Source organism: Polistes canadensis, unplaced genomic scaffold (assembly GCF_001313835.1).
Source record: "Polistes canadensis isolate GaletaPanama2010 unplaced genomic scaffold, ASM131383v1 scaffold_25, whole genome shotgun sequence".
Lineage (NCBI taxonomy): Eukaryota > Metazoa > Arthropoda > Insecta > Hymenoptera > Vespidae > Polistes > Polistes canadensis.
Genome location: NW_014569572.1, coordinates 220155 through 292243, shown reverse-complemented (window position 1 = coordinate 292243; position 72089 = coordinate 220155). Strand labels below are relative to the sequence as shown.

At 31.1% G+C, this 72089-nt stretch overlaps 7 protein-coding genes and 1 long non-coding RNA gene across 24 annotated transcripts in view; 5 read left to right on the top strand and 3 right to left on the bottom strand.

The window, feature by feature from the left end:
• LOC106783760 (whirlin) overlaps positions 1-1563 on the top strand; it is a 74033-nt gene extending 72470 nt beyond the window's left edge. For all 10 annotated transcript variants that reach the window (XM_014742574.1, XM_014742572.1, XM_014742573.1 and 7 more), the window contains 3 exons: positions 26-334; positions 589-667; positions 784-1563. In XM_014742574.1, coding sequence (XP_014598060.1) covers positions 26-334; positions 589-667; positions 784-926 — 531 coding nt within the window. In that variant the 3' untranslated portion in view covers positions 927-1563. The remainder of the gene's footprint in view (positions 1-25; positions 335-588; positions 668-783) is intronic.
• A 10881-nt stretch (positions 1564-12444) lies between these two features.
• Positions 12445-36234, top strand: LOC106783788. Its single transcript, XM_014742640.1, has 8 exons — positions 12445-13760; positions 15821-15924; positions 18175-18354; positions 18638-18820; positions 19441-19623; positions 34148-34330; positions 35155-35239; positions 35359-36234. The coding sequence occupies exons 1-8, from the start codon at positions 13303-13305 to the stop codon at positions 35426-35428; spliced, it is 1446 nt and encodes a 481-aa protein (XP_014598126.1). The 5' UTR covers positions 12445-13302; the 3' UTR covers positions 35429-36234.
• On the bottom strand, positions 36016-37037 carry LOC106783789. The gene is made up of 2 exons (XR_001381350.1): positions 36954-37037; positions 36016-36831 (listed from the first exon to the last, which is right to left on the bottom strand). It is a non-coding gene; the product is annotated as an uncharacterized LOC106783789 (long non-coding RNA).
• Positions 37038-37191: 154 nt separating this feature from the next.
• Positions 37192-40282, top strand: LOC106783787 (engulfment and cell motility protein 1). Its single transcript, XM_014742639.1, has 7 exons — positions 37192-37512; positions 37604-37897; positions 37990-38418; positions 38495-38911; positions 39024-39461; positions 39546-39852; positions 39939-40282. The coding sequence occupies exons 1-7, from the start codon at positions 37402-37404 to the stop codon at positions 40100-40102; spliced, it is 2160 nt and encodes a 719-aa protein (XP_014598125.1). The 5' UTR covers positions 37192-37401; the 3' UTR covers positions 40103-40282.
• A 483-nt stretch (positions 40283-40765) lies between these two features.
• Positions 40766-43816, bottom strand: LOC106783804 (probable protein S-acyltransferase 23). Its single transcript, XM_014742695.1, has 9 exons — positions 43466-43816; positions 43095-43345; positions 42829-42943; positions 42622-42747; positions 42116-42561; positions 41773-42022; positions 41496-41668; positions 41260-41425; positions 40766-41170 (listed from the first exon to the last, which is right to left on the bottom strand). Exons 2-9 carry the CDS (start codon positions 43271-43273, stop codon positions 40967-40969), a joined length of 1659 nt encoding a protein of 552 aa, XP_014598181.1. The 5' UTR covers positions 43274-43345; positions 43466-43816; the 3' UTR covers positions 40766-40966.
• A 1520-nt stretch (positions 43817-45336) lies between these two features.
• Positions 45337-48323, top strand: LOC106783727 (23 kDa integral membrane protein-like). The gene is made up of 5 exons (XM_014742518.1): positions 45337-45512; positions 46425-46613; positions 46708-46866; positions 47388-47603; positions 47714-48323. The coding sequence occupies exons 1-5, from the start codon at positions 45453-45455 to the stop codon at positions 47876-47878; spliced, it is 789 nt and encodes a 262-aa protein (XP_014598004.1). The 5' UTR covers positions 45337-45452; the 3' UTR covers positions 47879-48323.
• An 836-nt stretch (positions 48324-49159) lies between these two features.
• LOC106783762 (CD63 antigen-like) lies at positions 49160-54535 on the top strand. 2 transcript variants are annotated; one of them, XM_014742588.1, is made up of 6 exons: positions 49160-49257; positions 49362-49442; positions 52694-52882; positions 53238-53408; positions 53809-54021; positions 54181-54535. In XM_014742588.1, the coding sequence occupies exons 2-6, from the start codon at positions 49383-49385 to the stop codon at positions 54253-54255; spliced, it is 708 nt and encodes a 235-aa protein (XP_014598074.1). In that variant the 5' UTR covers positions 49160-49257; positions 49362-49382; the 3' UTR covers positions 54256-54535. The 2 variants fall into 2 exon arrangements, with proteins under 2 accessions (XP_014598074.1, XP_014598073.1); XM_014742587.1 differs by having other exon boundaries at positions 49183-49442.
• A 4332-nt stretch (positions 54536-58867) lies between these two features.
• The window catches only part of LOC106783761, a 130020-nt gene continuing 116798 nt past the window's right edge, over positions 58868-72089 (bottom strand). For 5 of the 7 annotated variants that reach the window (XM_014742580.1, XM_014742579.1, XM_014742581.1 and 2 more), the window contains 11 exons: positions 71502-71635; positions 69567-69657; positions 67986-68234; positions 67458-67728; positions 66883-67381; positions 66129-66396; positions 65349-65733; positions 64624-64925; positions 64279-64512; positions 63845-63995; positions 58868-60206 (listed from right to left, as the gene is read on the bottom strand). In XM_014742580.1, coding sequence (XP_014598066.1) covers positions 59809-60206; positions 63845-63995; positions 64279-64512; positions 64624-64925; positions 65349-65733; positions 66129-66396; positions 66883-67381; positions 67458-67728; positions 67986-68234; positions 69567-69657; positions 71502-71635 — 2982 coding nt within the window. In that variant the 3' untranslated portion in view covers positions 58868-59808. Of the gene's footprint in view, positions 60207-60696; positions 61593-63844; positions 63996-64278; positions 64513-64623; positions 64926-65348; positions 65734-66128; positions 66397-66882; positions 67382-67457; positions 67729-67985; positions 68235-69566; positions 69658-71501; positions 71636-72089 lie in introns of those variants that run through there. The other 2 variants (XM_014742583.1, XM_014742584.1) reach the window with 2 other exon arrangements.

The window sequence follows — 72089 nt, the reverse complement described above, 5'->3', positions numbered from 1 at the left end:
GCGATCCGAGTTCTGAACGTTTCAGGAACTCGCGCACAAACTCTCGCGAAGCTTCGATATGCAAGATGGACAATTACTCGAGGAGGGTGGTTCCGGTGGAGGTTCAATTACCGGAAGTGGAGGACCAGGTGGACCACCTAGAAGACATCACAGTGCTCAAAGATTAACTAGAAGCGAGATGTCCGATAGAAGAGACGAAGATGGTGCTTTAGTTGTACCGGATCATCAAGGAAATCTTAGGATCACTGTAAAAAAAACTAAATCGATTTTGGGTATTGCAATTGAGGGTGGTGCTAACACTAAACATCCTTTGCCGAGGATCATAAATATTCACGTTAGTATTTATCGTTTAATTGTTGTATTCGTATACACATTGATTTGTTAATTATTTCTTTTATGGGGAGGGGTGGATGAATTTGATTATTATAATCAAATAAATATCAGTTTCGTTTTGGATATTATTATTTTATATAGAAGATAGAAATAATAATTATTTTCTATTTTATAATTTCTAATTAATTGATAGATATACAATATTATTTATAAATAATAAATGATATTAATGTGACTTTTGTAACAAAACCGTAGGATAACGGAGCTGCTTACGAAGCTGGTGGTCTGGAAGTCGGTCAGCTTATTCTCGAGGTTGATGGTCACAAAGTAGAAGGTAAAAGCTAACTACTATTTATTTATTTCTAACCTATAATGCATAACAAAAGAAAAAGAAAAAAAATTAATAATAAAATTTATTAACAAAAGTAAATTTTCTTTATGATCGAACAGGACTACATCATCAAGAAGTAGCCAGATTGATAGCAGAATCATTCGCACGACGTGATAGAAACGAAATCGAATTTTTGGTAGTAGAAGCAAAGAAGAGTAACCTCGAACCAAAACCAACGGCATTAATTTTCCTGGAGGCGTAGCAGGAGTCCCCCACCTCCGAGCCGGAACCGCCGTAGTAAGAGGTTATTACTCGACGATATCGAAAATCGGCCGGAAAGAGAATCGAATTTTAACGAAGATCAACAAACAATTAAATATATATATACATATATGAACAAGAACACCGATTTATTCTCAATTCGTGACCGAGTTTTCGATCGGTCGTTCCTCAACCTGGCCCTGGTGGTGGGACCTTTTAATTGAAGACAACAAATCAAAGATAACAAAATATAAGAAATTAATAAATGGAAGAAAAGAAAGAAGATAACGAAGAAAATATGAATAATCTGTGATCGGGGCAATGTTTTCATAATTTTCAACTAATAGGAGCCAGTTTGTAAAACAGAAGCATTTATTTGCTATAGTTGTTTGTAAAGAAGAAAGAAAAAAAGAACGAATCGAGGTTACTAAGTACCGGTTACACTGTTGTATTAAGTTAAATTGAGGCTTCTTGACCTGATAATAGAAACTAGTAAACTTACAAATCCGGGTTTTAAATAAATCTTACAATTAGGTATTGGTTTCTGATCAATTCTATCCTACTGTATGTATTCTAATGACTAATGAAATAATACTTGGATGAACAATTGATTAAAGACAGCAAAATTATTTGACAGAGAAAGAAAGAGGGAGAGACTCGTGAACTGTGCCAAAACTATTTAGAAGAAGTCTCTTTCCTGTTATAGACATACAATATATATATATATATTATACTTACTTACGCGTCATAACTGATGATAAATTGTTAATCGTCGCGAGGTAGATCATTTTGATCGTTGTATCGAGTATGAGATTTTAATTGGAAATGTTTCATTTTAATCAGATTTATCCGAAATATCGATGTAGCGAAGGACACAAAGGAGGTCTCTCATTAAAATCTTATTGATTTTATTTATCTTTCGTTATTGTGTGTGTGAAATATCCTAAATGATAAATAAAATATGTATATATATCATTGATTTCTTTTTTTTTTATGAAAATTTAAATAACCATTAAAAAAGAAAAGTGCATTTCCTTTCTTTTAGTGTATAAAATATTATATCCTAAATAAAAATATATATGTAATATAATATTGATGAAAGATGAAAAATATAATATTATAATACGAATTAAGTTTGGTGTCAGAAAAGTGAGTTTCCTTGGAAACATAATGTGGAATGTGTTTGAACGTTTTATGTAATAAGATGAGCTTACATTAGATAGCGGTAAACGAGTCGTTGGTGAAACATGTCGTAGACGTTAAAGACGTAGTAGTATAAAGCGACTCTACGTCATTGGTAAAGCGGATATTAATATTAGAAAGTCGATAACGGGGCGAATGGCCGACTAGACTAAAGAGAAAAAAATGAAAATAAAAAGAAAGAAAAAAAGAAAGAAAGAGAGAAGGTGTGTGTGTGTGTGTGTATGCGCGAATACATATGTGTATGTTTATTATGTATGTATAAAATAGAGACCCTCCGTGTCGTCCTTCGAAACATTGATATGAGATTACGCATCGATCTAACAAATAAGAGAAAAGAAATAAAAGACAAATTTCACATTGACACGATTTATTCGTATAAAATAAGTATGATAAAGTATTACCAACGAACTACTAATTTAAATTACGAATAAACGAAAACGTACAAAGAAAAGGATGATCTATCGCGCTTTCTTTCAAAGCTTCGATATTCACTTTATTATTTTAATTAATTATTATAATATATAACGAATTGAAAAAAGAATTAACCCGACGTTAAGATAATTATTTAAGATTGCCAACAAGGTGTGTTATCAATGCGTTAAACGATGTTCGAGGAATCGAGGACTGGCTAAATGATACTAATCGATGAGATAATGCGATCATAAAAAGAACAGCAAAAATAAAACATCAACTACGACAGCAACAACAACCAACATCAACAAGAATAACGAATACAGACTTATTATATGGGAATTGTTGAGAATTAACACAAAATATGCATATATATATATATACTAAAATAAAAATAAATATACATATATATATATATATGTATATTATATGATTATTATTATTGTAGTGGAATTGCAAACTGTACCTATCAATGCGTTCGCGCTCGCTATGTGTTTATGCGCGTGTACTGTGACGGCCGAAAGAATATTATAATAATAATAATATTAATAATATATTAATAGGAATAATAATAAACAAAAAAAATAAAAAAACGAAAAAAAGAGAAATTATATATGTGTATACATATACACATATGATAAAAACAAAAGCAAAAGGGTATTTTCAAAAGCTGTTATTTAGAAGCGTATATTACACTTATGTATTTAGCTGAGAAAAGTCTGTGTGATCTTCAATGCAAAAGAAATTGCTAACGATTGTCAGGATAATTTGTTTTTTTTCTATTATAAATTTTCTTTTCCCACTTTTTCATTCAAATAAATAGAAGAAATAGGAATAGTTAATTTGAACTGCACAGTATTAAATCGATCAATCAAAAAAACAACTATTCAATCGTTGGTAATTTCTTCCATGATTGTATGTATCATGCTTGTGTATGCGCATCGCGATTGCGAGAACAACAACAACAACAACAAAAAAGTAATTATTACAGTGAATACAAAAAGAAAAGAAATGTTACATAAAAATAACAAAATAAAAAACAACAAGGAAACAAAAATATTCATATATGTATAAAATAAAACGCGTAAAAAAGAAAAAAAAGAAAAAAAATTATAAAAAAAAAGAAGAAGAAGAAGAAAGAGTATTTAGGCAACGTATAATATTTAGCAATTACGTTTATTAGACAAATGCAAGATGAGGGAGTAACAAAGGACAAATCTGCTAAATGTGCCAAATTGATAAAGAAGAAAAAATAAGATTTTAAAAGAAATACAAAAAAAGGAAAAAAAATAAATAAATAAAGTAGCTTGCAATTTGTCGCGGAATGGTCAATGTGTGTGTATGTACAAGTTTAATTACAATTAAATTAAAACGAACGAAGAATTGCGAAAGATATGAAAGAAAAAAGAAACAGAGAAAAAAACACGAAGATATTATGAAGAAAAAAAAAGATAAACATTTCGTTTCTGATGTATAATCAAATAATTACGTACTATATTTTATGGTCTTATCAAAGACACGAAGAGATTATTGATTAAAGAAGAAGATATAAAAAAGAAGAAGAAGAAGAAAAATAAGAAAACAGCGACAAAAAATAAGGAAAGAAAATTAAAGAAAGATAGAAAATGAAATAAACATGGAAGGGGTAACGGGAGAAAAGTAAAAGAAATTAATTAGAAGGACAAAAAAATAAATGGAAGAGAAGCATATAACATGACGAACACATACATACGCACCGCACGCACGCATGCACTTACGCACTAATTAGTCTAAACGAATTTTTCCTTCATGTTGACGTATATTTTATTTTATTTTATTTTATTTTATTTTTTGTTCGTTTGTTCGTTTCCCTTTTTCTTATATATTTTTTTTTAATAAGAATATTATGCACCGATACTTAACTACAGCGACGTGAGATGATTAATCGCCGTTATGATTGTTTCGAGTGTATCGTCGTAAAGAAAAATGATTAAAAAATTATTCGACGAAGTAAGAAGAAAGACATTTTTGTTCTTCTCGGCGCGTTGGTACTTTGACGTTTAGCTAAAACCGATGATATATTTTTCTAAAGCTGCCTACGAAATATGTCTACGCATAATTCAAGAAAATAATGACGACAAACAAAATAAAGAAAAGGAATTAAAGAAAGAAAGAAAGAAAGAAAGAAATAAAAAAAGAAAGAAAGAGGTACGTTTCGTAAAACTATAAAAAAATCGTCTCTTTCTCAGGCCCTAATAATAATAATAATAATAATAATAATAATAATAATAATAATAATAATAATAATAATAATAATAGTAATTATAATAATGATAATGATAATTATAAATACTAATAATAATATTAATAATAGTAATAATAATACTGATGAAAAAATAATGAAGAAAATAAACTCAGCCGACATATCCGACAATGCCTTACAGCTTTTCCGTAACTAACAAACAAATAAACAACAAACAAATGAATAAATGAACGAACAAACGAACGAGAGATATAAACGATAAAATAATGTGTTGGAGAGATTGAGCATGAAAAAGAAAGGGAAAAAAAAGAAAAAAGAAAAGAAAAAATAAAGATAAGAGAAGTGTAACACTAATAATCTCTCTCGATATTAATTCGTTCATTTTCCGTGTCTTTTGAAAAAAAAAAAATATGCTTCCGTTATCCACTCTCGGGTTAGCTTGATTTAAAACAAGAAAATAAAAATGAATCCATCGTGTTCCAATCTCGGAATAATAAACGCGAAGAAATAGCTTCGTTTACCTTCCTGCCTTCTCTCTACGTTCCCCTTTCATAATATCGTTTCCACGTGATTCCTAAAAAGAAGAAAAAGAAGAATAAGAAGAATAAGAAGAATAAGAAGAATAACGAAACGGAATTTACTGCAAAAATTGCGAACCTATTATGGAAAATAAAAACAGACAAAGAAGACAATTATCAACGATTTCAAATAACAAAAACTAATAAAAAAAAAAAAAATAAAAAAAAAGAAAAGAAAAGAAATTCATCGAGAAAAAGAAAAGATATAACCTGATCGATATAGATAGAGATTATTCTAATTATTATTGTTATCATGATAATTGTAATTAATCGTAAAGTTAACATGTTGTACATACACTAAAAAGATAAGCTCCTTCATATATATATATATATATATTATCTCCCCGTTCATATATGCATTTCATAAGCCATCCCTTTTTTGCAGCAGAATCCAAAAGTAATGAAAGAATACTTATTAATGAAAATAAAATTTAAAAAAAAAGTAAAAATAAAAATGTGAAAAGAGAAAAAAAAATGAAAAAGAAAAGAAAAGAAAAGTAAAAGTAGAAGATGAAGAAGAAAGAAGACAAAAAATTGAAATATAAAAGAAATGCATAAGAAAAGAGTACACGCATCGTGCTAAATATTCAAAGTGCCGAGAGAATGCGTATATATGTATATACGTATATTTAATTAAGGATTCGCCAATACTAATACGCTGTGAAATATATACTTATGTGAAAAAAAAACACAAAAACATACAAATACACGTACGCATACACACGCGCGCTCTCATATTAACACATAATCGCTAATAAAAAGAGAAAGAGAAATAAATTCTTCATTAATATACGAATACATACATACGCACGTGCATAGGAAATATACATATATACATATATTTATATATGTATGCATAATGTATATAGTACGTATACACATGTGCTAGAGTATGTGACATTTTTTTTTCGTTAAAAACATAATACTCGATTGTGTGTTTAAAAACAATTTTATTCTATTGTTATTTCCCTCATCGTTATCATCCTACAAGTTATTTTTATTCATTTTCTTGTTATCATCGTCATCTATATTACTATTATAATAATAATAAATATTATTATTACTAGTATTAATATTATTATTATTGTTATTATTAACGTCACATGATGAAAATCATCATCATTATTATTCACTGTTAATATCGTTGTTATTATTATTATTATTCATTCTTATTACGATTATCGTATCGATAACAAATATTATTGTAATTGAATAAAACATCGATAAAGAACAAAAAAAGAAAAAAAAAGATATAGCAAATATAATAAATGTTTATTTAACAAGAAAAAATAAAAGGTAACGTCGTTAACTGCAATACACATAAACGATAAACTAGAACTCATCCATTGGGCTAAAGCATCAACACCGTAGAAACGCTGGCAAGGAACCTTAATACGTTGAGCGCCACGCGTTTTTCTAAAGCAATCCCGTTCAGGCCACGCGCGCCGCTTTTACGCGCTGGTATTGTTACACGCTGTCAGCCACCGATGGCTGACGCGGCCTGAACGGAAAGTCCAGTGTCAGCCACCGATGGCTGACGTGGCGCTCAACGTGTTAACTAACAGCCGAAAAAATAAATAAGTGCTTTCAATTGCACACTATTTGCTCAATCAAAATCCAATCCCCCATGTATCTACCCAGCATTATTTTTGTTACCACTTTAAATTTAATTTCATTACAACGGTAAATAGAGATTTGAAAAATTCAGTTGAAAAGTGCATCTCTGCGAACTGGACGATTTGTATGTTAGGCTATTGTGTCACTTGATTGTATGATTAATATAGTTTTCTTTTTGTTACAGGTGATCGTCGTTGGATTTATCATCTGCTTGTTTTGATTTTCTTCTACTTTTTTAAATATATATGTATAAAAAACGCATTTCTGAAGGCACACACGTATTTAGACATTAAAAATTAAATATAATTATTTTAAATTTTCCTACAATATAACTTTACCATATATACTATCAAAGAATATTGTATTGGTGGTCCCAGTGGTAACAAAAATGATGCTGGGTAGATAAATGGGGGGTTGGATTTTGATTGAGCAAATAGTGTGCAATTGAAAGCACTTATTCATTTTTTCGGCTGTTAGTTAAGGTTCCTTGCCAGCGTTCCTACGGTCGTATCAACACTTTCTAAACATCTTGTTGATAGTCTAGGAATCTACTATACTTCTAATTATACACGTAAGTAATATTTATCGGATTATTTGTTTTAGAAATCATTTCCATGCTTTCCACATAAAAAGAAATAACGAAAATGTTAAGTTAAACGTAAACGTTTATTCGCGAATTATGTGTTTTTCGTTGGTTGTTAATATGTTTAATAGAGAAAAGAAATATTGGTGCAAAATAATAATGGTGGTGCAATTCATTGAATTTTTTAATGGCAAAACTGGAAATAGTGGAATGGAAGGGTGGAGGGGATGCAATGAAAATAGTTTTAATTATTTTATGGTATGGGGAAAACTGCGGAGTATTTGTATTCGTGGGATAAACATAGTCGAGAATACATCAAAACAGTTTTAAACCCTCTCTATCTCTCTCTTTCTATTTCTTTTTTCTTCTCTTTCTTTTTCTTTTTTTTCACTCATTCTCTAACTTAAACTAATACATAGGGATAAAAGGAAACACAGCTTTGCCAGACGGTAACCGGTGAAGGAGGGTGGATTATGCAAGAACAACCTATGCCACGTACTTTCGAGCTTCGCGTAATACGTAATCCTATTAAGAGTGACGAGGTTTTTTCGAGCCGATGGAACCTACGAAATAATTTACAAGCCTACCAGAAACAAACTTTAATATTCACGTCATATGTTGAAGTTAAATAACGCACGAATAAATAATAATAATAATAATAATAATAATCATAGTAGAGAAAGATTTTCATAGGAAATATTCCATATTTTCGAGTTGTTCGCAAAGCTTACAAAATGAATCTTCTTGCGAAAATAATGCATTTTCTTTTTATTTTAAACGTTTAATCATACAAATTATACCGTAAAAGTATATTCGTTCATGATCGATAAGAAGAAAAAATTTATGAAAACCATCAACGTGAAGGATACAAACGCGTTGTTTCGAGGATACAGTTTCTAGGATAATGGATTAGGATTAATGAATACAATTTAAAAACGAATTTACTAAATCAACGAGCCGTAACCGATAGCACATGTCGTTTTAATTCTAAATAAGTCATTTATTTCCACGTCTTCTCGACATAATCGGGGTGAGAAATGTTGGCGGGTTGTTGGCACCAGACCTCTACCTACCTACCGGATACGATTCTTTTTCATTTAACTTTGAAATTGTCTATCGATCCACGCCAAATCGTATGTCGTTGTCTAATGACTATGCAAAGTGGGTTAAAACCCGACCCAACTCTAAATTGTCTATTAGTCATTTACCGTATGCACTTTATCGACCATTCGACAATAATTCGATCACATATTTTCTAATTTATGTTTGCACAGTAGTCTAATAGAAAATTATTTTATTCAAATATCATCTATTCGCACATATACATTTACTAACGATTAAAATTATTTCACCGTCTTTCTATAAAAAGAAAAAATCAATTATTTGTTCAACGAAATAAATAATTATTATTTCCACAAGATTGTGCCAAAGTTGTTAGGATTCCAAAAATAGTACGCAGATAATACATTATTAAAAGTAATCTAATTTTTGTTATAAAAATGAATGACCTCTAATTAATTTCCTTAATATATTTTTTTACTCGATAAAATAATTTTGACCAATAGTGTATCTCATCGAGTATATTTTTTATGTATATCGATCTAAATATCATATATAAGTGCAGAAAACTATGAAAGGTCACTAGAAATAGGAAAGAAACCTTAACACTTTAATACCATTCTTTACATCTACGTATACATATATATATACATTAACACGTACTTGACAATGTTATTTTCTAAAGTTATAAAAATGAAAAAAAAAGTAGGAAAAAAAGAATAATTATCTATGCATATATTAAAATCGAGACGCCGAACAAAATGTAATATGTAACTTCAGTAGTCCGAAGATAACTTTCTCTGGTATCGATTACGAATATCGATCAAGGACCTAAAGTATGAAAGATGATACTCGTAACGAATAAAAATGTCTTGTTAGCTTTTTTTAAATTACAAATTCGCATACGCATGTAGCATATACAAATACACATGGATAATGATGTATACATGGATACAATGATATAAAATATTATGAAATATTCGTGAGATAGGATGGATCGTGATCGTGATCGAGATCTAGAAATTAGATGAATAATAATACTAGTATCGAATCTCACAATATTATAACAGATGCAATTTCAATGCGTTTCTCATTTAACAAGTATATATGCACGTAGCACTTACTTTCGTGCAGATGTTATCGTCTAAAATCTTTAGAAATAGAGTCTCCTTATTCGAAGGACAATGGATAGGGTGGTGGTTTGATGACAGGAACAAGAAATATGGGTACTTCCTGCCAAACGATCGACGCAGATGCATTGCCAATACTCTGGTTACCATTACCCACGTGCCAATGACAATAGCGATTGCAGGACCTCAACTTTTCTCTCTCTCTCTTTCTCTCTGCTTCTATCTTTCGTAACTACGGAAGAGTACTCTTGTTAAGGACAATGGCTAGAACGGAAGATATCTCGGTAACAATGCCTAACCACTTTTGGAACATCTCCAGCATTCATTCAGCCAATTGGAAACTTGAGATTTTTCATAGCCTAACTAATTGTTTTCTTCAAATCGTCCAAACCACGTATAGAATTATTAACATATAAAAAGAAAAAATAGGAATATCTTGTTTTTCATCTATTCCAATTTCGGTTAACAATAAGTATATATATATATATTGGTAACGTAGAAGAGGATAACCAGAAGGAACATGAAAATGTGAAATTTCAAGAAGAGCAGCTGGTAAGATTGGCGTTGATCCGTGAAAAGATAAAAAGAAGGGGGAGGAGGGATGACGAGGGAGAAAAGGCGGAGAAAGGAAGGGAATGGGGGGGTACACGCGCGAGATTAGAAAGGAAAATCGAGAAGGAGGGAGGAGGGGACAAAAAGGAAAGTTAGGGGAAAAAGGACAACGTGGCACGAACCTACCCTACGAGGGTTAGAAACCAACGTGGCCCTGCCCCCTAACTCGATTCCCCCCTCCGCCCTCTCCATTCTTCTCTTCTTCCTTCCTTCATCCCTCTTGCCAACGTAAACGTGTGTAATACGCGTACACGTGCTCGAAGGGCGAGAAGGGTCCCTCCTGGTCGGTCCCTGCTTTTACTAAAGCTACCGTTGCTTCCGGTGAATACCCACAAACGTTTCTACTACCTACCACCGAACATGCTAAGAGACTACGATGATAGTAGTAAAAGAGAACGAGAGTGAGTGAGAGTGAGAGGGCGAATAAGTGAGACCGAGTAAAAGATATTTGAGAGAGAGAGAAAGAGAGAGAGAGAGAGAGAGAGTGTGGGATCAGTGTAAGCAACGCAACGAATCGCAGCACACATCAGGACAAGTAGTCAACGCGAGTGAGTGGTTTTTTTGGTCGCGTGCGTATCCCGCGAAAATGATAATATAACGGGGGAATGATAGTGTTATTAAAACGATGTCGCGAAAAATTGGATTGAAAAATATTATTACTATAAGATTAACGCGAAGGAAACGTTCTTTGTCACATTCGTCATGGACATTATCGTATTCGACGATGGATTTTGTTAATTTGATTATCCCAGTTTTTTACTTACGATGACGTGAATTGATTGATCGATTGATTAACAAACGTAACATCGGTGAATTTAATTTTGTATACGTTGATCGTAAAACCCGTTGAAATAATAAGAAAGAATAAGATAAAGAGAGAGAGAGAAGGTTTGAAGGAGGATGTAGAGAAGGAAAAAAGAGTTTGTTGATTTAGAAATATCAGGAAATATGGATATTACCCGGTAAAAGTGTAACTAATCGGCTCGATTTATTCGTCCGGTTTCGGAGGAATGATATTGTAATTCGTGAAAGCCTTGAAATCTTAATTTCTCGTCCGACGAAGTTAAAAGTACAAGAAAAAGGGAAGAAAAAAAAAAGAGAGTGAAATATTAGGAGAATGAGAATAAGGAGGAGAGAAACGAGACACGTAAGTGTGTTTGATTTCAATTTGAAGTTTGGTGAACGTTCGAAAGGGAAACCGACAGAAGTTCCGACAAAAGGTTGGGATCGTAGATGATATTAATTATAATAATGATTGAAACGAGTGATATTATTACGTGGTATTAAAAAACAAAATATATTGAGATATATTTGAATATAAAGAAAAAAGAAAAAAAAGACGAGGAGCCTATTTTCGTGCAAAGAATAAAAAGAGAATAAAAGAAAAAAAAATTATAAAAAGAAAAGAGAGAGAGACAATTCCGAGAAGATACGTTTATGTATAAATATACTTCGATCTATTCTAGATCACGTCCTTGGAACGAAAGAATTCAACGTGCAAAGAGTGGAAAGAAAGGGACGAAAAAAAATAGAGAGAGAGAGAGAGAGGGATATATAGAAAACACACTTATATTAGTCTTTCTCTCTCTCTCTCTCTCTCTTTATTTCTTTCATTGAAAAACCGTGTGGAAATTGAACGTAATCGATTGATCGCTCACCAAGGAGGAGGAGGAGGCCTCCTCTTCTCTGTACCAACAAACCACAACGTTTCGACGGGATAAGATACTCGTTAAGTTATCGAAACACTCGTTAAAATCTTACCACGCATGCCGAAAATAAAGGAGAAAGAGCTAAGAGCCAAAGATAGAGAGGGAGAGGAAAGAGAGAGAGTGAGAGAGTGAGAGAGAATTCGATTAGAAAATAATTCTAAAGTTTGGAAGATTTTCGTGTCAGTCGTTCTGTGATTATTCCTACAGAAGAAACGTTCGATCGGTTCAAAACATTTATCTTCTTTTCCCCCTTCAAAACTAAATTATTTTTTTATAAAAAGAACATAATTTTTGTTTGCGAAAATAAAAAGAAACTCTGTGTATGTGTGTGAGAGAGAAAGAGAGAGAGAGAGGGCGAAAGAATTTACAAGGAAAAAATATTTGAGTATTCAATCACACACAAATCGATTTCTATTTTTAATTATTAATTAAAGATCGTGAAGGTAAATCGTAACAATAATAGCACACAAAGATGCTATTCAATGGGTTTAATCGTTTATTTATTTAGTCAGATCGCGTTACACGAGTTCTTTTTTTATATATCGTATACAATTGAACGTACAACAAGTCGTTATTCTTATTACGACTTTCCTCGACGATGTATCGTCACATTCGAACACGTTATTTCATTAGATTTCTCGATTTTCAAAAACAAAAAAAGAAGAAAAGTGTATTCGATCGATCGAGCATCAAAAAAGTATAACAATTATTTGTCGATAAAAACAAGTAAGTAATAATATTTCGTCGTTATGTGTGTATGTGTGATAGTTGATATCAAACATCGATCGATCGTACGGTAAACAAGAACACGGTCGCAAGAAACATTGGTTCCCACGAAAGGCGAATGGAGACTAAGAGGAAAGGGTTCAACGATCTTGCTTGACATAAAGAGAGTAAGAAAATAAATCAAAACGAAAGGAGAAAGAAAGAGAGAGAGAGAGAGGAACTCGAGTGTGTGTAAAAGTAAAAGAAAAAAGTGGCGAATCAAAAGAAAAATTGTCTATCTCTTCCCTTATACGCACACGCACGCGGCAGCTTCCAAATTGGATAGTAGAAATAAATAAATTAGAGAGAGAGAGAACAAGAAAGAAAGAAAAAAAAAAAGTTAACGAGTACGTTATCGGTAAAACACTCGACTCAACCCTCCAGATCTTTCTCTAGAGGGCTAATTTTAAGAAAAGATCCTTGAGAAGTAAGCCTAAGAGCCGAGGTATCCTCGTGAAATGATCAGTCATGGGTTTGGTTAGAAGAACAACGATTCCCAACGTTATTTTTCTCCCACTTCTTGTTCTTACATTTTTAGGACAATTGACAGTACCTGGTATCTGTCGTATTATTGTCCCAACGAGTGATAATCCTTCATCGTTTATCCGTACAACCAAAGCCGTGAAATTGTCATCGGGTAATATGGAAATAATCGATGAGATACAATGTTCCGATCGTGTGTTACGTTTAACGTGCAGATCATTAAGAGCTTTCATATTTGTATTGAAAGCGGAGTATCAACCAAATCGTACGGAAATTTGCGGACACGAGAGTCAAATGTTAATTTCTAAAAAGAAGAAATTCAAATTGGGAGGCATTGGTTCACGCGTCAAAGACACCAGCAGGCAATTACGTGGAAATTATATCAAAGACGAGGAGGAAGACGAACGTAATCTTTACGACGTTAGGGCTTCCTTCAACAGAAAGTAAGTTTATTTTATTTTATTTTATTTTATTCTCTTTCTTCTTCTTCTTCATTTTTTTTTTAATACAATATTTCGAAATTCGATGACCGCGCGATGAAAGAGAGAGTAATTGAGAATATTCGATTACGGTTGGGATAGTTACAGAGACCACAGGGAAAACGTTGCAAAAAGAAACTTATATTTTATTTTTATTTACAATCGACGACTGTGTCTCGAATTCATTTTGCATCTACTCTTGATTTTTTGGAGAATTTATTCGTATTTTCTTTATTTTTTCGTTACGATATACCGGAGTTTTTTTCCTTCTTTTTTTTGCAAAATAGATAAAGATCGAAAAACCATAAATAGATCGATCTCATATTTGGACAATTATTCTTATGAGACAACTGTAATACATGTATTACATTTTCTCGTGAAAATTTAATAAACTTATTTTATTTCAATCATTTATTTATAAATTTATCTTATATTATATTATATATGTAAAAAAATGTTAATGAAAGATATGATGATATTAATTTTTAATAAAGATTATAGGTAAAATGGATGTATCCTCATTAAAGAATGATCTTTGTAAAATAAAAATGCATCATATCATCTTGTTGTTTTTTTCTTCTTCTTCTTCTTCAATATTCGATTAATCGTATATCCACGCACAAATATCTTTTTTTTTTTTTCATTTTCCATCTTGAACAAGGACTCGATATGAGAAACGCCACTTGAGAAACCCTTATTGCGTCTCGGATGCACATCCAAGAGGGTGGAATCAAATCACAGCTTTGATGTCGAAGAGCTTTAATTGCTTCTGTTGAAGAAGAAGGGAGGTTTCAAGTTACCGAAGGTCGATTGAAAAATGACGCAAATCGACTGACTGTGATTGCAAAACGAAAAAAAGAAAAAAAAAGAAGAAGGGATACTCTCTTCGAAGAGAGCATCGTCTCGCATTTTTTTTATTTTACAATTAGATAATAAAAAGATCGAAAGAATAGAAAATGAAAACTATAAAACATAACGGAATCGTAAAAATTGAAAAACAAATTTTCGAATACGAAAGTTAAAGAAAACTTTAACGCGCTCTCGCGTTATTTATTTCGAAAGGCCAGATGTGTGCGATGGTTGTTTAAAAAGTTATGCGATTCGAATTTATAACGTTTACTTACATTAGACATTATTTTCTTAGAAAGCAGCTCTACGAAAATGCAATATTAACCAGAGACGCGTAAATAAATTCTCAAAATTTAAAGGAAATGTAGAGTAAAAGCAATGATTACTATATAACGCAGTAGTATTAGTAGAAGAAGAAGAAGAAGAAGAAAAACAACAAGAAAAAGAACAGATTTACGATTTGTTTCTGTAACATGTTGCAGGAAATTTGTAACCGGTGAGAGGGGGGGGGGKGGCGGGGGAAACGTTTTCTTTAATTTCATTCGGAAGAAAGGGTTTAGCTTTAAAAAATTCATAAGAATTTGTAGTCGTTCCTGACACGAGAGAAAGAGTGAAAGCTATTTTATTTGCAGTGAGGAAAAAAAAATACAAAAAAGGGAAGGGGGAGACGATAAAATCGACGAAGCGGAAAAGGGTCGAACGTGGTGGGTGTAAGAGGAGTAGGAGGCGGGGGATGGATCGAAGGGTGTAACTACGTTGACGAACCCTTTGCGAGAGGGTTGAAAACAAAGAATTTCCCCTCTTTATTTAAGCTCAACTCTCGCATTAACGTCCGTTCGATGCGAATGATAGCAACCGGAATCGCGATTTTTGTTCTTTTATTTCCGTTCTCTTGCAGCACTTGTTTTGCTTTTATTTTTTTTATTTTGACGTTCGTTGGAAGGACTAACGATCGGGGGAGGGGGGCATCCTTTATTTCCCTGCACTATCATTTCTCATGTCACCTGACAATGAAGTTAACTTTTTACGACATAGAATTTATTCTAATTCAAAGGGCTTGACAAAAAGCTCGTCGATCGAGTTTTTGCGTTTGAAATCTAACTAACGATTTCTTTGCTCCTCTTTCTTTTAAATCTATTTTTTCTTTTTTTTTTCTTTTCTCCTTTTTTTTGCAGATGTTCCGGTCAACATCATTGTCGATACAATTTGAGCAACGACCACCCAGGAACGACTTATTGGCATCCCGCTGCTTTAAGATTAAAATACGCTTGCGTTCCTGGTGAGTATTCGATATGAATGAATGTGTTTTTTAATTTTTTATTTAAATTCGTTTATCGTATTTGTTTTTTTTTTCTTCTTTTTCCATAAAAAATAAAAGAGAAAAAAAAGATGCACGTTTATGCATCCACGAAATATCGTATTTTAACTATTCTCCCCTTTTCTTTTTTGTTTTTGTTATTTTATTACACGAGAAAGATTTATTATCGTTAATATTATATTAAAGCAGAAAGGTAGAACAGCATCGGTGCATGTTTTAGTACAACAGGAATAATAATTCTCAACGACGTGACCCGTATCCTGCGTGACGTGACGAGTAATTAATCTTCCATGTATTAGTTGTATACGCGTTGATATATATATACGTATGTATGTATGTATGTATATATGTTTAAACGTTGACTATGGGTGATATTAAAAATCGATAACAATGTAACAAAATTAAACTGCAACCAGTTACCTGGTTTGTTATTTATTTCAATTATTAAATTTCTCTCAAATTCTACCCTCGATTTAAACGTTATACACGCTTGAATTTATTCCACCAAATTATTATTATTATTATTATTATTATTATTATTCGTTGAGAGAAGAGGAGAAGAAGGAGACAGGGGGAAGTGGAGTGGGGTGGAAAAAAAAGAGTAGAGAAAATAAATCAACAAAATAATTTTCTTTCGTAAAACTCGTGAAATGATTTTTTGATTGTTATAGTCGTGAAAATATGTTAAACGTAACATTAATATTTACGATCGTCGGACGCATATATAATATATACTGTCATTTCTATTCTATTTGATTTCGATTGAGTTTGCAAAGCAATGTAATAAAAAATGTGATTCGAATCGTTGGTATATCGTTTCGATCGTTATCGGTTGTATCACCAATCGGAGATAAATCGGGGACAGCTGCAAAGCAAAGTACGAAATGAATGGACGTTGGCAAAATGGAAATGGGGACGGTTTACCAATCCCTAAAGCTTACAGTGGGATTTTCTATGTAACACTTTGAACGTGCTATCCAAAATTCCATGAAAAGCAGCAGAAAAAAATTTTTGTCGTTCTCGTTATGGGTCATGAAAAAAAAAAGAAAAAAAAAAAAAAATAAAACCCCCAGATAAAAGAATTCGAAACGAACCGATCTGATTCACAATGATTTCTATTGATACGTCGGGTCTACTTTGTGTTAGAGATTCGTTCCTCGATTCACATCGATTTTATTTCCTTTATTGTCGACTACGTGCTTGCTAACGTAACGAGAAGCTTTTAAGAGGTAATCTCGATGACTTGAAATAAATGAGAATAGACGTGGGGGTAGTAAAAGGAAATCGATAAAACACGTGGGAAAAATTCTTAAGATACTTACAATGTTACTTTCGTAAGAACATATTACGACGACTATAATCATTTTTTAATACTCTTTGCAATACTTATATCTGTAATATTTATTTATTAACGTTTTCACGATTCATTCGATACGAACATTTTGCGAAGATCACAAATAATATAATCGTTAATTTACAAAACGTTTTTAAATAATAAATGATTTTTTTAATAAAACGTAGAGATATTATCTTACTATACCGTTAGGAAAAAAAAATAAAGTATAACGATAAATGATATGGACAATAACAAAATTAACGAGATAGATTATTAATTATCAACGATTTAAATTGTTACACAAATTTTTGTTCTTCTTTACTTAAAATTTCATTTCCAATTAAAGATTATCCATTCGGTGTAATTACGAGATGGGGTTAAGGGTAGAAGGGAAAACTTCCCTCTCCTTCGGCGCCCTAATATCGGTCCGAATCCCCATTTAGAAGCCCCACTTTGAGCGCACTCTCCAAGTGAAAGTAGGGCAAGGACAGACCTCGACGACATCTTCGTCGACACCCCCAACCTATACCACCCCACTCACCTATCTGACATCACAGTTCTAATGGATCCTACGGTCACGCTCTAGATCGACAAATGGACCATAACGGACGCAGATGTTGATCTTTCTACCCCGTAGTAGATTGCCTTCTGCCAAATGTATCCCTTATTTAATAATTCGCATTTTAAAGCGAGTCATTCTAAACAAAAAAAGAATTTATTTTCTCTCTCTTCTCTATAGTAATTTAATTAATAAATAAAATCAATTCGATGACAGATAGGGGGTGCAATTGAGGTTGTTGACTTTATTTTCTGTATTTTATATCTTATACATATTTTTTTATGGTTAATTATAATTATGAATATATTGATTTCAGAGATAGCGGTTTGTAAATATTGTAACGTTGAAGTAAAAATACCCAAAGGGGAGGAGGGAGGTTATTTAAAGTCTCCAGGATATCCACTGTATTATTCAGGAGGTTATTCCTGTGGTTGGACATTTAAATCGTCACCGGGTGAAAGGATAGTCCTTACTTTTCACGACCTAAATATTCGCAGTAAGTTTCGAATATGTGATAAGCTAATCAAATTATATGTGTTTGATTCTAGAGATAAATACTTTAAATACACATAAATTCTATGATCTTTAATTAAATATAATCAAATATTTTTCTATAGAAAGAATATCATATTTCTATATATATAGAAAAAATCCATTTATCTAATTAATCTTATTATTAAAATCGTACAATTTTCTTTTATATGAATTGGAAATTATTTATTGTAATTAAGTATAATTTATGAAATAATTGTTTACATAATATTTGAATATTCGAACAGGCCCAGAGTCGGATGGAAGTTGTGTAGACGTAGTTAGAATTCGAGAAAAAGGAAATACTTTGTTCGAACGTTGTGGTATCGCCGCTGGTATTACAATAATCTCTAATTCGAACCTGGTGACCCTTGACCTGATAACCTCGACGAGACTTTATCCTGCACGAGGATTCCTTCTGCAATATCAAGGTCGGTCTATGACTCATTGGTCTAACTATCAATCATTTCAATTTGTATGCAATCTCTGCGATGATCCTCTAAGAATCACTATGTTTTGTGTAACTGTTAACTTTGAACAATTACTTATGTCTGATACTCTCTAAAATGAAAGTCAAACACTTCGTGAGTAGATAACTGACTTTAAGTAAGATCCAACCAACGATTACAAAACGTATGGTTGTTCTATCCAGAAATAGCATTGGATATTTCTAGATAGACGAGTACTACTAACCACCAACGCGACACGTTACAAATATAACTTAATTCCTTTCGATTAAATTTATCATAGATTGATTTTATCAATTAATAATCGATTCAAATAAAGATATAATAATATTATTATTTCTATTTATAATATTATTTTATCGTATCAATTTTAAAAGTGGATGTAATTAATTTTACTAAATGTACTAAAATTGAATACGACGTTCTGTGATTTATAAATAATCTTGGGATAAAAAAGTATAGAAATATTTTATATTACAAATTTGAACTTTCTTATTGGCAGATTTTATTCGCAATTCTCGAGGTAAAATCAATATCGATAAGTATCTTGTATTTACATAAAGTAATAGCAATATTGTTTTCAGTTTTACGCTGTCCAAACGTTTCAGCACCAAACGGAAGTTATATATCGAATGATACAGTGACGTCAAGAACGTTCTCGTGTAAATCCGGCACCGTGTTTTACGACACGAGGAAAGAGAATAGAATACTTGAGTGTAAGAACGGAAAATGGAACGAGAGCATCGATAAGTTGCCTACTTGTGTGGGTAAGAAAACAAACCAAAAAATAATTTCTACGTTAATTAATTTTATATATATATATAAAGTGAATTGTTGACTGGTTATTTTGTATACACGTACAGAAAAGTAATTAAGGAACTGTGTTAATAATCCAATTTTTGATTATTATAATTATAACAATTCGATGAAAAATGTGAATAATTATTAAAAATAAAAAAAAATACACCACTTATATATACTATCTTATAATTTAATAATTATATTTTAAATTGCATACAAGTGTAAACGCGTGATCAGTCAACAATGTGTTAATTAACATTCTCTCACTAAAATTTGATGTTTAATTAATAATATTGATTACATTATTGGTAGATATATATGCTCATAAAGGTTCAATGAACTTTAGATAAAAGTCATTATATATTTTTCAATATTTTCTTATAGTATCTATGGTAAGTCAAACTTTCTACAAGTACAAATATTTCAATACGAGTATATATATAATTTTTTTTTTCATTATTATAATTTAAATAATTTGAAATTTAATTTAACAAATGTTCAAACAAGTGTAATATTATACAGATACCGTTTTCGCGATTCTATAGTTATCGTACCCTCCTATAGATGCCGGCACACATCTTGTACATTTTCTTCTTCTTCTTACACTTGACTTTTGTAATCTTTTTTTATTGCACTTTGTACATAGATCTAAGACCTTGTTCTTGGTTCTAAGACTTTCCAATACTATTCTACCTAAAACTATACAACTATCTAACCCAAAAGTTACTCTTCGCTTTAGAATTTTAATTCAAACGTCTCTAGAAACTAATCCTACCTACGATCTATGAACTTTCTCTATACAGTACAATTCATTTGCATGCATTTGATGTACAGAATCGATAAGTAAGACTTCGTATCAACGCTAAACGCATATAAATCGACCAGTTAAACGATCGGTTTTCGATATTCAATTAAAACTCCACCGTCAATATTTTATTTTAAAACAATTACAATTATTATTTATTCTTTTTAATATAAAATCCGAGACAAAATGGATTTAAATTATAATCTAAATCAATAACTATTATCTGCATATCAATTATATATATAAAAAAGAAAAAAATAATTAAAACGAAAAGACATTTTTTTTTCAAACGTCAGTCATGTGACCGAACACGGTACAAAAACTGTCTCGTTAAATTTAATATTAAAAAATTCTAATGAAAAAAAATATCTCTCTCCCTCCCTGAGAGAAAAAAAAGAAAAAATAATATTTAAAGATATAGTATAATAACTCGATCGATTGAACGTAAATACGAGGGTATGGAGTTTAAGAGGGGGTAGAAATAGGGTGTTGGGAAGAAAAGAAAAAGAAAAATAAAAAGGAAAAAAGGTCCTATCCTAGGACGAGGTCCTTGAGATCGATAGCACGTCCCTTTTTGTGATAGCCGTCTACTCGAGAACCCCATGACCGTCCATCGGATTCGCGAAAGGGGAAAGAATGAGTTGGGTTTGGTGGTGGGGGTTTGGTATAATGGTGGGGGTTTACTGAACGAAGGAATGGGTAAAAAGAGGTATGGTGGGGAACGGGTTGGAAGGAAGAGAGAGAGAGAGAGAAAGAAGGAGAGATCGCATTATCTCTTTCTTTTTCTGTTTCTCTCTCTTTCTTTCTCTCTCTCATTCACAGTGAGTACTTGGGGAGGTAGAAGAAGAAAGAGAGAGAAAGAGAGAGTTCATAAAGAGACCACCATACATTGCCAGGTTCGAACGCAACGCATCGCGACGCCGGTCGTCACGACACACCACGTGTCTGCTGCTAAAAAATCATACACTCCGGTGGTGGTGGTGATTCGGATAGTTCAACGGTGTATTATATACGGTGCATCGTATTTTTTTTCATTTTCCATTTATTTTCGTAAAAGTAAGAAAAGCAAAAAAAAAATTAAAAGAAAGTAAAAGACTCCCCCCGATCGATTGAAATTCGATATTTTCGTGATAGAAAATTTCAAAGAAATTGCTTTTCCTACGGATTCGCAGAAGATACGAGGGATTTTTCTATCGAAGAACGAAGCTCGTTTAACTCAGGTTAGATTATTACTTTTTTTTTTTTTTCTATTTCCCCTTGTTAAAGTGTTTTATTTATTTCTTTTTTTTTTTTTGAAACTCCCCTCCGTCTCCTCCATTCATTACGATCACGTATTTTATTCATAATTACTTTTAAAGATTCATTAATTATTTGGATTTTAATTTATGTCATGGACATATAAACTGAAATGTTAATGTCTAAGTTAATGACACGACTTGATTCTAATTAACCTCGATAGTCATTATGATAATAGTTCATTTTAATTTCTTTTTTTCTCTTTTTATATCTACGTTTAAATATCAATATGTATGAATTATTTTTAAATCGTTTATATATTGCACGTATCCACGAATGAAGATTAAATCGATGTTATGTTTGTCGCCTTGGGATTGGTTAAAAGTTTTCATATCTTTTCTCATTCCCGGTCGAATAAGATAAATGTCTATCGTTATTATTTGATTAAATGAGATTATAAAGAATATACATTTGATATTATTATATTATTTCTTCACTTCAGATAATAAAATCAAGAATTTCTATCTCGTATAAGTAACAAATATATTAATAAATTAATTTAAAATTAAAAAAAAATACAACCTATTCTATTATATTTATTTTTTAAATAAATTATTTTTAACTATTACGTATACTGAAAATAACGTAGTTGATTATTATTACTAAGTTTACTCTTAGGGAAGTTGTTTTTTGGACGGGTTTAATTAAGATGAACACTATATTTATCCGTTGAACGTTTCGTCTCTATTTGAGACTTCCTCAGCAACTAAAATTATTTATTATGACATATTATTTTATATACAATACCAAAAAGAACTTACAATTYATAGCGTTATTTTACCTTGATAGTTATGTTCATAAGTCAATATAACATCATTTTTATTACAGTCATAAGTTTTCACTATCTTATAAATAGAGTCAATTTTTAAAAACGTTATTCTACTATAACTTTTCGAACACTACTGGTTACMTCTAAGCTGGTGTTTCCTAATTTAGATGTCTTTATTATTATTGTAACCTCTGTTATGTGTCTTGTTATGGTAATTAAATTTTAAAATTTCGTTATATATGCTGTTTAGATTGTTGGTATCAGTTCTGAAATTAACTGTATTATTGTTCGTTATATGATACATTTCACTGATATTTCTTTTGTACCAGTTTTCTTCTTTATCAAAAATTTTTAGTTGATTATCTTACTTAACTATGATAATTACTTAATTATCGAGAACAAATATGTTTTTCAAAATATTTTAAATGATCCCGCATGACAGTTATTATTATTACCGGTTCCAATGCATTACAAATAGAATCGATTCGCATTCGTATCAATATGCATACATATGCATTTCAAATAAGACAAAACAAGAAAAGAGAAAGAGAAAACAAGAAGAAGAAAATATATAGCAGGTGTGTTTTATATAATATATTCAAAGTGTTATATTCGTCTTCTTTGGGCTTTATTATTTTCTTTATTTTACAAATTGATGAAAAACATACTTCGCGTGCATTCTTCCGGATCACGAAAATGAAGGAACAACGAATTTGAGAATAACCCGATTTCAACCCCCCCCCCTCTCTCTCTCTCTCTCTCTTTCTTTCCTCATCTTTTTCTTCTTCTATTTTCTTTCGAAGCTTGAAAGTTGCTTATTACTCGAGTAATAAGTACTCGAGCGAAGAAAGACAAGAAGATTTTGCTGTCGGCAAAATAAAGAAAGAAAAAGGAAAAAAAAAACAATATCTTGGTCCCTTGTTCCCTTTTCTCTCATCTTTATCTATTTTTATTTTCTTGCGGCGTCATCGTTCATTAATTAAAAAGACGAGACGAGACGAGACGAAAGTTCGATCATGCGAATTTACAAATATTCATGAAAGAAAAAGAGTGAAAGAGAGACAGAGAGAGAGAGAGAGAGAGGGAATCTTTTGTGATAAATCAAACGTCATTTTCGATCGTTTCGTTATTACAGAATAGAACATGCATCCATAGAAATATATAATACATATATATATATACACATGGGTATGTTTTACACTTGGAAAAGCGAGTCGTTTGAGATGAAAACCGTAGTTTCCGTAGTGGAAAGAGAAAGAGAGGGAAAAAGAGAGAAAGAGAAAGAGAAAGAGAGAGAGAGAGAGAGAGAGAGAGAGAGAGTAGAAGCTTTTTAAATCGCACGTTGAGAGACATGGTATGGGATGAGTTTGAAGCTACAGAAGCTGCTACAAGCTATACTTTATACCCGGTGTGCACGCATTTCGAATGCATGCATAATTCAGAGGATATTCAACAACGCCGGATCCACTCGGCTTCGGAAGCGTAAAAGAAGAAAAAGGGAAGCCAGTTTTCATCCTGAGAGAGAGAAAAAAACATAGAGAAAAAGAAAGAGATAGAAAAAGGGTGGGATAGGGTGGTAAAGAAGGTGGTAACGACACAGCTGGAGGGAGTTGTTTCTTCTCTCTTTCCCTCTTTCATTCTATCTTCGGTTTCTCTCCTTTACTCTCCCACACTGTTCTCTCCCGGTCAAACCGAACTACCGATAAATTTAGAGTTCCCAGAACAAAACGACACATGTTATATGTATGTGTGTGTAAGCGTTCAGTTCTCTCTTCCCACTCTTTTTCAAACGTTGCTGCAATTTTTTAAACCGGTTTTTAATACGACCATCAACCAACTCTCCCCATAAACTCTTATCACAAGGAAAATTTTGTTTCTTTATTTTTGTTTTTGATAAGATAAATTGGTCATACACGATATGTTTGTAAACTATTTAGAAAAATCATCTCGGAACATTGTAAATTATCAATATTACGACACATATACATATGTAATTAAGTACTTATTGTTAAAATATTATTGATACCTACAAGAATAATAAATATATAACTTGTTTTTGTTCTGGCTATAAAAGGAAACGAATAAGGTAGTAGTAGTGAGTGGGTTGACCCTCTATAGTGGGGGGAATAACTTGGCTCTCTTCGATCATTCTCTCTCTCTCTTTCTCGCGACTGTAGTAATGTTTAAATCAAATTCTTATACAAAGATCAACATACTATAATTCTTATCAGGAATAAAACTTTGTATTTCGATAAGATAAGCGATAAAGAAGACATATCCGTAAATTATTAAACAAAGATACAGACACAAAATCTTAATTTTTATAAATTTCAGGAGATAAATAATTGAATATTTTGATAATTCCAATACTTATAAATATATGTAGGAAGAATAGTAAAGTAGGTAGGTTGTTTTCGTTCTGGGTAGAATAGAAAGAGAAAGAGAAAGAGAAAGAGAATGTATGGGTTGAGCCAATGGTAGGGGTAACTTGGTTCTCTCCCTCTTTCACTGTTGGTTCGAAGCAACGCCACCACATGAAGCAGCGACGACGACGACGACGGCGACGACGACGATGTTCCCTCACCATTCGACGAGTTGTGTGCGTCAGCCAGCTAGCTAGCAGGGCAGGCAGGCAGGCAGGCAACCAAGAGAAGGAAGAAATTTCGAGTCCCAGTCGCCATCGGCGTTTCTGTTAGCGGGATCGTCGCGATTACGTTCGTTCTTATCGCCCTTATTTTTGTCCATCAATGGAGAACACGCTTAAGCGCTTCTCACGTTTACGTATTACGCACGCCTTGCGATTACGTTCTACGGCACACGCGCGGTATCGCGAACAAAAAGAAAACCCCCACCCCCCCAGCGGCGCCAATCTTTTTACTTCGTCTACTACATTTCATTTCGACAAACCTACAACAACAACAACAACGTGTCGTCTTTTATAATATTATCGTATTCATTTTTAAATCATTTTATTAGTAGTATTATTATTGAATTTCTTCGTTGAAATTTCGGTTCGATCGAAAAGTGGTGCACGAATTATTATTGTTATTATTTTTATATTTGTTGTTTTACATTTCTTTTTTATTTCGCGATATCAAAACGAAATAGGATATATATTCGATCACGGATTTATCGGCATAAGGTTGCTGTCTTTCGTTTATCTATCTATTTTTGATTTTTTTGTTTTGTTTTGTTTAAGAAAGAACTATGAAAAAGGAACGACTCATTGTGTCACGGTTGCGTCAAGAGTTTGTATAGATGTGTTTTGAGAAAAAGAGAAAATTGTGAAAGAAGAGCTTATGTTCTTTCTCTTTGTCTTATTTGGGAAGAATCGGTGGTATAGGTTCGTTGTTCAAGAACACGCGCTAATTACGATAAAAATTCTTCTTTAACTTTATTGGAAAAAATATAATACATCGGAAATATCGTTTCGTATACTTTTTTTCGGGAATATCTATCGACTTATTTTTCGCTCCTTGTTTTTTAAAATTGAGAACGTGTTTCGATAATTGTTTAATTTTATTTCGAAACTTAGAGAAGTTATATTTAGTAGTATCAAACTGTTCGCAATAACTATTGGATATTCTAAAGTTCTAAACTATAGCAACAAGATTATTATTCAGTGACAACATAGAAATAGATAAAGTTCAAGTACTTATTTATACAAAATCACGTGTAAACATAATGCATTTGTTAAAACATTTTCATTTATCGATTGGAATATATAAATTGTTGAAAAAATATTAAACAGATACTATCTCTTACGAAATTTCTTATTTCGTAAGATAAGAAAATTTAAAATGCCAAATGTGCAGGGGGAAGAAAAATATCGAATCGTATGACTCCAATCGATATAAGAAAGATCTACGCGCGAAACCGAATTTTGCCGAACTTGAACGAACGTTACCAGAGTATAAAGTGGGTGTTACAAAAATGATCGAGAGTAGGAATACTGACGTATATAGTCGATAAGATATAAGAAGCAAAGCGAAGCTTGTTAAAGCATTTGTTAACATAGATAAGAATATATATGTATAATCTTATACCTGATACGCTTACATAAATACGTACATACATACATACAAACGTACGTTTACTTTCCTGCGAATCTATCAGCGTTTTCATATCTCTTTTATTTTTATTTTCGTATATAGTTCTATATATTTTCTTTCTCTATCTTTCTCTTTTTTCCGAAAGGGGTTAAAGATCATCTGTTAGTAGAAGGCGACGATTTGAACGTGAACGTCTTTCCCATCACGCCACGCGTCGTTCATCTCCGATAATAAAATCGACGAAATTACATCGATCTCATTCAGTTCGGTTTCTTCCGTGAACGCAACGGGTTCGTGCTAATTTCAAAGGAAAACAAAAAAAAAATAAATAAAACAAAATCAAATGTATATATAATTATATTATTATATATTACTTTAATATCATATTAGTAATATATATATATAATATTTGCTTTTACTTGTTCTCGAATTTCCAAAGAAAATTATATTAACGCAATGACGAATAATCTGTCACCTTGGACTATTTGATTATCATCAAAATAAAGGAAATAAAAGGAGAAACAGAAAGTTCGTATTAAAGAGAAATAAAGGAAAGAAGGAAGAAGTGCATCCCCGAGTATTATTGGTGAAAAGGTTGAACGAAGAGAGGCAAGTTTTTGTGCGCGGGAACCATTTCGTTTGGTGGAAGCAACTGAGGAAGGTCGTGTCTTGTATTGTCTAACTAAAAAGTTCGAACGAGCAAAAGTAGCAAGTTTTTCTACACGAAAATCATACTTTCGTTAGATTTTTCCTTTTTCTTTTCTCTCTCTCTCTTCTCTCTCTCTCTGTCTCTATCTCTCTCTTTTATTTTCTTCTTTCGTTTGATTGAAAAAAAAAAAAAATAAATAGAAAGTAGAGGAAAAAAGATCGCGTGCAATCGTAATGCAATGATGTATCGTGTAGAAATGCGTAATGGTGCCAAATTATAGCTAAAATCCGTTAATAGTGTTCACCAGAAGAAACAAACACATATATACACACGTACACAGACGTCTATACATATATATATGTATATATACCAATAAGTACTTAATTATCTCATCAAGAGAATTATCTACATTGTTGCTTCAAAATGATACGAATCTTCACCGATACCTTCAGAAATTTAATCAGTAAGTTATATTTATTTTCTTACTTTTTTATGTATTATATATATTGTTAATGAAAAATATTTAAAAATTTTTATTTAAATAACGAAAGATGTATCGTTTCTTTCATTTTTTTCGCACGTGCTTAATCTGTTTCCTTTCATCTTGGACATGCCCTGCTCGTGGTTCGCACGTGGAATACGTGACTGACGCAACGTATCGGAAAACTGCGAGAGAGTGAAAGAGAGAATTCTCCAATTCTATCTTTATGCGTCTTCGTATCGATATCTCGAATGTGCATGGCGTGCAATCGAACGTAAAATTATTTTCCGCGTGAGGTAACATTTTACGAATCGTTTCGACGTAAAAATATTTAAAATGAGAAATAGAAGAAAACAAATTCGAAAGGAGGAAACGAAAATTGTACACAAAAAAAAACAAAGAAAAAGAAAAAACTAATTGAAAATGAAACAAAAATTTGTTGCCTAATGAATATTTCAATACGGGGCTATTGAATTTCTCTACCGTTTTATATTTCTTTTTTTTCTTTTGTGGTTTAAATTCATTTATTCTTCATATGCATACTTCTATGTATAGAAATTTTGTTGCATTTTTTATTTTTTAAAACGCGTATCGTATTATTTTTTATATCTTTTTTATCGAATATGCATTCGCATTTTTACGAGTAAAAATAAAATTATATTTTACCTAGACTTTTACTAGACTAATATACATTTGTCATTCTTGTTAATATCGCACGAATTTTTGGATATCATATTCGTATAATATCTTGTATCGTATTATTATATTTAAATATGCACAGTGACGTCGTCACTTTAAGAGTTATGTTTTTTCTTGAAACATTTTTCGTTTTCGTTGTATAGTTGACATAACACAGTAATAGTTTTAAATCGATTTGTTTTTAAATTTGATCGGTCAATAAAAATCATCGTTTCATACAAAAATACGAAATAATCCATGCTGGAGTAAAATTCGCACGAGATTGTACGTAGATGTTATGAAAATAGATATTCGAATCTCTCAAAATTATGACCTACATTTGAAATTCATCTCTAAGAACAATAGCTTTCTCTTCCTATTCATTTCTTTTTTTTCCTTTTTAGGTTTTTTTTATGATACTTTTTCTATTTCTTTTTTTTTTTCTTTTTTAATGAAACATGCAACGAGTTCCATGAAAATCATGATTAAGAGATCGCTTATACATATGTAAATTTAGATTCATGTATATATGCATACGCGTATTTTCTAAATCTAGTTGCATAGATTTTTTTATACATATACTTTTGTAGAATTTGATTTATTATATTAAAAATTGATTTATTATATTGTTATGTTGAAAAAAAAAATTATTCATACAAATAGCTCGAATGATTTTTAATTTAAAGGAATATTTCTGAATTTAAATAATTCTAATTAGACAAATTTTCGTGCACGCATGCATATTATACACTTACACGTTCCTAAAATTTAATCAGCAATATAGAATGGCGCAACTAGAACTCCAATATTAATCCGTTAATGAAAATTTCGTTCAAAGAGTCGTCATTTGTAACAGGAGTCGAGCGAGGTAACCATTCATTCGACCGATATCATTTTCCACGCATATTTCCCAAACGCATTAATTACATCGATACCAATAAACATGAACATTAATTTAACAAAAACAAAATAATAACTTACCTTTTTTTATTGTTGATTTAAAATTGCATGCACATTCTTATTGCGCCAATATAATATTATATAGTATAAAAGAAAAAATATATTGAAGGCACATCGTGTATCGAATGGGTTTTAATTTAAGCGAATATTTGAAAATCAAAAAACAAACAGAGAGAGAACGGGGGGGGAGGGGGAGGGATAGAAATACAGGAATAAAGGTACATACATACATATATACATACATACACACATACATACATACATACATACGTATATGGAGTCGTGTAAGATCATCGTGTCAACTCGTGGATCAAGTGGATTAGAGGGCTACGAACAATTGTCGTCGATTGACAAGGATGGATGAAAGAGTCCCCTTCTGAGCCCACTTGAGTCGCATCCACTTTAGTACGTGCTAACACCTCCGACCATTTCGTGGGTCAAGTTCCTAAACTTTCAAAGAACTTTCCGGCCGATCGGTGGTGTTACGATCATTTCTTCGAAATAACTACGACGATCGATCAAAGTAAAAAATACAATTAAAATAAATCAAAAGAATATTTTTTCTATAACGGAACTTACGCGATTGGGTGTTCAATCTTTGAGAGGGCTAACGATCGGAGAGAGAGAGAGAGAGAGAGAGAGAGAAGATATATGTGTAAAAGAAAATAATGATTTATATTTATGAGTAATATAATTGATTCGATTAATGCAAGAAATCAATCCAATTTTTGTTTGTACTATCTGAAATCGAGCATGTAAAATATTTATTTAAAAAAGACAAAAGAAACGAGCAGGTTTGTTTTCATGAAGTACGCGTATGTATTATTTCTTTTTCTTGTAATATTTTTTAACGATCGCAATATTCCGACTCGATAATTTAAATAATTGTCTAAGCATAACGTTCGATTTATGAGTAGAGTAATTTTGTACGACATTAAAGTTACTAAATTATTGGATGTCTCTAGAGTGTTTTAAAAAAGGTCGGTAAATTTAGTGATAAAACTTGACCCACATAGTTGTGAGTTAGATAATATTTTTTGTTTGTTAACAGTTGGATCGATATATCGACGCTTTTTATCTTTTTTCGAATTTGTTTTAATTTGTTTTTTTTTTGTTTTTTAAACGAAAGATTTAATCGGTGTTTCTTCTCGACTCATCTTCTCACGTGACCAAAGTGTGTGCTAACATAAGTGAAGAAAAAGAAGAAAAAAAAAATGCACATAGTATAAAAGTAATACATCGATAAGTAAATGACCCCTGTTAAAGATCATCAATGACTTTTTTGCATCGAAGTGGTGGTGTGATATCTTTATTAATGAAACACTTGTGCGAAGGTGATGGAAAACTTGTTATCAATCTAATTAGAGTAAATAAAAAAGCGTATAGTTTTTAATTTTTTATTTTGTTTTGTTAGAAATCAATCAATCAATTCCAACAAAGTTTGCACTCGTTAGAAGATTTCTTCTTTTTTCATTTTAATTTGCTTTATCCAAAAAGTTAATCTCAAAAAATTAATGTATTCTCGATAAAAAGAAAGGTAAACATTTGAATATTATTTTTAGAAATAAAACTCTGACCTACATGCATTAAAGTGTTTATTTGCTAATTAGTAAATTATTAAAATGTTATAATTTGCAAACTGCATGTGTTCAATGGCGTCACTTCGCGTGATTAATACAAACGATTTAGTATACATATTCAATAGTTTCATAAATCTTTTGAAATCTATTTTTAGTTTAGAAATTTTCATAGATAAAATGAAAGTAATAGTATGTCTTTTTTTTTTGTAACCAAAAACTTAAAAATATTTTAAATACAATTACAATTTAAATATTTAAATTTCAATTCTTACACATGCGTGCAAGCTTAAACGTATACATGCATTTATGCATAAATGTGTAAAAAGAAAATTGGAAATAATACTAACCGTGATAAGAACATCGTCGAATTTGCTCGGTTCTTAACGCAATAAATTATCCTAGTTGGGGTCGAGGAGAAAGGAAAGATCGATAATATCATCTTCTTCGTTTTGTATGGTATTTTAAACGGACAAGAAACGAGAACAAACGAAAAATACCACTAATGCGAATAAGCATGATTCAAATACGATACAATTAACGATATAAAATTTTATAGAAATCTTGCGATGACAATTTCCTTTTAAAATTTAATTGGTGGCATAATATATATATATATATATAATAATAATAACAATATAAATTACATTCATGACTCTGTGACCCAAAAAGTTTTCACTATCAATTTTTTTTCTTTTTTTATGTAATATACAATTCTGTATTATATAATTTTCTATTATATTATTACTAGTGAAATAATAATTTTGCTGCAGAAAACTAATAAAAATTATAATACACATAATAATAATAATATCAATTTAATTTACAATTTTTAGAAATTCTTCTAAATAACTTTTCTTTTTTTTTTTTTATTTATCAATATTTTTCAATATTTTTCAATAGATAATTTTTTCTTATATTATTACTGACGAAACAATTTTACGGCACGTAATTAGTTACTCGGCTCCTCGTGAATCTTTCTTTCTCTTTCTTTCGGCTTTTTGTTTTCCTATTTTTTTTTTTGTTCAAAAGAAATCGTTCTACCGAAGGGATAGAAAAAAAAGAAAAGAGGGGAAAAAAACCAAAGTTGGAAGCCATATATCGTTGAAACGAAATTGCTACCCATTGTTCGCCTTGGGTTTTTCTTTCAATAATATCGAAGGCACGCAAATTGTGTTCAAAACAACGTGCATAAAACTCTTTTACGAGCAAATTCATGGTTTATCCGACAGGCAAATGATTCTTATTTGTGTTCTGTCTAGCAAAAGATTTTTCTTTCATTTAACTGTACTATTTGATGAACTGGATTTACTTACGGATGTAACATAAACGAACAAAAATAAAATGTTATTTCGTTTTATTATATTTAAAAAAAAAAAAATAAAGAAAAAAGAGAAGCAGAACCGATATTCACCTAAACCATAAAAATCATAAAAAAATAATGTTGGATCGATGGAGATTAAACGTGAATTTGAGATAACAGAAAGTACGATAAAAATAAAAAATATATTTCAGATGATACATCTACGCCATACACATATGTGTTGTACGTGTGCGTTAAAATGAGATAAATTTACGTCTCGTAAAACAAAAATATAATTTTATCGTTTAATAAAAATGATACTTATGGTAATAAGACGATTAATTATCGCGTGATAATGTAATGATCAATGTTCTCTGTAAATTGTAAGTATAAAATACGTCTAGAATAATATTTCGATTTTGGTAAGCATAAAACACTTTTAAAGTAGACAATTCGTTCTATTCTTTGAACATGCATATATCATTCACGTAATTCGTAACAACGGAATGCCATTCTATGATGACGAGTTGCGTGTTTCGTCTAATCATTGAAAATAATTACAAGGAATTTGTCATCTCATATGTACATCATTGCTAGTAAAGAAAAAGATAGAAAATTAGACGTTAGTCAAAGTTTTTTAACGTAATGAAAAATGTTATATGGTTGGTTGTTAGTCGTATCGTATTCGATCATGTTTATTTTATTTCTAATTTGTACATTTATTTTACGACAACGAATTTAATTATCTCGTAGAAGTAATAAACAAATATTTTACATATCATGATACAAATTTTCGATAATGAAAGATTTCGTGAAAAAAACGAAAAAAAAAAAAAAAACAACAAAAATTGTGATTACTTTTATATAAGTTTTAGAGCATACGGAATTTGTGTTTCATTACTTTAAAACAATACTACTTCTCTGTCATAATTATAAATCATTTCTTCTTATCGTTCTTTTCTTTACGATTTTTATAGTCTTCTTTTTTAAAATCGACGAGTTTTGGATTACAAAATAATTATCGATCTCTAAAAAATAACACAATAACGAAACAACTTCTCGCTTGTTAAAAACTTTAACCACGAGTATATATATATTGTAAAGGTTGAAGAGGAAAACCACCGATGATTTCGTCCAATTTGTAGGGCAACGTTTCTCAATCTGGATAAAAGAGAAAGATAAAGAAAGACAGAGAAAGAGAGATAGAGATAGAGAGGAGAAAGAAAGAGAAAGAGATCTGTAAAAACGATCGTGAAGGTATAGCGGTACATAAATTGGATTTCTTGCGCTTCGAGAGAAACGGAAACGTGACCGAGTTGTACTTGTGTATTTCAATGCGAATAAGGATTGTTTCTAATGTATTTACATATATGTAATTTAATTCTAAATATGGTACTCTTAAGAAGGCAAACACATAAGAACTCTGTTAAATAGAAATAACGAAATAAGTATTAAAATACAAAAGATTCTTTCAAATGCTATGGATAGATGATATTTTGAAATCTTTCAATCAAAGACTGGAATCTTTAATTAACGATAAAAAGTTTTGAAGAATTTGTTAGATAAAAAATATCTCTATAAAATACCGATCAAAGATTAATCAAATAAAGAAATTAATTTTTTTTTATAATCTATTAATCGCTGATAATATATATTTAAAAAACAGAATTTGATTTCTTTTTTTATCATTAACAATACAATAGGAATGAATGGTGTGGTGGTATGTAGTTAGTTTGAAGAAGGAATGCGATCGATCAACTCTAATTTTAAGCTTCAAATATAGACGAATTTCAGGGCTGTATTTATAAGTTCCAAGAACTTAGGGGTTGTTTTTTGTATTATTAAAAAAGTAAAATCTTTGTCCAATCCTTTGAACTAGGATAAAAATAGTTAATAACTATTTATATTGTCTGTTTTTAGCTACGTCAGCAGTGATTCTCAAAACAGAGAACGAGCATCATCATTTGTCGAGTCTTTCGGGTGACAACGTTCTTGGTGCAGGGGTGAGAATCGGTAGGGGAGAAGGCGCAATCGCAAACGAAAACGGCCAAATTATGGATTCGGCGCAATCTGCGATGATGAAGCAAGCGGACTACGTCGTAGGTTGGTGAACTTCGCCTACTTATCATTTTTCAAAATAATATAACATATTTCATTGATATAAATAATCATATTATAACAGTGAAATCATTATAAGTGACATTTCATTTTTATAAATAGTGAAACGAATTCACTCACGTATCTAATTCATCTAATGAAGATTTGTATCATTCGGTAGATCAACATTGTTATTAAGATTAATTTCATGTTTCCTTATGAGAAATTATTTTATTGCACATTTTCGACTGGAAGTGGTGTTTTCCTTCTCTGATGATAATGAGTTTTCATATTGATGATACGTAACAGCTGCAAACGAGAAGATAACGTTGAAGTCATTTCTCTTTCTTAGTTTTTTCTTTTTCTTTTTTATTTCATTCTTCTTTTTCTTCATCCTTTCTTGCCAGCATCCAAGAGCGTAAATCGATCTTTGTACAATGATGTTTCTTTGAATGCTAATAAGTAATATTTTATTCTATTTTTAGTATTTTTGTAGACCTAACTTATTCTCTTTTTATTTCTTTTTTTATTACATGTGTATATTTTGTAGTTTTTATTTTTTTTTAGTAATAAATTAACTATACAATTATCACGAATATATATATTTGTATAAAAAGAAAAAAATAAGAGAAACAAGTTACGAATGTCATCCTATTAGTCACACAATTCGTCTAAAGTTCACTGTGTCATGTTTTCATAGCGATCAGTTGTAAAACGAAAGAGAAGATGATGATTATGATGATGAGAAGAGCGCAGTGAATAAGAGAGGACTGGCGGTTTACTTGATGTTTTAAACAGATTAATTAATTCGATTCTTTTTCATTTTACAGATGTTGTACTTCCAACCGTCCTGATCGCTTTATTGTTCGTTGGAAATGCCATCATTGTCTATATTATATTCCAGTATAGAAAGAGGTAAGACATTTTTCTAAGAATATTTTCTCATATTATTTTTGCTAATTATTTTTCTTCATTTGTGTCGAAAACAAAATAAAAATTAATATTTCTCAACAAAAAATTGATCCTTTTTACAGAAAAGTTCCAACGACAGCACAAGGAGAAGAGATGGCCCTAAGAAATACAGCGGATGTTCCACAAGTGTGATTCCAAAGGAAGAAGACTAATTACTTTTAATGTCAATTGTCGTTTAAGCAGAAAGTTAATCAAAGGCCTAGTTCGTATATATATATATATATATATATGTATATATATACACTTCGGAAGAATAAGAGACGTCATTTAATAAAATGAAACGTTCATTCTTTATATCTACGCAGATGCGAAGATGGTATACGCCATGGGAAACATAATACATATAAATCCTTTCAAGAATTCTATTTAAAAAGAATAAGAAATAAGAACAAAAAAGATAAAAAAATAAATTAATTAATTAATTATTAAAAATTACTAATAAATTTAACATTGCGTACACATATACCATAAACGAATATGATGTACTGCTGCCATGACATTGCGTATACTTTTAACGATAGTGCATTATAATGTAAGGAAATAATATATTCTATATTTCGTCCAAATTGTGAATAACTTATAAATAAAACAGATTTTTTCTTAAATAGATTAGGCTACTCTGATAAAGGAAGAAAAAGAAAGAAAAGTAATTAATTTCTATTATAGTTTTATCGTTTGTCTATCTTCTGATATTCTTAAATCAAATTACGAAAAATTTATAATAGATTAAAAGATGCTTTATTCAAATTCTTTTTTTCTTCATACATAATCATATATTCGTACATATCATTTTTTTCTTAATATATATCATACATTTGTACACATCTCTTTTTTGTTTATTTTCATACATAATTTTTATATATAAGCACGATAAAGTTTATTTCAACGAATTTGTCTTAAAAGAATGGTGTATTAAATCAATGATAAATTAATTACAATTAAAAATATTTTTGTAATGTCTCTCCTTAAATTTCCTCCAACGTTCTGGCTAGAAACTATACTCTCATGAAATATACCTTTATCCAACTTTAGGATGAAATAACAGACTAAAACATTTTCTTGTTTGCGCCAATTGTGTAGTTTGTGAAATTCTTAGCGTTTTCAATTGATTCGCTAATGAAGTAACCATTTTAAATTTGTAATTAATAAATCGACACAATAATTATTGACTGTATTAATAATTAACTTTCAATTATTATTATTTATATTTGATTTTGATTGTCATTGCGTATGTAATATACAAATTTGATGAAACTTTTGATCAAGTTTAACATGATGTACATCATATACTTAACTCTATAATGTTTAATGATAAAATAATTATAAATAATTTACTTTATCACTTGTCGTCTTTAAATGTGATTATTTAAAAACATATATCACAGCACGACAAGTATCACGCGATGCAAGTGGGGAGTCTAGGGGTAGCATGGTGTCACGTGACCTCGTGCTTTCAGAAGTTTCTCCCAACAATGTTCGATGACGCTAGCATCGCATAATGAATAAAGTAGTAGTAGTATACAGTTTAACCTCACCTGAAAGATGGCGTAAAAAACTCAACTTGATTTTTAATAGACATAACGGAGTTTGGATATGGACGACTAATTTTATAAATATACTATTTTCATCTACTGTATGTATTTTGTAATAATCTAACCTGTTTCGAATTATTCAATATCATGTAAGAAATTACATTCTTATTATTTATTTTTCTTTGCAGATATTTATTGGTAACACACAACTAACTTTATTTAATAATACTGCAGTTTATACTATCACGTGAATAAAATGGCTACCGCCCTAAGTTGAATTTAAACAAAATGCTGTGTATTATTATGTGAGTTTGACTTTTTATGAAAAATAATATGACAATGCGAAACTTGCATTGAATTTTATAATGACGTAATTTTAACGACGAATATTTTGTATAAATATATCAATATATAATTGAGAAGGAGTATTTTTGAATGACAGTTGTCACTTTTATAATATGAGTCATGTCAAAATAATGATGATATTATAAATGGACACTTAATGAATGCATTATATGTATTTTAAATATATAATTGTTAGTTACAATTAACTGTTCAATTTACGTGTACAAAATGCCGGTCCAAAAGGATTCCAATATCGTGAAAATTGCTGTTCAGATGACAGATCAAGTACCGCAGTTAATTGAGTTTAATCAAAAACAACCATTAACTGGTATTATTCAGGTAAATAAAGTCTTAATCTTGATACAATTTATGTAAATGTAACTATAAAAATTATTAAATGAATTAAAAATTCTGTGTTTTTCATTTGTAGGAGCTGTGTAATGGATGGGGTCTTTCTGATTCAGAATTATATTCGTTACAATTTTCTGAAAATAATAATCAAAATTATATTACAGAAAAGAATCGTAACGAAGTAAAAAATGGTAGTATTTTAAGATTAGAGTTTTCTCCTTCTAAGATAGCTACGGATATATTGACAAAATTGAATAGTGGCACTTCAGAGGAGAACATTGCAGCGTTACAGAAATTAAGCTCATTAAGTACAGATATGACATTTGCATTAGAATTTATCAATAAACAAGGATTAGGTCTCATTGTCTCTCAGGTATTTTAATCTCTTTCATATCTCTTTTTATTAATTCAACTAATAATTTTGTAAAGATATGGTTATTATTCTTTTCATATACGTATATATAGGTTGAGTGTGGAATATATAAAGGTAGCGCTTTAGCATATTCTCTTCAGTCCTTCGTAGAATTGATGGATCATGGGATTGTATCTTGGGATATCTTGGAGATACCATTCATTAATAAAGTAGCAAGCTATGTGAATAATCAATCAGTGTCTTTAGATACCAATATAATCGAAGCAGCACTTAGTATCTTAGAAAACATTGTTTTGAATTCATCAGGCAAATATGCTCAAGTTGAAAAAGAAGTTACTTTTCCTAATTTGGTAATGCATCTGCAAAGTTCAAGTCCACAAATACAGCAAAATGCTATTGCTTTGATTAACGCTTTATTTCTCAAAGCTGACACATCCAAACGAAGAGCTGTCTCTGCCACATTGCAATCAAAGCAAGTTCGAAACGTTTTTCTTACCAACATAATTAAATCTAGTGGACAGGTATGATGTAGTTATATTTTATATATTACTATTATATATATTTATTACCATTCTAATGGTTTCGGGTTGGTTTTAGGTTGGTACAGAAATGGCCCATCAACTGTATGTCCTACAAACACAGATTTTAAGCCTTTTAGAACAAAGAATGATGACTAAAATGGATCCACAAGATCAAGATGCGCATGAAAAAATAAAGGAACTTAGACGAATTGCATTTGACACGGAAGGTTGTATCGGAATAGATGTGGCTGCTCGCAAGCAAGGATTATACGCTAAAGATTATAAAAAATTAGGTTTTAAATATGATATTAATCCTGCTCTTGATTTTACCGAAACCCCCCCTGGTATGCTAGCGCTGGATTGTATGGTATATTTTGCTCGTAATCATATGGAAAATTATACGAAGGTTGTGTTAGAAAACTCTTGTCGTGCAGATGAACATGAATGCCCATTTGGTAGGACAAGCGTTGAACTTGTCAAATTATTGTGCGAGGTATATACAAAAAATTACATATTTGTATATATATATATATATATATTCGTAAGTGCTATTTTTATTTTATAACGATATAAATTATTTATTAAAATCTTCCGTTTTTAATTAGGTGTTACGTATTGGAGAAGCACCAAGTGAACAAGGACAATCGTACCATCCAATGTTTTTTACACATGATCATCCATTTGAAGAATTTTATTGCGTTTGTATAGTTTTGTTGAATAAAACATGGAAAGAAATGAGAGCTACTACTGAGGATTTCGTAAAAGTATTTTCCGTTGTAAGAGAGCAAATAACAAGAGCTCTTCTGTGCAAACCAACAGGACTAGATAAATTTAAAAGTAAATTACAACAGTTGACATATTCAATGATCACTAATCTTTGGCAACAAGAAAGAACTAGTCGTGAGGAGTGGGAAAGTCATGCAAGACCGATCGTTGAACTCAGAGAACAAATTACGCCTGAAATATTGGAGTTAATTCAACAACAACGTCTCGGATTTTTAGTAGAAGGAACTAGATTTATGAAATATAGCGCTAGAGGACAGGTAAATGATTTTTATTTGAAATTGACTTTATATTAAAGTAGAATAACGTTAAAGTCAATTTAATTTACGTTTATAAATTTATAGAGAATTAAGGATAAATTTTGGTACGTGCGTTTATCACCAAATCACAAAGTATTGCATTATGGAGACTGCGATGAAAAGTCAGTACCATCGATAGATGAATTACCAACTAAATTACCTATTGTTGAGATTCGGGGTTTAATAACTGGGAGAGACTGTCCTCATATGAAAGATTTACAGCGAAGAAAAACAACCCATCAATTAGCATTTTCCTTAATGTTGGATTCGGTGGAAGTTTCCAGTCTAGATTTTGTTGCACCTGACGAGCAAGTTTTTGATTATTGGACGGATGGCATTAATGCCTTACTTAGTAAATTTAAATTTCTATATTATTTAGCAATCTAGTGATGTATATATTACTTAATATTAAATAAATTTTTCTTATTGTTCTCATAGATCATAGAATGACCAGCAAGGAAGCTGAAAATGATTTGGAAACTTTATTATCTATGGATATTAAATTAAGACTTTTGGATGCAGAAGGAATTGACATACCTCAAAATCCACCGCCAATTCCTGAACCCCCACCAAATTATGATTTCTGTTACGAGTTAAAGTAATGTGGGCAATTAATACCTAATCTACATTCGATTAACTTAATATATTTATTGGTAACATGCATGCCAAATAACTGCCAGTAGTGAAATTGATGTTATTTAACGTAAGTAATCATTTTTATATATCTAATTAGATTATATTTATTCATTTTAACAAGGCTTTTATTCGTATTACGATTTTTATAACAGAATACCAAAAATATTATTACCATTTTTTATATAGATAAGTTTATACACGTATTTTTACAAATTTGTAATATATAAGGTAATCGTTTTATTTTAATACAGTAAAACACACACATTCGTAAAATAAGAGCGAAGTTTATTATTATTATTATTATTATTATTATTATTATTATTATTAGTATTATTTACAGTAATGTTTCATTATACAAATTAAAACGATAATATCCTGTATATTACATATTGTGCGTATAGTAGATTATTGCTTTACTAAAAATTATATAGAGGCCTTTTTAAACTTTTTAATTGAATTCATGTTTAAGGAAAATTCGATTTTTCTGTAATACATTTATCGTGAACCGTGTTTTATAGATTTTATTATACAAATACTTGATACTATTTTGTAATAAATATATTTATGATCACAAGTATATATATATATTTATAGATATACATAATTGTAATAAACTATACAATTGTATTTAAAGAATAATTTATTAAAGCGCATCGAACAAATGTTTGAATTGATGCAGTAAAAAAAAATGTTATTAGCATAAACGTGTAATATAAATATGGCGGTGTTATTATAAATACGAGTACGTGAAAAGTTCAAAAAGGCAGAGATTTTGGATTAAATAATTACATCTGTTAGATTTGCATACAAAGTGTAGTTTACAAATGACATTACATAACATCTTCAGTAAGAATTTGATAATTCTGAGGATCATTTATTCGATGATCAGAAGGACAAAGGAAGAATTCAATGAAATTAAGTACAGGACCTCTGCTAAATGGATTTAGATATCTACCTTTCTTATCTCTTAAATACGGATATCTCTTATAATTAAACATTTCGTTAGTCGTTAGGTTCATACAAGCGTGAAGTACCTGTATTAAAACAAAAAGATAAATAATTATTTTTTTCAAATTAAATGAAAAGGTATTGTTCAAAAATCAGAGATTTATATTATATTTACCGAAGTGCACGTTAATATCCATCCAAGGCCACAAAAGACTAGTGCTTCTAATACACCCAAGACATATAACAATTGGATGCCTTCGATAGCCATACAATAGCACGCAAAGTACAACGTAAATGAACAATTTATCGCCACACACATTACAAATAAGAAAAACCACATTCTGGAACAGATATATCTCGATGCGGAAAGACATATAAATTAGCATTTGTTAGCAGTATAAATTAACTCACCTGTTTCTTAATCCAACACAGTTATATATGAAAGGACAATGATGATCAAAACAAGTGACACATCTGTTGCAAATTCTACAATGTTTAGCTCTTAACGGTCTGAAACATCTGCAACTGTGACACAAACGCGATAATAAAACATTTCTTTTCTTCCATTTATCAAAATACGGTATCTAAAAAAAGAAAATACAGAAGAAAAAATATTCAAATTAGAATTATCTTCAATGAAATGAAGATTCCAATTAATTTAAATGGAAATTTTTCATGAATAAATTACCTGCTTTATAGCCCTATAATAAGTTTCACTATTTTGTGGTACATAACCAGGATCTCTTCTGTTAGCTACTATCCATGAAATCCACATGACGATATTCCAATAAATAAAACAATAATGACTTCCTCGCAAAAGATTCCAAGTCAATGGAATGCATTTAAGTAAATACATAGGATAACCCCATAGTAAAACTGATATCATGAACAATAATAATGGTCCTTTACTATTACCAGCTCCTCCAAATAATAATGCCCTATCAAAACGTTATAGATTGTTGATAGAAATTCGTCGAGTTTATTTTAGATAGATATAACAAAAAAGAAAAGAATAACGAAAATTTACGAACCAGAGTTCATTGATCGGTGGAATCCATCTAGCTCTGCGCTTTTGTTCAGCTTGTAATATGCGTACGATTTCTGAATGACGATGACTCTTAGCCAATTGTAATGGAGTTTTACCATTTTTATCTCGTGGCTCCAATTCGATCTTACTCTTTTCGCACAATATCTTAACGCAACTAATATTTCCCGATAGACAAGCTAAATGTAGAGGAGTAGATCCGAAATAATCGGGTTTCTGCAAATCGACGCCGCTGTAAATCAAAAGTCTTATTAATTCGGCGTGTCCTTTATAAGCTGCCCAATGAAGTGCGGTGTCTCCATTGATATCCGTTAGATGACCCATAGCACCAGATCCAAGAAGAAAGGCGGCCGTAGCAAATTTTCCAAACATACAGGCTGTCATTAGAGGAGTCAAACCTTTAAAATCGGCAGCATTGACGGCGACCCCGGCCTAAAAGTAAATTCAAATTGTTACAAGAAAATAACGTTGTTCTGATACGATTGTCTTTACCTTTAATAATAATTGCACTATAGCACTGTGACCCTTTCTACATGCCCAATGTATAGGCCTGGGACCCTGCGTTCCTAGACAAGAATGGTCAATTGGTCCGCTCCGTTCTATAAGATATCTCATCACCTGTTTGCATTATCGTTTATATTAAATCTTGTTCAGACTATAAAATATTATCAAGGACAATGTAGATATTATTTCACGTACTTCGATGTTACCATCCAAAGCAGCCCAATGAGCAGGTGTATATCCCCATTCATCTCGGACATTTAATATGCTCAATCCATTTTTCTCTACCAATTCCTCGACTGCTTCTACCTCACTGTAACACAAACATTTCAATAAAGTATCTCTTCCTGATTGTTATATCGATGAATATAATATATTACACACTGTAAAAGATCGTTCTTTATACGGTAATTACAATGAACAATAAATAACAAATTATAATAAATTTGTAAAATTATAATCACCTTGCTCTAAGAAGATCAAAAATTTGTTTAGTTTCATCGCTTGGACTTTGGCCTGGCGCCGCCTCGGCATATATATTATCATCCGGTCCATTGCTGTCCCTTCGATTAGTATTTTTATCAGAATTTTGATTCTGGTGAGTCCCACCCGAAAGCAGATTGCTGGGTAGATGCCCGACCATGTCGGGATCGGGACTTAATTCCCATACGGATCTTGCCGCACCAGGCCCTGTTACAGGGCTCACAGGATAGACCTGTACGTATTTTTTCTAATCAATTTTATTATTTATTTTTTATAACAATCTCGTATAAGAAAAAACAAATAATTTAGACCTGTCAATTAGTATTTATTCATTTATTTCTTTTCTTTTTACCTTACACAGCGTCGCGAGTTCCGTGTTCAGTCGATCGTGTTCGGAAGGTGTTCGCAAAGTTGCACCTTGCGTGGACGTGGAGGATACACCACCACCCTCCGGTACGGTTAGTCACAATGACACATTGGGACCGACCATATTTTATATTTTATTCTTTTTTCTTTTTCTTAATTACTTGTGTACTAACACTTATTACACTTCGAGCTTTTATCTTTTATTCTTTTTCTTCACGTTTCTTTTTTAACATATATTGCCTAGTGTAAGTATAATTGATAGAGAAATAGAACTTCGACTAGACTCCCGTCATACTAATGCAACCTAATCTTTCCAGGAGTAAGTTACCTTCGTTGTTGCGCATTCGAATCAATAGCGTCGCGTCGAATGGACGCCTGCGTCTTTCGATGAAACACGCAAACCTGATGTATTCCTAATACCTTTTTTCAAAATATTCTTCTTCAAATTTATCATCGATTTTGGAAGGACGCACAGTCCTTTTGGTATCTTCTGAATTCAATTGTCTTATCCGATTAAGATAATCGGCCGATTGAAATGCATAAAGTTCTTGGATTATAAACTTAAGTTGTGGCACCATTTTTGTTACAGTTTGAAAAAGTTTGACAAATTGTATTCCAACAATTAGATTGTAAATGCAGATGACGCGTGAAAAATGATCTTTTGTTTAAAATAGAGGGGATCATTCATGTTCGTGACATTTGAGAATTAATTGAATTTATAGAAGAAAATTGACATTTGAAAAATAATTATTGAAAATATTATTCCAATTGATACTCGCGCATATTACATTATTCATTTTGTTGAAAGAAATGAAGTATAAACTAAAAATGATTTATCAAAGGTGGTGAATTTAAATGAAACACATTTTTTTGTATCGATCGAACGTTGGTCATAGCGTAACGAAGGGTTAGTCATACCCTAAACACCTGTACCTTAGCTATAAAACTCACATGTGTTCTAGATATTTAGTATTATAGTTGAACAAGACATCGTCGTGCAAGCATCGTCGGTATTCTTTACATTCGTTAAACCATTTGCAAGAAATTCGAGATTATATACAGAGAATATAAATATACGTATATACAAGTATATATATACAATATGTAAACGTAGCGCGTGAAATTTAAATATCAGAATAATATTATCGAGTTGGATAAGACTTGTTTTTTACACGAGAATAAAATTTATAATTTTATTTGTTCTTTTTGTATCAATAATTCTTTACTTATAAGAATATCATTTATATTTTTTATTTTAGCTAACGTATAAATTTATTCAATTAGATAAAGTTTTAAATTTGATTGCTTTAAAAATTCCCCCCTCCAAAAAAAAGTATCTTAAAACGATCGAAGTTTTCAAGATAAATCAAAAATTCGATATGTTTGTACAATAATTCCAATAAAAAATCATTAAATAAATACTTTGATTGATCTACTTGTAAATTAAGAAACGAGATATATAAAATACGTAAGAAATATTTCCATATAATATTCGAGAAGAGAATAGTCACGTTGGGGGTAAATTCTATATCTAACATACCCGTATCTTCTAAACTTATCCTATAACACTTTACTGTAGACAAAAATGATAAACTTGTTACAAAAAAAATTTGAAAAAGGAGGAGGTACTTCGTAGATAAAGATTATACGACATTAGCAGCGCTTTATTTGTTGGAATAAGTGAGACTTTCGAAGAGATCGAAAGACGCGCGCTTGAAGAACCAAGATCTTTTGTGATTGTGTCGCCCTCGTGATTATTATAACACAACGTTTGCTTCGACCAAAGTTTACTGAAGCGTTTACAAGTGTACATATATATACATATACATATACATATTTAACTCTATTTCTTTCATCTTTGTTGGTATATTTGCGCGTGTTGCATGTATACACGCGCGCGCGCACGCACCAAGTTAACTCTCGCCCTCTTTTCGTCTCCTGGGCGCGTGTATTTATAAACGTGAAATGGTGAAATGGCACGAGCACTCAACTGCTTACGATATCTTCTAATCGTTGGTACCGTCGTTCTTGGCGTAAGTTATATGCTCCTTCCTAGATCGTTTTTTGTCCTATTTTTTAATCTTTTTTTTTTCTTTTCACATATATTGTATTTAGTTAAAATAATTTATATTGCGATGCGTCCTTTGACGTTCCTTCTCTTCTCGATACTTCATTACTTTTTTTTTTAATCCTCTAATCTTCTTTTTACCAATATTTTTCTTACTAATATACGCATATATTTGCATACATACATATATATGTATTTGTAAGAAATAATATTTGAAAATAAACGAGACTAAAAATAGCTATGAAATAATAATTGTTATTTTTATGTTGTTAATATTGTAATCAGTTATTTTAATAGAATTAATATTTGAAATATGTAGAAGATTTGAATTATTTGTAGTAGAAAATTGTTTCAAGATCAAAATCACATCGATCGATTAATGAATTATTCTATCGGAATTCTTTGCTTCGTCAATCGTTGTTATTTAAACTCGTTGTTATTTAAACTCGTTGGTTTTAACTTTTCATTTATTTTTTGATCGATTTATTAATATTTATTTCTCCTAACGTTGGTCTATACCGTTTATTATTTTGATACGCTTTTCGTTGTAAATTTCGTGCTCGCGATGTTTGAAACGTTTCGATTCTCTGATTTTTATTGAGGCAAATTATTTTTATCTACGTTCTATTTTATTGACATGAGATTTATCTAATCCCAAAGAAATGTAATATATCTGTAAATAATTGATATCGCTAACAATAAGTGTTACTACAAGAAAATATATCTTATCATTGTTAGAAGTTTCAGATAATCATTGAGTCATACTTTTAAAACGTACATTTTCTTAATTTTTTTTTTTATTTTCACAGAAAAAAAACTACGTAGTTTTATCTATCATATACTCTAAGATCTCATATCCGGTAATATTTATTTTCAGATTTCAGGAATAGTAGCTTCAACCTTCGCTGGATTTTTTTTATATCAGTTAGCCGAATACAAACAACTCACACCTGACAATGTTTACGGTCCATCAATTACTCTTTTGGTTTTGGGTTTATTCACATGTGCCGTTGGTTGGTTGTCATGGCATTTTCTCGAATTTACGCAAAAGAGTCAAGTGATACTAGTAAGCAAAATAATCAATTGATCTAAATACGGATCCTTCGTTTATTGATTTTAAAAAGAAAAATTGTTATTACAATAAACTGTTTGATCTTTAGTTTGTTACAAGTTTGGCGATAATTGGTATATTAGAAACGACTGCTGGAATATGGGCACTTGTCAGACACGAACAAATAGATTTCCTTCCGGCTACACGTCTTAGAACAGTATTTGTAGCTAAAGACAATGAACAATTATGGGAACACGTACAAACTAAGGTAAATGTATACGTCATTATTGGAATATTATAAATTCTTTTATTATTTTTTTAATTTAATATTTATATATATAGTTTTTTATATTAATAAATGTATTAAACGGCATTTTATCTTCTCTTTACGCCAAGAATTTTAGTATATATGTATTTTACATTTTTATTTTGATAAGTTCACATGCGTTATTGTTTTTTTTTGTAAGAGATATGCCATTATGACAATGAATCAATAATTATCCTCAACGTAATGATATTTTTCTATGTATTGATTTTACTCTGAAACGCCCACGCATTGATATTGCCGTAATTAATATTAACTTTTATTTAATACTGTAAATAGCATCAACTAATTTTATTTAACTTGTAAATTTTCTATTTTCTTTTTATACATTATGAAATTTCTTGCTTATTTTCATTAAAAAATCATTTATGAAGTCATTATCTTGCTAAAGATAAATTCATATCTATATTCAAAATATATTTATACGTATAATTAGTGTTAATTAACATGTAATATTATTATAGTTTCAATGTTGCGGCATGGACGGACCAACCGATTACCGTGGGCAAAATTCGGTTCCGTGGTCTTGTTGCGATACATTAGTGTCTCTAAAGTCAAACAACGATAAATCCACTTGTACTTCCATGTATGCCAGAGGCTGCCATCATGTTATGATAAGTCGTGCGAGATCGATTTTATTACATGTGTTTTTACTCGGTCTCGGTGGATTATTATTGAAAGTAAATGAAATTCACTTTCATTCACGCGAATTTATCATCAAACGTTATATTTATATTAATCGATATTAATGAAAATAATTCATTTCATTTATTTATTTTTTTATTTTTAGATTTGTTTAATAATATGTTCAGCATGTTATGTGAAAGCATTTACGGATAGGATAGAAAGAAGAAGGCAAGATGCGTTGACACGCAGAATATCCTCCCAAGTGATATATCAACCAGATAATAATTCAAAGCTTCTGAATCGACAATCGTCATTAAACGAAACGTAGTTTATTGTTTTAAAAATAAATAACTCAATATTGTGTTCGATGAAATTAATGAAAGTAAGTAGATACATATGTTCGATTGATCGTTTTTGGCAAACGGATTATGTCGAGATTTTATCATGCGATCGATTTTCTCAATGATAAGATATTGTTCAAAAAATATGACTAAAAGTGACTCATCAGAAGGGTACTAATATGACGTAACGTTATGAAAATAATAAGGAAACCATTTACAAAATAGAACATATTTTCTATGACATCAATGAGATTTCTTATCTTGTTTACTTGATAAATTAACATACTTTTATATTACTTTTAATTATTAGAAAATAATTTGCTAGAGAAAATAGGTTTTATTATCTTTATAAATAAATCTCTGTATAAGAATATTTTGCGATACAATTATAGGAAATTATAATAAAGGACAATAAAAAAGGGAATATCGTTTGTATATTTAACGTTTGTTGCTCGTTATTCTAAAAACAATGAAAATCTTTTATATACAAATTATTTATTAGATCATAAAACATAGAATAATGTGCTTTTTTTTGTATGTATGTTTGATAAAACGTCGTGATTGTATCATTTGAATACGGACAACGTATTTATATTTCAGAATTGTATTTTGTTTTCCTTCAAATTAATAGAAATTCGCGACACAGTTTGCGCACCACTGCTTTAGAGGACATAGATGTAAACGTAGTTACTTAATACATATATATAAATGTCTATATATGTACACCATCGGTACTATTCGTGCTATGTCCTTGCATAAGAAAGTACATATGTATAATCCTAAATGATCTGAACAAAAATAATTTCGTTGAATTTTATATTATATTCACAATATTATATATACGAAATTATTATTAAATTTGTAATAATATTAATTTTTATATAAACGCGTTGAACCATCATATTTTGTTAAAACTAAAGAAGAAAGATAACATGATTAAAATAATGTAATTGAAAATATATTTAAAAAATGTGTATAATTATATATTACATATTATAAATTAGCATCGACCGACGGAAAACAAATATTATCAACGAAGAAAGAAAAATTATGATAAAAATATGAATCAAAACCGTGCGTGTAAATTTTCAGTATAAGTCAGGAAATAAAATAATAGTATCTGCTGATAACTTGAGAGAACAAACAAATGTTACGAGACGGGCGACAACGTGAGTCATACATTAAGAAGAGAAACAGAGAAAGAAAGAGTGTGCATATGTGTGCGTATGTGTACGAGAGAGAGAGAGGGAGAAGGGAGAGATGGGATAAAGGAAAGAGTGGGGGTACCTGTACGTAAACGAACAGTCCAAGATCAGAGAATAGAGCTAACGGTAGTGCAGTTAAATTTCAATCGTCGTGTTCAGTGGTAGGCTGTTTTGTGCGCTCGCGCATCACGAAATAACCTGTTGAATTTATTTCATTTGGTAAACACTTACGGTGTGTTAAGTGATTGATATTTTTCTTGTTCAGAATACATAGGAAACATTCAAGATGGGTTGCGGACTGGGATTAATAAAATATCTCCTATTTATATTTAATTTCATTTTCGCAGTACGTACATTTATATCTTTACAAATTTATTTTGAAACAATCAATAAATATATACAAATGTAATATATATGTAATATAACATTATATATATATACATACGAGTTGGTTGAAAAGTTTTGGGTCTAACAATAGACGCCACTTTCTTTTTTCATTTTGTTTTTTTTGTTCAATCACAATTTTATTTTTCCTACATAGTATCTTGAAACTTTTATAAAATGTGTATAAAGTTTAATGCAATTATTTTTAAATTAAAGATTCTTATTTTAAAATCTTGGCAGTGGTTAAAAACGTGCAAGAAAGAGTTACGAAGTTAAACGAGTTAATCTACGACTGAATGTATCTAATCTATATATAAGGAGGATATAAGAACAGAATAAAAATATCTTATCGCGAACGTTATCTTAAACATCATCAAATGTATTTAAGAATAGCATTCTTTTATTTTTTTATTTGTCCTTTTTTTTCTTCTCAATTGTTAGAAACGTCATTCGTAAGAAGGTACACGAATTTAATTTAATCGAATATTTAGATATGTGTATATATATATAATTTTTTACATTACAGTTTCATTGGTTCTTATCCGCCTATGACGCATATTATTTTACGTCTCGGAAGTTTAGAAAAGGAAAGAAAAAGGAAATCAAACGCAAATTTCCTGTTACGATTAGTTATTGCGACTCTTAAACAGCGATAAAACGTCGTTTAGTTAACGAATTCTTTCGTTTAACTCTAAATGAATTGTTTGAGTTTTTTCTTTATTTCTTTTTTTTTTTTTTTTTTTTTTTTTTTTAATCTATTCCTTACGCGTTTTGCTTTTCTTCATAGATAAATAGCAATAGAAATAGTTAAGTACCTGTCTCGTTATGAATTATTGCGAAAAAGGAAGTACGCAATGAAAGAAAATTAGATAATAATTTGCGTAGGTGTTCGTTATAAACGAACGTTAATAAAACAAGATGGTGAATAAAACGATCGTTGTTTAAAGCGAATTATTTTGGGGGATTTTCGTGTATTTCCTTAAGAAGAAGCGTATTACATTTAAATCTTACGTTCGAGTAAATTTAAAATTCTTGCAGAAAAAACATAATATGACATAATCGTCATCATTATAATTATTATAATTATTATTATCATTATCATCATCATCATCATAATCATCACCGTCGTCGTCGTCGTAGTTTCCTTTTATTACGAGTAATACGTAATAATGATTGTTATTAAAATGAATAATTTGTGAGACCTTACTCAAAAGTTTACTGGAAATCAAAATGTTAAGAAAAGATCGAATTTCGTAGAAGAAGTATGATATCATCATCCTCGTTTTCCTTTCTCTTTGATATTTTTGTACCATGTTATCGTTACTTCTTTGAACACTCCTATACGATAAGTATTGTATTCATGTATGATATGTTTACCGAATGAAATCTTAAATATTAGAAAGTTATAATGAATTTTATTCTTTTATCGATGAATTCGGAAAAATTTTTAAGTATCAATATGAATTCTGATAATAATCTGATATAAACATCAGATAACGATTATTAATTATAAACGAAAAATGTATCTATTATCTTTACTATCTATTTTTAGTGTTTTTCAATCATCTTTTTCAATCTGCTAGATTAGGGTCGCTATAGGAATATGGATTAAAAAATTTGGAACGTTATATTATTTCAATTTTTTAGCTCTCTTAGGTAATACAAATAATTATCTGTTGTGCCTTATATTTCAGTTGATTATTTTTATTTCATTTATCCCTTTATTCTACTTTGTTAGAAAAAATTAAAGAAATAATTGATATAATAATAGTAATAATAATATTAAATAAATAGGATAAATTTAATATGATTTAAAGTAAATTTAATTAAAAATAAATATCAGTTTCGATACGCGAGATGATCGAAAAGAAATAAAGTTGAAAAAGATTGAAAAGATATAAGAACATTCTATGATAACTTATTTATCATTCGTATTATCAATTAATCTTTTATACACAAGTTAATTACTTTTCTTGCTTTTGAAGTAAAGTGTAATAGCTATTATTTTGCGATTGATTAAAAATTGAATATAAATTGGTGGTTGAGAAACGCTGATATATATTATCTATATTATTAAAATGTGCTCTTCTCATTGGATACCATCAGATTGGTTACGTGATTCCAATGTTATTCGAAGTATTATAAAATTTTTAAATAGTACCGACGAATGCGAATAAACGAACGAACGAACAATCGACTGCAACATGCTTGGATACACCGGTAAAAAAACTCTTTCATGAAATTTCAAGGCCAAATAAAGTCCGCCCTAGCGCAAATACACCTGCGATAATCTCAATGTAAATTATTCCACACGTGAGGAGAAATAGATAGGTTTAGAATGCGAATAATATCGCGTTGCGTGTAAAGTTTCCAAGGATTTTTTCCCGATATTACAATACGATATCACTACAATTTTCTATTTTATCGCAATGGATGAACGCGATTGTGTTTTTTTTTTTGACGGCTAAAGATCGAGTAATGTTCAATTTTTTTCCTTTTTATATTTTCATTTTTAATTACTTTAAGATAAACACTTATAAATTTATTAGTTTAAGTAATTGCCGATGTATGTTTTTAAGGTGCAACCAAATGTTTTTTATTAAATACACTAATTGCATGTTCCGGGTTAATATTTTAATTTAATTCATTCTGGTGTTTTTGAAGGTTTTTTATATTCGCGTAATCATACCAAGACGCGCGTATGCTTGCACAAATAATATTTGTATAAAACTTTTTCTTTATTTACCTATTAGTTTTTTTTTTTGTTTTAATTGAATAAAGAAGCGTCACGTTAGAGGTGACTCAATAGTTCTAGAAAAAATTGTGTCGTCGTCGTGTGAGCGAGGATGACCTCATAATATAAAGTAAAACTTTTACTATCAGACCCCATTTGGGTATACGTGCACTTAATTGAGTAATATAAGGTAATAAAAATAGCAAACAGTTCTAATATAAATTATTCGAATATTATACCTGTGTCACCCACTGCATTTACAATTTTTGTCGTCAGTTTATATTTCTAAAAAAAAGATAAAGAAATACGATATATTTACGTGATTGGATTAAAAATTCTTTGCTTAATACATAAATAATTTCTAATAATATTAATTGACTACTTGTTAGATATAAATTAGTACATTTATGTGGACATTTATATAATACACATATTTGAATTTATTTGTTATACTCAAAGAACAATATTGATTGTTACAGTTATGTGGTCTAGCTATTCTCATAGTTGGTGTCCTCATGCACGTAAATATTAGCAATTACAAAGATGCCGTAGAAGAAAATATTTCTTTCCCTTCGGTGACGTTCATCGTCATTGGCAGCATTATTTTTGTAATTGCATTCTTCGGATGCTGCGGCGCTATACGTGAAAGTCATTGCATGACCATAACCGTGAGTATTACATATATTAATGCTAAACATATCCATGATTGGTTTTAAATACAATTTGACCTACTAATCTAATGTCTACGCTACTTGTATTTTTATATAGCTTAATCGATCTGTTACTTTTCAATTTTAAATATACGGTTATTGCTTAACCTTGATCAGACTGTAAAAGTATGTTAAATCCAATTACTTATCAATATTGACAAAATTCGAAGCTCAGCCGTTAAGATCTAGATCAACCGGTTAGAATGATTTATACTCTTCCAAATTGCCAATTCTCTAACAGTATTCAATCAAATCTTTATATATTAGATTCTAATAAGACGACATATATATCTTTACAATGTATTCATTTCAGTTTGCATCGTTCCTGCTTACGATATTTATAATACAAATTGCCGTTGCGATTTACGCATTTGTCGTCTTCAAAGATTCTAATATAAATGTTAAGAATTCGTACGCAGAATTATTCAACAAATATTGGACTTCTAACACGAGTCAAGAAATTATAGACGTCATTCAGAAGAACGTAAGTATAACAATGTTTAATCAATTTTTCTAAACGTATCGGATATTTTTTTTTTATTTACAATCAACAACAAAATTCGAAAGAGATTAATTGTTCCATAAGTTTTAATATAGTTTTCATTATAATTAATTAGTTGAATTATCTTCTTTCTGTTAAATTTAATTTTCTATTATTTATCGGATGATGCGATAATGTTTGCACTTAATTTGATTAGGTTCTGTATCATATGGGACTTTTTTTAAATCTTTATATCATGTTAGAGTAAAATATGTATTCTTGAATCGTATTAAAGTGTTAATAAGATATCATGTACTGTAAGGGTATCCTGTAATACGGGGATATTAGTTGTACATAAATTTATGTATAATACATATATATTTATCTTTATTTCGTTTTGTAGTTGCAATGTTGTGGTATCGATTCAAAAGATGATTACGATAGAATTAATTCTAATAAGACTATACCTTGGAGCTGTTGCAATGACGTAGATATGTACTCACAATGTCCAAGAGAACAGGCCTTCAAACATGGATGTGCCAATGCTGTAAAAGATTTCCTTGTTTATGCTGGTGTAGTATTGGGTGGTGTTGCAATCGGTATAGCCGTAGTCGAGGTGAGTTTACCGATTTTTTTTTCAATTTTTCTTTTTCTTTTTCTTTTTCTTAGAATTCTTTTCAATGTATTTAATATTTACTGTGTATACTCTTTTTAAAATCAAACGAAGGGAGAAACCCAATGGATTTCTTAATTGATTTTCTTTTTTTATTTGCAGCTGATCGGTATTATATTCGCACTATGCCTAGCAAATTCGATAAAGAATTCCGAAAGAAGAGGTTACAGGGTATAAGAGACAATAACAACAATTTAAGAGTATTATTTTTCTTGTTTATAATATATCTATTTCTTTTTGTTTTCTTTTTTTTTCTTCCTTTTTTTTTTTATTATCCTATAACTACATAGCATATAAAAATTAACGATGAAATTAATTTTGATAATTGGAAGCAATATTCGTTCTTTTCTTTTTTACAAACACGAAATGCGTGTTTGTTGTTTTCTAGCTTCTAAAAATTTTATAGATTGGAAAGGCAACTTAATTGCGTAAATTAAACTATATACGTGTTTATGTATTATTTTCTTTTTTTTTCTTTTTAATTTTTTTGTGTTATCGTTTGGAAACCAGTATTTTTTGTGATAGTTTTACGAGATGCTTAGGGAAAAAAAGAAAGCCACAAAATTTAAATGACGAGAAAAAAGAGACACATTGCAGAAAAAAAAATATATATATAATATTTTGTCGATACGATCCGTGACATTTGTAACTGCAAACGATGAAAAAGTTTAAAGTATTTTATTTTATATATATATATATATATATATATAATAATAACAAAAAAAAAAATAATAAATTAAATTATAAGAGAGATAATTACTTTCATCAAATTGCATAATATTAACTGACTGGAGAAATATAAATATACGTATTATTATATTTACAAATCAACGAATTAAATGGAGATTTAGTGTCGTTGACGAGTTTATAAATTAATTTTATTTTTTGTACAATAAGGAGATTGATTTATGATTTGATGAACGCATTATTCTACGCACAAGTAAATTTATTTTCATAAAATTACTCTTATCGACAAACAAATTTTTCCCTTTTTTTTCCTGATGAAAATAAAAGCCTGTTTTAGCGAAATAATCGATTTCCAAGATTTTTCAGATGAGAGCTTAATTTTACAGTACATTTACTGAAATGAAATTTCTCGTGAAATGAATTTATTCCTTATACACCGTAACCATGAAGGAATATTAAATTTTCACAAACATTGATAAACAACTTTTTATTATTTTTTTTTTTATTTTTTTTAGGAAAGGAATAAAGATTCCTTTCAAATGATTTCTTACCGTTATTCAACTTATACTAATTGTTAAACTCTTACATTATCATACACAATCGTGTATTGTCCAATGTAAGAAATTTGATAAACAATCGATAAAATATTTTTTCATAAAATCAAATTTAGCCAGTTACGCTTTTTCTTTTTTTTTACAGGATCGACTGAAAATATGTTTAATGAAAAATAGTTTGAGGAAAAAATATGCACTCAAATTAATAGTCATAATCGTATATCATTCTTATATTGTCATAATTTATTAAGATTAAGGGAGGATAACTTACATCCGTTGTACTATAATACATTACTATTTACAACGTAAAGTCGGGCTTGCGTTCATCGCCTCCCTCAGCTCTCTCTCTCTCTCTCTCTCTCTCTCTCTCTCTCTCTCTCTCTCTCTCTCTCGCTCTTTCTCTCAAACACGCATACAAATACGCGCATGTGAACTCATTCTCTTTCTCTCTCTCTCTCTCTCTCTCTCTCTCTCGCTCGCTGTATCATTTCTGTCTTATCTTGTAATGACAGTAACGAACAGAGTTTACAAATATCTTACAACTATATCCGAAAAATGATTAATTTTTGTAGACTGCAAGGACAAAAAAGTATTTGTTCTTTTCTATTTATTCGCTCGTTGCTAGCGCCGTGTTATATTTAATCCTTGATTATTGAATTAATTGAAATGTTTTGCGCAACGATGTTATATATACGTATATAATACTTCTCTAATTTTTTTTTTTTCGTCTTATTAGCATCGATTGAAATTTATTTCGACGTTTTTATTTGTCTTTTAAATTCGTTAATAATTTATTCAAATTACTTCTCGTTGAATTTATATTTTTCACGATTAAATTTGTAACGATAGCTCTCTCGATCGCTATTATGAATAACATTTTCTATAATGATTTTATATTTTAATTCTTTCTGTTCTTTTTTCTTTTTTTTTTCTTTTTCTTTTTCTGCCAAAGACGAGAAATTTCGAGAAAGAAAAAGATTGTAATTAAACTTTCCAGCCGTGCAGTCTTTTCTACTTGATTGATCTTTTACTTTTTCTTTTTTTTTTTTTCTTTCTTCCTTTCGAATTATTCAAAATACCAAGTGACGTTCGTATTCGATGTGTGTATCTCTAACGTGTAAAATAGGTATCTTGGTTTTCTATGGACTCGTTATTATTTAACTACGTCATACATACTAATCATGTTATTTCCTAGTAATTTGACCAAATGTTTGACTTTTAATTAATTGTTTCTCTTCTTCTCTCTCTTTCTCTGTCTCTCTCTTTCTCTGTCTCTCTCTTTTCGATGATCTATAACAGCGGTTTTTCAAACTACGATAATACGTGCTCGGTGTTTAAAAATGTTTTCAATTAACAAAATTTGCAGATTTTAAATTATATAATTTAATTCATCAGCAAGAATCGATTATTAATTAATTATTTTATTAAATTATTTTTTATTTTTATTTTTGTCGTAACAAAAAAAAAACGGCATTTTGTATAAAAATTAAATTGAAACTTTAGCACAACACACACTTTGCGATAAATAATATTTTTCTTACCGCACAATCGAAAACTGTTGAACTATTTATTTATATAAGCGTTGTTATAATTTCGTTCATTCGATATTTTCTAGAATACATCACGATCTTTTTTTAGCTACATCTAATCACCGATAATTCGGGGAACAAAGCGCTAATCCCACTACTTCTTTCAAATCTATTCTTATGTTACATAATGTTTGGAAGCAAACTATACAGGTTTCTTTTTATCTTTCCAATATCTCTTCGTTTTAAAAGTATCGAACGATAAAGTAGTCACTTGTTCGACGATCGATCGATCTTATTATTGTTAAAACGAATGATGGAGTACAGACAGCGACAAAAATTCATCATTCACTTCGCGAGTTAATGTTTTTTTTTCTTTAGAGAAAGATCGACGGATTTAAAAGATTCAAGAATATTTTTCCTTTCCGTTCTCTTTTGTTTCCTTTTTATTTTTATTTTTATATATTTATTATTATTTTTTTTTTGTTAATCAGATAAAGGATAGATAAGGACGTTGCAAGACGGGTTCTTGATTATTTGTTCTTATCTTTTTTTTTTCTCTCTCTCTCTCTCTCTTAATTAATTTTTTTTTTTTTCTTTAAACTTTTGCTTCAATAAATATCATCGACGTATATAGAATGGACTGCTGTTCTCTATCGCTAAATTATGGAACTTTAAAGGACAAAGAGACATCGATTGTGTCTCTGTCTAGTCCAATGTGATTGGTAATTGAGCCAATAACGTCTGACGTATACAGCAGGATTGTTCATTTGTTCGTCAATAATTATTAAATATATCCAATATATATATATGTATAAATTAACGATAAAATATCAAACACTTTAGTTTAAAGGTATCATCGAAAGATTTCGATTAACCCTTTGAGCTTTGAATACTTCCTGTATAAGTTTTATGTATGAACTATGTGCGTCCTAGCGATTGCAATCGATTTCGAATGGAATATACCGAGTACAATTAACAATAAATTATTATGACATTTTTTTGCATCAAATAAATATATATATATATATATATATTTTATTGTTTAATTGTGTATAATCAAAAATCGACTATAATTAATAGTTTATTTAAAAGGAATACTCAAGTATTCATTTTATTTAAGAAAAAAAAACTGTTAGACAGAAATATGAGTTCATAGTCCACATCAAGAGCTTTTGCTGAACGCATATGTGCATCCAAATCGATCTTCGCTTATAGTTTTTTAATGATTATATATGTGTACGGGCCCTGAGTTAGACGGATGGTTCTACTAATGTATTCAAGTATATATACTTCGACGATTTAACTAATAAGAGTAAATTTAAATTCGTTAAATGATCTAAGAATGAACAACACGTGCATCCATAGAACTGCTCAAAGGGTTTAACAAAAACCGATCTTCGCTTATGGTTTTTTAATGATTATATATGTGTGTGTACGGGCCCTGAGTAAGAAGGATGGTTTTACTAATGTATTCAAGTATACAAGTTTATATACTTCGACGATTTAACTAATAAGAGTAAATTTCAATTCGTTAAATGATCTAAGAATGAACAACACGTCATGGCCATAAGAAAGAAGAAGAAGAAAGATAATTCCATGAGGAGAAGTTGCGCATAGTCAATTTTATATGACGAGCTTTTAAAAGATGTTTGAATGAAGACTAATCTTTTATAAGAAGAAGAAGAAGAAGAAGAAGAAGAAGAAGAAGAAGAGAGCTCTGAATGGTTCTTTCGAGCACCGATAATAAACGCATTCGTAAATCCTATTGCAGGTATTTCGAATCGAACTTTGTAAATCGTTGAGTACGATTTGTAGGTACTTAACGTTGGAACAGCGACTACGATAATAACAAGGACTCGTCTTTTTTTTGTTTTGTTTAATATTATTATTATTATTAATTATATTATTATTAATATTATTATTATTATTATTATTATTATTCGATAGAAACTTTGATTTTCGTTCTCTTATTCCTATTGATTATCGTACACACATATACGCATCGTTGGAAACTTTCTACTTCTCTCTTTTTTTCTTTTTTTCTTTTTTTTTTTTTTTTAATTCTTCTACGAAGAAAAATCCCAATATGTCGATTTCTAAGTACGTTGACCAATGGGCGACGTTCCTATGTATGTATTTACTTTTTTTTTCGATTTTTTTTTTATTTTTTTTTTTTAATTTTAAGTAAGTAAGTACTTATAGTTTTAAAACCTACCGGGATATCCTACCATGTATCCTTATCAACGCGTTTTCTAAACGCTTCTAATAGGTACTTACGTTATACGTGTATTTGTTTCACATATATCTATATATATTGTTTTCTCTGTATTTTTTTTTTTTTTGTTCTTTTAATTCCTCATTTTATAATTTATCTTTTTGTTTTCCCCTCATATGAATCCGGAAGCAATAATTCTATTCTCTCGTACGTGGGGATGAGAGATGCTGCTTCTACTCACATATATTTTTAAAACGATTACGAGAGATCGTATTTTTACGGGATTATTTTTATACTTTTCACAAACAAATACACAATTATTGTGTTCTCACGTATGTGGTTTTTCTTTCATTTGTTTTTTTTTCTTGGTCTCTTAGAAAAGAGCGCTTATTAACAACCAGCAGTTCGAAAGAATATACACATACACACACACATGCATGCATACATACATTACACACAAATCATACGTAGATTGGTCCTATCATTCTTTACCTTTCATTCCTCTTTCTCTCTCTCTCTCTCTCTCTCTCAGTATATATCCCAGCAGCTCGTTGGACTAGGCACGAGATTTGAGGGGCGCGTACACGTTTCTTTTTGTTCATTTTTGTTTTTGTTTCTTTTTAGAGGAAAAATTAGATAAAATAACGCAGCACCACCACCACCACCAGGAGCACCACCTCTATATCTCTCGTGTTCTCGCGTCATAAAGCGTATAGTAGAAAAGTGGAAAATTCGTATCCTCGTTCTAAAGCGAATGTTCTTCCTCGTTGAGGTGGTAGGGTTGTTTCGTCAATTCGTCGATTTCAAGGGAATTTGTTGTCGTCGTTGTCGTCAAAGTCATTGTAGTCGAAATTTGAAGAATTTTGTTGTCCAAATCGGCGGCGGGGGCGGGGGTGGGGGCAACAACAACAACGACATCCAATTTGTTGTCAGAACCACCACCACCACCGTGCTCGGATGCAACGTCGTCCGAGCATGCTGATGAGGATGGTACTATCTCGTCGAGAAAATCAAACGATGCCACTGCCTCGCGTTCCTTTTCCCCGTACCTCACGAAAAAGTCCTCGCCACGGTCGATTATGGACGGCCTTGAGGTTCCCCAGGTAGATGGTCTTAGGACGCGTTGTGCCTGTGCCGCTGATGCTGAGAAACCAAGCGCAGCGGGTCAACATGCCTCAGATAACTTCCACTCTTTTTGGCTCTTTTTACCTCCCTCTCATTCCCTCTCTATCTATCTCTCTCGCGTTCTCTCCCTCTCTCTCTCTCTCTCTCTCTCTCTCTCTCTCATTTTTTCACTCTCCCTCGCTCACTCTCTCTCTCTTCCTATACCGGTTTTATTGCGGACACAGAGTAGCTCGGCTTAGCACTCTTTTTTCATTTTTTGGATTATTATTTTTATCGATTTGTTTGTTTGTTTGTTCTTTTCTTTAGATTTTGGATTTTTCATATTTTTTTGTATGTTTGTTTCTTTTGCATATTACCTCTCCTTTCCCTCTATTTTATTTTTGTTTCACTTTTTGTTCCTCTCTCTCTCTCTCTCTCTCTCTCTCTCTCTCTCTCTTTCTCACTCTCTCTTTCTCCCTTATATTTCTTTTCAACCTTCTTCGCGTGTACCATTTTTTGTTAATAATTATATTTCCAATTAATTTCTCTTTTACGATTTACTTTTTACGAAGTTTAATCTCTTGGTCTAATATATAATATATTCACGCAATTATTATTATCATCCATATAATGAAGAATCAAAATTGAATTGTTTCATCGCAAGAGAGAAATTAGATCGAGTTTGTTTCTGATCCTTGACGCAATTCCAAAATTAAAGGAGAGAGTAAAGTCAATGATGATAAACGAAATAATGAAATATTTATGGTATGTACAAAATGATAGATATATAATTATACAAAATATACATATATTAACAATGAAAAATTGTATGTAGAATATTTAGATGGATACAAATGATTACGACATTTCATGGTTTTTTGCTCTAATTATCATTCTAATAATAATTTGATGGAATATCAATAATTCAGGTAATTCGGTTTGTGATAATAAATACAATTACTTACGATCGGATTAGCATTGATCCCTAATAAATTTATCTATAGTTATATTTTTTTTTTATTATATACCTATATATGTTGTATGGATAAATGTTAAATAGATAAAAAAAAAAGAAAAAAAAAACAACTTTTTTTTCGTCGAAAGAACAAAATGATATGTTGTTAAAAGGTGGAATTGCGTAAAGAATTATCTTTCGCGTTGCATCTTTCTCGTTACCCTCGTCATATCTGGTTAATAATTCTGTTAGTATAAGAGCCAATGTGGAGAGGTAGTAAACCAAACCCATTTTTCTAATCGTACAATTCCGTACAGTTCCGTACGCTGGATCGAATCAAAGTTGTTCTCGATGTAACACACATTATCCTTCCCGACTGGTTAGAGACGATTATAGAAATTGTTCGTCACTAAGCCGAACTACGTAGCTTTTCTTGTGACAATCAAAGCACACCGCGTAGGAGCTACCATCTGAACAGAAAATATGGAAAAAAACAAAGCTATGTACAGCGAGAGCTACTAGCGATTGTGTTAATTCGTGTATGCGACCGTATTAAACGTATACATATGGGAAGTATTTATTTTTGTGTGTGTGTGTGTGTGTGTTTAAGTAATAGTCGTGTGACATTTTGTTAAAGCTGCTTTTTTGTTTATTTGATGCAGATGAGATTGAACGATTCGTCGTTTAACATTTTTTTCAACACTCTTTGTAATTTAATTTTTTTTTGGTTTGGATTCGTAACGAAAAAATATTTCATCGTAAAATATATTTTTATTACAATATTGGAGATTCTTGATTTAAAGAAGTATCCATAGTTTACTTCGAAACGATTATGAAAATAATAAATGTTATAACATGTCATCCTCGTTGTGAATAATTTTTCTTCTTGAATTATCGAATTATTTGAAAACAATTAGATATGCATGTAACGTATCAAACTTCTTTTTTCATTTTTCAAATTAAATCAAACCGTCTCGATCTCATCTTGTTTATCGATAATGCATATATAATGTATATGTTACTGTCATAGCCGGAAATCTGCCATTGCTAGTAATTCCTTGGCATTCTCATCAATGCAAAGAGCATTCCGATGAAGTCGGAAACAGAAGAATTCTTACAGTTTTTTCCTAAGCATTGTGAACATAATACTTTGATATTCTATAGAATTTGTCAATTTCCAACTTCGTCTGAAGGCTCTTTGCATTCATAGTAATGTCGAGGAATTACTAGTAATGACTGATTTCCGGCTTTGACGGTAACATATACATAAATCGTTTACAAAGTTGTTAACATTTTTGTAAGGACGTTCCTTTGAGCGAGCATACGAAAGCATACGAAGCGTGAGCACGTTTCAGTTAAAAACAAAATCAAATTAATATTGACACGTTTAGAATGTAAAGGCATTTTTTTTTTCTTTTAGGTAATAGAAAATACAGCTGTGTTTAACGATTATCGATACTTGTTAAAAGATATTGATGACATTTTATATTTTATCGCGTTGTGTATTATATATATTTATAATTAATACCGAAACATCATAGTTGATAGTGTTTTATCACTAGGACATTTTGTATTATCAAAATAAGTTAGTAAATGAATTAAACACGAATCGATATAATTAATCCAAAAAAAAAAAGAATACTGTTAACAAAACTCAACACATTTATAAAATTCTATTAAGGAAGAATAGTATTTCATAGGACAGAAAAAGGAAACCAGCAACGTAAAGTCCACATTTTTGTGTTGATATAAAATATAGATGGATGATGTATTATTATGAAAATATTGTAAATTAGTATGTTTCACTTCGTGAGTTAGTGATCGATGCGGCCTTTTCATTATTTTCGAAAAACGAATATGGTCTTTCGTTTAAAAAAAAATGTACCACATTCCTGTCGCAAGATATTTAAAGTATTTTTTTTTTTTTCAATGAAAAGGTTTCATCGATAGATTTTTATTGTTTATAATTAATTATCGATATTATCGTTAAGCACATTTTTAATAGAAAATCGCAGCCTTCCATGAAATCAGTGTTAATAAGCGTTGAAAGTGAGTACGGCTCGTTGATACGAGTAGATAAAAGGTATTCGATGTCATCTTCAAAAATGATCGATTACTCATAGGTATATTTTTTGTTTGGTGAAGGTGCGATAGAACGACGAGATGAGCGGTAACGAGTAAGCGAAGTGAATATATATATTTTTTTTGTTTAAATAATCAAACGATACACGTGCTCGCGTTCGAGCGAGGGAAGGTATTTTAATTTTTATTCTTTTTTTTTCATTTCTGTTTTTCTTTATACTTTATGACAGTGGTGCGTTAATTATTTATATTTGCAATATTATATTTTCTCATTCATTCAATCTATAAACATATAGATTATTTTTAATCGAACAAATCGAATTACGTATAGAAATATTATTTTGACATTTTTTTTTTTTCGAAAGGTGCTCGTGAATTCAATTTAATCCTCTGTAACAAAACATTTCATTGTAACAAATTCCATCTTATTCGCAATTGCGAATTTTCTGTTACTTTTAAAGATGTTTTCTTTTTATTAATTATATTATAATAATATCATTAAATCAAATTGAATGTTTTTTTAAGGTAAAAATATCGCGTTATTCATTAAGTTTCGCACCACTGTTTTAACGAGAGACGATATGCAAGAAAAATAGTAGAAACGGAGAGACGCGTTTGAATCTTTAGGAAAAAATGATACCTTTCTTTTGTCGTCGGTAACGATGTAGCCTGTGTAAGTGTCGATAATCCGGTGGTTCATCCCCGGAATCGCTACCTGCGGAACCACTGCTCGAGGTTGCCGAAGAACTTTCGCTACTTGCTAACATCACGTCTAGAAGGTTTGCTCTGGCCTTCAAATGAAAGAAAATAAATACGTTTACGAGATTAAATGCATACATTCCAAATTCTAAACAGATAATATAATAATAATAATAATGACAATATATCAATAATTATCATGTAATAAATTTTAAACGTACTGCATCAAAAACTAACATCCATTTTATATAGAAAATACTTGTTTCTTTTCTTTCATCAAAAATTAGGTTTACTTTTGTATTACCCTTAATATTAGGTTGCTCGCGTAAAATTTGAAAACCCATTATTAAAAGAAGAGAAATGAAAATGTTCTACCTTAGGATCTGTGAAGTCGATATCACGTTCAACGTGAACCCAACCAGTTGGGCAGCAGCAAGCAAGATCCAATTTTTCGAGGGCTACCTGAGGGTCTTGACTGACCGTACTATCTTCCCCTTTTCTAATCATTCGATTTAATTCGTCGATAACGTCCTTCGACGTTGCTCGTTCGTGGAAGCTCAACGACCTATCCCTACCTTCGACCAAGAGTGGTGCTCTCGCAGGGCTAACCTGACGAAACGAAATGAACAAATCATTTTCTATATTCTGAGGATGGGTGGAACGTGTTAAAATGTCTATTGAAGATTTTGTTTTTTTTCTTTTGTTTTTTTTTTAACTTACAACCGTGCTAGGGGTCGAAGATGTTGCCGCTTCCTCATCTTCTTCGGGAACAGCAACCAATTCTGTGGGTGCTACCGTTGTATAACCTACAGCCCCTAAACTGTTAGACCCTATAACCCCGAGCATTCTATCTTCGGTTTGCAAAGGAGGTACTGCTATTTGTTCAAGCGGATCATCCTCGTTGTTGCTCACTTCGATTATATTTTCCGAATGAGCACTTTCCTGCGACGACGGAGATCTTTCCGTTTCTTTGATGGAAGCACCTTCGACGGTAGGACATTCGCTTCTATTTCCAGCATTTTCTGAAAATATTATCAAACGTAATATTTCATGTTTGAAAAAAGAAAGAAGAAAAAAAAAAAAGAAAACATCTTCCTTTCCGAAAAATTCTTTTACCGATACGGGTTCTTAAAATGATGATGAAACTGTGATAAATTAAAAATAATCGTATATTTGAGAATCATCTTGTTTTATTGATGTAGCAAAAACACGTTTTTGATATGACAATGAGACAAATAAAATTACGTACTTAAATAATTTACATATACAAGATTCTTATAACTAAGACGTAAATTAATAAAATGATCACAATATATATATATATATATATATAAATAAAATGTCGTATACATATATTCGGAAACTTATATGCATAGGAAATAAAAATACGTATTTGGAGATGTTTGAAAAACTTATCATCAGTATCACGTTGATTCAATAATTACCTTCGATCGAATGGGTCGTCGGTGGCCCTTGGGTATCGTTTTGTTCCGAAGAATTACTTGGTAATTCAGCCAAATACATTTGTTGTTCGGCTATGAAGGAAAGAACGCTTTGAAGGGCTTGTTCCCTATCGGTAGGTGGTTTCCCGCTTCTCGAGGAAGTACTCGCGAGACTTTTGGTACTTTCGAATTTAACCAATCTATAAAAGTCCCTGGTGAAATCGGTGCCGATCGAAGGTGAATCGGGATCATCGCTGCAACCGGATAGAGCAGCCGATGATCTTTTACTCGAATTTTCCATAACACCTTCTTCGCTACTCCAGGAAGCACCAGGGCTTGAAGCATAAGGCCAAGGTCCGGCAGTTCTCGTGTCCATCAATAGAGCAACCTGCAATCAATTTAAATAAATTTTTAATCATTTGCTTTTCTTTTACAATATTATATAGGCCGACCAATTAGTCATGGAATTGAGAATTGAATCGTTGAGAATAAAAAGTAATTATATGATTGTTGAACCCTTTTCCATCATAGTGCCAATTACAGAGACACTCGTTTATTAATTTATATTATTATATTGCTTGTGTATAGTGAAAAAAAAAACACGCGTGGGTTGTTCCATCCTCGCGTGATATGAATGTTTCAATGAATATTATTTGAATTACGCAAATTAAATGAAAATGATTATACTATTGATATTTGTTTTATCTTTGATATTAAAGTAAATACAGAAAATTATTTAAATTCCGTGACTGAATTGATTAAAATAATATGAATAAATTGTACCAATTCACCCCCTGCTCTATCGGCGAGATAACTGGCACCATTCCACAAACATTCATTCGCGTCCTCTTCGAGTTCCAAGGGATTGTGTTCTTTGATCGCAGGGAGTGCAGGTATTGCGGTACAAGCATTCGATTCTTTCCACGTTGTAGATTCTGTTTGAACGAGGTCCTCTGTCGACAAAGAAAAACTCCAGTCTTCCAATTCCGCCCTATCATATTCCAACTCGAGTAGATCTCGATGCTGTTGAGCGCTTCTGCTATCGTCCAATCTAAAGATACGATAGGAGAAACTTATTATAATCCATCGATATAAAATGTATATATATATATTTCTTTTGCGTGAGAAGTTTCGACAAATCGAATGGAATATAAAATAAATAAGGACAAGTAGGAAATATTATTAACGTTCACTACCAATATTTTATATTTTATGCGCGTAAGTTCAATTAAGAATTATTTTCCGTAGAAAAATAATTATGAAACAATAAAACATCCCCTGTTGTATATATGTCGGTTAATTTATTCGTGAAAATTGATCCTGATAAAAATCATTCGTTTTTATTCATAAATAAGTACCTTATTTATATCGACATTTTATTTATGAATCAGTCCAATACGTAAACATCTGAAATAAATTTGAATAATGTCGAGAGAGAGAGAGAGAGAGAGAGAGAGTATTTGGTATTATCCATCAGAGTAATTTCCGTGGCAGCAAACGTGTATAAAGGTTTAAGGAGGAAGCTCGATGGACGAACCTGAGCCATTGCTGTACGTACTCGGCATCCCAGCCCTCCTCTTCTATGAGAAGTAGGGAGGAGGATCCCATGGGGCTCGGTAATTTGTACGGCGTGAAATTACTCGTCGCAGTGAGTTTCAAACAAAGATGACTGTCCGAGAAGCTACGCATCACGTGTTGATAGGGTAAAAGGTCTTTGCTCGGTGGATAACTGTGCCGTGGATTAATTCCAAGAGTTAAATTCAGAGGTAGAAAGAGAACATCAGGATCTCCGGCATCTAACGCGATCAAACGCGCGTCCGGTGAAACGTCGCCTTCGGTCTCATCGGTTGCCTCTTTGAGATCTTCCAATCCACGCGAGGAAGGTTCTTGACGAGCACCTTCACCTTGAACATCGCTCGACATTGTCGAGTAACCCTCATCCCTGTTACCACTTTCAGGACTCTCGCTACCTTCTTCTTCCGCGGCACCCGTTGTCCCATTTGACGCTGATCCTGAACCCGTTGAAGGTTTTTGACCTGAAATAACGAATAACGGTAGATAGTGGTGAAAAAGTAAATCACAGATTGTTATTTTATTTTTCAAATGTAATACCTAGTGTTGGTCTGTTTCGTCGACACTTTGTTGCAGCTGCCATAACGGGTATTTGTAAATTAAGAGAACGTGGTCTAGAAAGTGGAACCCAGGATGGATCCAAGCTAAGGGCAGCTACCAATGCAGCTGGCCCAGCTTCGAGTATATTTTGTATCAGTTCAGTGGGACTTCCAGGACTCGCTGCTTGAGCTAGGAGACCCGACAGCGCTCGATTTTGAGCTTCGAGTTCTCGTATGCGCCTCTGCAACGCACCGATCTCTTCCCTGAAACCCTAAACAAATGTGGACATGTATCAGTACATTTGAACTCGTTAACAGGCATTATACTACTCGTGGGTGTGTTTTTTTTTTAATGTATTTAATTAAATTAAAGATTAATTTACAGAAAATCTTCTGCAACATTTATGTTAGTACATGCGAATTGGTTTTAAAATTCAGGGAATATAAAGTACTTAAATTCACGTCCAAAAAAAAGAAAAAAAGTTAAGTGAAGTTAAATGAAGGAGGGAGAATGAAGTTTTGGATGAACCTTTTGGGATAGAAGGGCACGGACCACCTGGTTGGCGACGTCGTCGAGGCACCGCTCGTATTGACGACGTTGCGCATCCGCGTCACGAGCCAGAGCTGCGTGTTCGTTTTCCAAGGTCGCCAAACGTGCAACCAAGGCAGCATGCACCTCGCCAGCACAGGCAGCTTCCAATCCACGCAATTGACCGCGCATCGACTCGTTCTCCAATTGCAACTTTGAGATCTGGACCTGATACTGATGTACTCGTGCCTAAACAAGACAACGACCGGGTGGTTAAAGGATTATTGTAACACAAATGGAATTTTTTTCTTTTGCTTTTTTTTATTAATCTTGTTTTCAAGTACCTACTGATATTGCATTTATCGCAATTAGCTGGTAGAGTTAATAAAGCGTCAACGCGTTATTAGCAGAAAGGCGGTTAACGTTAAATTAGAGCTTAGGAGCTGCCAGGGACAGGAACGCTAATAGAGGGTGCGTGTGTCTGATTTATAACGGTCGTACCAACCAGCGGTTCTCTCATCCCACTGTTAATGTCTATCCTCACCCTCTGTATTCGACCCCACTCCCCCATTCTTCATCATCCTACCCTTCCAGCCCTTTTTTTCTCTCCTCGGTCGGTATTCTTTTCGAGAGCGAAGGGTAACAACAACGATTTTCTGTCATCTTCGACCGGAGAAAATGGAACGATTGTTTTTTTCATTTCTCCGATTTCAACATTTTTATCTGCGAAATTTCATTGAGAATACTATTGTCTTTTATGTGTACGTCTATGTTTTTCAAATAATTTATATGTGTATGAAAACGAATAAAAAAGAAAGAAAAAAACATTTTGAAATTTTAGGATCTAGAGTTGATCGATAATAAAAGATATTTCGTGGGGCCTACAATGTGAACCACCCTCCAGTCGGACCAAAGTACGACTCTTTTAGAGGGAAACCGTCCGTGAACGAGATAGCGTAGTACATCGTAAAGTATAAAGGGCTGCTAGCAAACGTCGTATTTACGGTTCCCCTCTTTATCGAGCCATACATAGCTCCATGAACTTTCCCTTTTGTTGAAATTCTGACTTGCTATCTCTGATTAATATAGTTTAAAGTTATATACGTAAATATACCTTTGATGATATACACACGTGTGTACAATCAAATCGACTGAATGCACATACGTATTTCTAATTTGTTTCTACCCACCCACCCCCCTTCCTCCCACCGAAACAGTGAGTTACAGTGAAACGTTGGTATTTGGTATTCGAATAATTCTGAAAAATATTTTCTAACGATATAAGCTAATACATATATTGGTGTATTATTTATTTAAATATAAATTATTTAAAATTCTGATATTAAAAAAATCAACGTACACAATGTACCCAACAAAAAGCTCAACACAATGTTAATTGTTAATTCATAACCATAGATTAATCTTTGTTAGAAATAAATTATACTCTTGCTCATTGTTAGTATAGTGTGCCAGTATATATATATATATAAAAATTCGATCAAAAGAATTTTTGAGAACATTAACTCGCGAATAATGATGGTTGGCAGCTGTTACGATGGTGTGGGGTGGAATTTTTCTTACCTCGTAGGATAGCGTGAGCGCGGTCTTTTCTTGCTTCAACTGTTCGGCCCTTTGCTTGTGTTGCAACAATCCACGCGATGATTCTTCCATCCTACAACAACAACAACAACAATAATAATAATAATAATAATAATAATAATAATAATAATAATAATAATAACACCACACAACATATAAGAAATCAAGGTAGGCGTTAAGAAGAGCCCCCCACACGGTTAAATTTTAATCCTCACTGAAATGATCCTAATTGAATACTACCTCTAACGATTCTTCCTGCTTCTTCTTCTTCTTCCTTCACCTTTTCTACTTTGAATCATATGAAATAAGAAGAGAGAGCGAGAGAGAGAGAGAGAGAGAGAGATAAAGAAACGGATAGAATTGGCTTGATACGCGTATTCTTTTCTTTTTCTTCTTCTTGTTGAAGAGAAAAAAAAAAACTCTACAGATTCACGAACGAAAGGTACAACGAAAAATTGGAAGTTTATATTTGAAGATCGTTATATAGGCTTTTCATCTCTTTTTCTTTCTTTCTTTCTTCCTTGAGTAAGCCGATTTTACTTTCGTTTAGTTTCGTAAGTAAGTACACACTTGGTTGGAAATATCGGAAGGGTTAATCGGCTTTAAAAGCTCCTCTCTCGTTAAACTTTCGTATTTGTATTAGCTCTTAACTTAGCGCTACTAAAACGATTATGCAATTGATTTTCTCCGATTTGTAGATACAGAAATTCTTAACATAACTTCCAAATTATCTTCTATTCCCTTGTATTGGGGGTTAACCAATATAATGATATTTTTCATTTAATATTTTACATTTAAATAAACAATACTGTTATATTTCTATTTTTTACAGAAAAATTTCCAAATTAGTAATTGTTCATTTCGATAGAATCAAAATATTGAACAATTTTAACATTATTATTTATTAGGTCAATCCTTTTGACAAGTTTTTATTCTTATTAATTTATTATCAGATAATTATATAATGTACCTTCGGTTATAATATTTTTTCTCCCCATATCCTATTAGTTTTTTTGATTTCGGTTTAAAATCAATCTATTTTATCTATCTATTATTCTCTTTCTCTTGTTATTTTTTTTAAAAAAGCATTTCGATCTTTCCTCTGTTCAATTCTTTTGATATTCTCTTTCCCCTCCCTTTAGGTGCGTCGTCGTTGGGTCAAAAATGAAGAAGGACGAACGATACGCAACTATATATCATTGGACAAAAGCCAATATTGATGATTTAGCATCGAATTCTCTGGTTATCGGCGCGTGAAACACTTCTCTCTCTGCTCCCCCTTCTTCCCCCATTACCCACCTCCAATCTTTCTCATTATTTATACGTTATAACCTTCCTTCGGGCATTTTTATACCGCGTGGTCTGGTCCACCGAATATAAAATACCTACCACAACCAGCTTTCTCTTTCTCTCTCTTTCTCTCTTTCTCTCTCTTCCTCTCACTGCGGCTCGATGAAATAAGCGAGGAAATAAGCGACGTTCATAACGTGTTATCGAGTCAAACGAGGGTAAAAACCGTGCCAAAGACCAATGGGTAAGAGAAAATGAAAAATACAAAAAAGAAAAAAAAAGCCGGAGAGAACGAAAATCTCTGTCATTACGTACACGTTTGTATCCGAGATGGGAGGGAGGTTTCTTTTTTTATTATTTGTTACTCGAAAAAAATGTCTATGTTCGTCCAGAATTGAAGTAGTTCTAATTTATTGATTTATTAATTATATATGCTATTATATTCACGTGTTTGAATTATTGTTTTATCAAATACGCAAGATTAAATTTGTAAAGAATCAAAATTGCTTTTACTATTGTTCGTATTCAATTCTAGAACAAAATTTTTTATTATCTCTGTGTTATTAAATTAGTTATATAAAAATTTAAAGAAATGAATGAAATATTAATAATAAATATTTGACTAACCTTGCCAATTCCCTTTGTAAATGATGTACCCTAGATCTCGCACGTTCAGCTTCAGCTGTAGCTTCTCGTAGCCGAGCTTCGGCCTCCAATCGTTGTCGTCTTTCTCGTTCAACATCTCGTTGCGTAGCCTCCCTCTATAAAACAAGAAAAATAATTAACAAAAATAAATATAATATAATAAAACAAAAAGTAAATAAATATTACCGATTTAATCTTATCGGAAGAAAAAAAAAGAACAACACACCACCACCCACATGAATAATAATAATTAGTTCATTTTGCATCGACACGCAAGAGATTTTTCAATTCTCTAACGTGATACGAAACTATAGTAATTTCTTTTTGATAAGGGTTTCCCTCTATTCCCACGATTTTTTTTATCTCAAAGTTTCCAAATAATTAGATCTTTTCTTGATTAAATCTCGATTAAAGTTTTATCGATCGATACCCACTATCGAAGTTGAAAGAAAATAAAAAGGAAGAAGAACAAGAAGAAGAATAAAAAAAAAAAAAAGAAAATAAAGACGAGGAAGAGAAACAGGAGGAGGAAGAAAAGCTCGTCGATCTTGAAGTTCCCCCTCTTCCCCT

Coding starts and splice junctions, on each gene's coding strand:
- LOC106783788 (XM_014742640.1), top strand. CDS start 13,303: ATGGGTTTGGTTAGAAGAACAACGATTCCCAACGTTATTTTTCTCCCA. Junction 13,761..15,820: donor AGGGCTTCCTTCAACAGAAA/GTAAGTTTATTT, acceptor TTTTTTTTGCAG/ATGTTCCGGTCAACATCATT. Junction 15,925..18,174: donor AAAATACGCTTGCGTTCCTG/GTGAGTATTCGA, acceptor TATTGATTTCAG/AGATAGCGGTTTGTAAATAT.
- LOC106783787 (XM_014742639.1), top strand. CDS start 37,402: ATGCCGGTCCAAAAGGATTCCAATATCGTGAAAATTGCTGTTCAGATG. Junction 37,513..37,603: donor CATTAACTGGTATTATTCAG/GTAAATAAAGTC, acceptor TTTCATTTGTAG/GAGCTGTGTAATGGATGGGG. Junction 39,462..39,545: donor AATATAGCGCTAGAGGACAG/GTAAATGATTTT, acceptor ATAAATTTATAG/AGAATTAAGGATAAATTTTG.
- LOC106783804 (XM_014742695.1), bottom strand. CDS start 43,273: ATGGTCGGGCATCTACCCAGCAATCTGCTTTCGGGTGGGACTCACCAG. Junction 42,944..43,094: donor TTTGATCTTCTTAGAGCAAG/GTGATTATAATT, acceptor TTTGTGTTACAG/TGAGGTAGAAGCAGTCGAGG. Junction 41,171..41,259: donor GGATATTAACGTGCACTTCG/GTAAATATAATA, acceptor GTTTTAATACAG/GTACTTCACGCTTGTATGAA.
- LOC106783727 (XM_014742518.1), top strand. CDS start 45,453: ATGGCACGAGCACTCAACTGCTTACGATATCTTCTAATCGTTGGTACC. Junction 45,513..46,424: donor TTGGTACCGTCGTTCTTGGC/GTAAGTTATATG, acceptor ATTTATTTTCAG/ATTTCAGGAATAGTAGCTTC. Junction 47,604..47,713: donor TCGGTGGATTATTATTGAAA/GTAAATGAAATT, acceptor TTTTATTTTTAG/ATTTGTTTAATAATATGTTC.
- LOC106783762 (XM_014742588.1), top strand. CDS start 49,383: ATGGGTTGCGGACTGGGATTAATAAAATATCTCCTATTTATATTTAAT. Junction 49,443..52,693: donor TATTTAATTTCATTTTCGCA/GTACGTACATTT, acceptor TGATTGTTACAG/TTATGTGGTCTAGCTATTCT. Junction 53,409..53,808: donor TAGACGTCATTCAGAAGAAC/GTAAGTATAACA, acceptor TTCGTTTTGTAG/TTGCAATGTTGTGGTATCGA.